The sequence below is a fragment of the Orcinus orca genome, chromosome 3 (genome assembly GCF_937001465.1).
Source record: "Orcinus orca chromosome 3, mOrcOrc1.1, whole genome shotgun sequence".
In the NCBI taxonomy this organism is placed as follows: Eukaryota; Metazoa; Chordata; class Mammalia; order Artiodactyla; family Delphinidae; genus Orcinus; species Orcinus orca.
Window position 1 is genome coordinate 14666446 of NC_064561.1, and position 72089 is coordinate 14738534.

General features: G+C 39.8%; 1 protein-coding gene and 1 long non-coding RNA gene across 17 annotated transcripts; both read left to right on the top strand.

Annotated features, from left to right (window-relative positions):
• Positions 1-7703: 7703 nt before the first annotated feature.
• On the top strand, positions 7704-9421 carry LOC125963832 (metabotropic glutamate receptor 7-like; the record flags this gene model as incomplete). Its single annotated transcript, XM_049707390.1, has 2 exons — positions 7704-7818; positions 8658-9421. Coding segments are annotated over exons 1-2 (879 nt in total), but the record flags the coding sequence as incomplete, so codon positions are not given.
• A 1-nt stretch (position 9422) lies between these two features.
• Positions 9423-51936, top strand: LOC125964106 (uncharacterized). Of its 16 annotated transcripts, none has more exons than XR_007476777.1 (7): positions 14081-14256; positions 16409-16472; positions 18760-18841; positions 20679-20893; positions 23319-23380; positions 28005-28047; positions 32498-32644. It is a non-coding gene; the product is annotated as an uncharacterized LOC125964106 (long non-coding RNA). The 16 variants fall into 16 exon arrangements; XR_007476781.1 differs by lacking the exons at positions 14081-14256; positions 32498-32644 and adding exons at positions 15351-15418; positions 50322-51936; XR_007476780.1 differs by lacking the exons at positions 14081-14256; positions 32498-32644 and adding exons at positions 15351-15418; positions 41241-42297.
• Positions 51937-72089: the final 20153 nt, after the last annotated feature.

A 72089-nucleotide genomic window follows, 5' to 3' on the forward strand; every position in this document is an offset into this window, starting at 1 on the left:
GCGCGCTGTCCCCCGCGACCCAGTGAGCGGCCCTCGTCCTGCGGGGGAAAGCAAAACAGCAGCGGGGGTGGGGTGCGCGCCCAGAGCTGCCCCTCTCGCAATTGATTTGTTCAGGGATGACTTCTTGCGTTCTAGTTAGATGTGACTTTAATCGAAGTGCTTTCCTAAGGCGATTTATCACAACTGTGAACCGTCAGTTTGCACAGCTGCTGCTCTTTTAGGGAAACGCACAGGCTCGGGAGGCGGAGGGGCCGGCGCGTGGCTCCCCTCTTTCCCACGGACCGGCCCGCGTGCCCCTCGCCCACCAGAAATATGTGCGCCGCGTCCTCAGAGGCCGCCGCTTCTGTGCTCGGGCTCCTCTGCTGTTTCTGGCTGCTGAACAGCCATCTCCTCTCTCCTGGGAGGGGCAGCTGGTTTCCTTTTGGGGCGCTCCCCTTCCTCCCCGTCTCAGCTCCTGCAGCGGAGACGAGGCTGCCCCTCTCTCCCTGCACGCTGTGGGCTGGGTGTGCAACCCGGCTCGGGCCACAGTTCCCACGCCCCACCCCAACCCCCCCCCCCACCCCCCCCCCCCCCCCCCCCCCCCCCCGTCCTCGCCGACCCAGCTCGGCGCCCACCACAGCCGGCAAAGCCCACACGGGGCGCTCAGTTAAAGCTGAACCTTAGGTGAAAACCACGACTTTTTAGGGTGTCTTCAACATTGCATGCAACATACTTCTACTAAAAAAATTACTGTTTATCTGAAGTTCAGGCTTTAACGAGGCGGGCATCCTGTATTTTGTCTGCAGCCTTCTTGGTTCTAAAGAAAATGTTTGTCCAGAGCAGATCAAATTGGAATCAGCCTAGGACTTTTAACTGGAGCTTTGGGGAAAAAATACTTAAAAGGTATCTGTTGGGACTGCTAGGCTGGTAGGATTCATGCTTGCAACCGCTGGGAGCCAGCTTTGCTATCATGTGGGGAGAGCTGCTTGAACTAGAAGCCAACACCACAGAGAGCAGACCTGTTTCATTTGAACACGTGGATCCAGCTGTTCTTGAAGCTGGCCCGGTGGGTGGTAGAGGTCAGGGTGCTGATGGCCAGGAGGGATAATAATTTCCTACCCCTCAAATCTGGGAAGTGAAAACAGCAGGGCTGAATGTGCCCACGGGGCATGGCTTCTGTTCAACTGGAAGAGTGGTGAATGGCTATTGGGTGACCAAAACAGTCGGTCTACTATATTCTTACTTTGTTTGCTAATTGTTTTGCTGCATGTAAACTCTTTGTTGCATTAGCTCTTGTTCGTGACATCATGTCTGGAGACGGGGTCTGATAGACTTCCATGTGGAATTGGAGACTTAAATTTCAAATCTGCCTCTGCCTGGTTGAGTGGCTTTAGGGTCCTCGTAACCTCTACAAAGTTGAGTTTCTGGGTCTGAAACCTAAGGACAGAGGTTATCGTAATCCATTTGGACTGCTATAACAAAATACCAGAGCCTGGGTAGCTTATGAACAACAGAAATTTATTTCTCATAGTTCTGGAGGTTGGAAGTCTAAGATCAGGGTGCAAGCAGATTCACGGTCCGGTGAGTCTCCTCTTCCTGGGTCACAGTTGGCGTGTTTTCTCTGTAACCTCCCATGGCAGAAAGGTTGAGGGACCCCTGCGGGGTCTCTTTTATGAGGGCAATAATTTCGTTCATGAGGGCTCTACCCTCATGACCTTATCACCTCCCAAATGCCACACCTCCTGATACCATCACTTTGGGGGTTAGGATTTCAACATATGAATTTTGGGGGAGGCAAATGTTAAATCTATAGCAGAGGTACTTTCCCCATAGGATGGGGGAGAGGGAAAGTATGTAAGCACCTGTCATAGGGCCTGGTGTGGAGCAGGTGCCCCATACAGATGTTATTACAAAATATTGAGTATAGTTCCCTGTGCCATAGAGGAGATCCTTCTATCTATTCTATGCCTTCTTTGAATGACCGTAGCACTTGTTGTCTGTATCATTTTTATGTCTGTTGTTGCTTTGTGACTGAAAATGAAAAATTTCTATTTGTCCATGTCCTGGCCCTTACATAAAAATGTGTTCATTTATCTATTTCATATTTATTGACTACATCTTAGACACCGTGTTAACTGCTGGTTCTAGATGTTAGTAAAATATAGACCTTCCTGCTCAAAGGGTCACAGTATTTGTGGGAAAACAAAAAAATGAACAACCTATGTCTCTAAGAGCTTTGTACTTCCCAAAGAGAACACACCTCGTAGGTACAATGAATACATGTATCATACGTAAATGTATAAATAGTTAGTGGGATTATACACCTGAGATAACTGCTTTTCGATTCTGAGGAAATGATGATTATATTTCACCAGGAGCTCAATACCACTCTGAGAATGAGGGCTTAACCCCCGACTTGACTCACTGCATCGCTTTCCTATATAAAAATACCCAAGTCTATACATACGCTCTAGAAAAAGGCTTATCTGGCATGAATTTCAGATAGCAAGAAGAAAACTTCAAGAGGTTCAAAGAAGCATCCAGAAGCTCAGATGATTGTCTGGCACTAATACAACTTGCTTGACAGGAAAATAGAGCTGTAAATCTCACAAAATCAGATGATCTTTTAAGAATTTCAAAACCTCCTGCTATTAATTGAAAATCCTAGAAGAATAGCTTCTTTTAAAATGTACTGATAATATGCTTTACAGCTTAATATTCAGAAGCCTATGTTTTGGCTAAGTGAGCTTCAGGAAGGAAGGAAATTTGTGGTTTACCTCCACTTACTTTGGAACCGCTGGTTCCAGACATCTACTTCTATGCACAGTCATCTTATCATCTGTAAAATGGAGGCAACTCTAAGACAACAGAGTTACAGAGATGTTGCACAGCTCCATGTGTCATTGACTTCATTTGTTTCAGAATACCAATAACATCTAAGCTACTACTGAAAGAGTGCTATGTTATTTGGGGTCACCTAGTGCAGCTCTGTCAAAGTAAAGAAAAGGGAACTAGAATGACTATAATTTTCCCAAGAGGACACAATTATTTTATGGTAAATCTGGGACAAGAACCCTGATCTCTTGGATCCCATTCCATTGTTCTTTCATTGGGTTCTGAACAACCCAGAGAAATAAAGAGAAATAAAACTCCTGTGTACTGTGTCACTGGTACAGGACATGGCAAGATTGGAATTGGAGCACTACATATTAAGAGGTATCTGAGAAATTCTTCAAACTAATTGAGATATATGCCAGGTACATAGAAAACAGTATGTTTTATGAAGATGATTCTGTGCAATGAACAGAACTGGTAACACACACTGGAAGGTGAATTCTCATTTTCTGGCACCTTGAAAACGCCACCTCAACATACACGTTAAAATAAACATTTGAACTGGGTCATATTTAATTCTGCATGCTCTTGTAAGTCAGCAAAATATTCCATATATCATTTAAGTTGTCACTCACTTTTTAACTTGACTTTCAATTTCTAAAAGTCTTTCCAAACATAAAACAGAGGTGGGAAAATGGTATATGGGAAGCTGCAGAGATGAAATAAGCTTATTTCATTAGGCATAAGGATGAATATCCAAACAACTTCTTCATGGCTGGAAGTGTCCAAATCTACTGTCTTCATTTTGTAGTCAAGGCTTCCGGGAAAATATGCTAATGGATTCCTTATTACCCAAATGCCCCATATCAGTTCCAGTAGGTATCATTATATATTATGGAAATTTTTCTCAGTGACAGTGAAAGACATCCTGGCTGAACATCCCCCTGCCCATGACACAGAGATGATGGTCGCAAGCTATCTTGAAGGCATTGGAGCCCACACTATCCGTTACTAATATTAATGGAGGATAAAACTTCATATTCTCTATGCTCTATATTTGTTAAATCACTTCTTCCCTTCATTAAACTGGATGGCCCATAATTGAGTCTGTAGTGTGTCTATCATTGGAAACTGAACAAAGTTTTGTTGGTTTTATTAATGTCATACGTTCCTAGGGAGGGTCTATTCAATAACTAAGTCTAGTTTCACAGTTACAAATAAATTATGATGTAACTTTGAATAAATTAAGCTCATCATAAAGGAAGGATACTGAGAGTTGCTACTACCCCTTCCTTGAGGGGCTCTCGTAAAGCGCTAAGTAAAGTAACAGAGGTGTATATGTATGCATATATTTTCAATGATATTTGTACAGACTTAAAAAGAACTCTACAGAATGCATTATAGAAACCTTAATGCTGTGTGTCCCTAGTTCCCAGCTCTCTCATTAGAACTACTTAAATGAACACAATCTTATCTGTTAGGATAGCTATCAGAGTACTCCAAATACTACTTCTTGCAGTACCCTGTCCCAACCATTTGCCATCCTCTTCCCATTAGTCCTCAAGTCAGAAGCCCCGAAGATCTGTTCATTAATTTATGAACACATTTCTTCATCCAGCCAAGAAAATTGATTGATCCCTTACCAAATTTCAGGCACCATTCTTCAGTATGATTTATAGGCATGTTCAGGAAACACAGCAGTGATTAACACAGATGAATATAGTCTCTCTTGAGCTGAGTGGGGAGACAAAAGTAAATAAGCAAATATAAAATTATAAGTATAGGGCTTCCCTCGTGGCGCAGTGGTTGAAAGTCCCCCTGCCGGTTCAGGGGACAGGGGTTCGTGCCCCGGTCCGGGAAGATGCCACATGCGGAGGAGCGGCTGGGCCCGTGAGCCATGGCCACTGAGCCTGCGCGTCTGGAGCCTGGGCTCTGCGTCGGGAGAGGCCACAACAGTGAGAGGCCCGCGTACCGCCAAGAAAAAAAAAAAGCTATGAAAACAAAACCTATGGATGGAGACCTACATGAAAGATGGAAGAGTATAATAATGGCCAGAGTACATTACTGTGGCAGAAGCAGCAGCCCTTAAGGAGGACAACTTTATAAATTACAAATTGGATTTAAATAGACAGGGAATTGAAAGTGGAGACGTTATTTTCTGCAGAAGATGATGGACAGGGGAGAATAAAGAAAATAAAACTGAGATTGTTAACAAAATACAACGTTAAGCATATAAGTTAGGACTGAGTCCTTAACTTTCATTTTTATTAATGAGTGGGTGAGTATAGATTACTGACTACACAGAACCAAGCCTGGGAACACATTTGATATTTATGATCTTTGTGCCTAAAACTAGATTCTCCTGCAATTTAATATGACACTAGGACAATGACTGGCCAAGTTTTAGATTAATCACTCTTACACAAAGATTTTTCATTCATATAATCTCAAACAAAACTGCGTCACCAATTAAGTTCCAGATCCTATGCACTCTGGCTGAAGATATAAATATCTTGCAAGCCCAGCGTCACTTTCCTCTTTCTCTGGTAACAAATCACACTTTCTATTATGACAATGACCCCAGTTATTGGCCCAGAAATAAACACTTGACTCAGGAAGAGCCAATTAAAGCCCTCCTTTAGAGTTGATCGAGAGCTTGAAGGTTAGAGTATTTCAATCTTATGAAATTTTTGTAAAACAAAATTATTTCAAAATCTACTAATTATTCTTTACGTTCTAGAAACTGCATTCTGTGACTAAGAGGACAATTTATTTGCCGTCGGTTCTGCTCTGCCCACTTTATGTTTCTGTTATTGTGAGATAAAGGCAGTGGGGAATGGCAAACCAATTCTGATTCATTCAACACATGAGTGCTTCTTAGGTACAAAACACCATTCTGAACATTGTCCGAGGTAAAAAGATAAATAATACCTAGCCCCTTACCCTCAAGGATCTTCCAGCTTAGCAAGGGAAATAAAACATGCACACAGATGACTGCAACAAAAAGAAGATAATGATTGCTGCCAGACGTTTGGGGAGAATGAGTAGAGCAAAGAGAGAACACAGAATAAGGCAACATTCAACAGTCAGCCAAGAACTATTTGTTGAGCAGTTGCAAGCTGTGACCTGCAAATGGAAGAGGAGAACATAGATCTTCCCATGGGCAGGTGAAAAATCAAGTGTTCTCACTTGTAGCACAGCTCTTCAAATATATGTTTTGGCACCAAGTGCCTACTAAGTAGCCTTAAATTAAAACTAAATAAGGATACAGTCTCTATCAAATATAGCCTCAGGTACTGCTGCCTACATACTAGGATCACAGTATTTGTGTCCCAAGGATGCCTTTCTAGTGCTTTGCTTCTTTCCCCCTTTGCAAACTAGCTAATGCTGCCTTACCAGGATATCTATTTCACTTGTTCCAGCCTTTTTGATCCAATGTATTGAATAGCAGAATAGGTGAGTTACAAGAGGATATTTTGACTTCAAACAACAGAAATAAAATACCATATAATTGAAAAAAAGAGGCAATCTTTCAGGCACATGTGGATCCAGGAGTTCACATGTTCTAACCAGGTCCCTTTCTCTCTTCCCCACCCCTTCTTCTCTCTGCCTTTTCTCCTCTCTGGTAGTTCTCATTATGGGATCCAAATATTTCCCTGTTTATGTGGGAGCTTCTGGCACAGCTGCGGGCTTTTACGCTCGCAGCTCCAGGGCTGGCTGGAAGGGGCGGGCGCATCACAGCATAAGTTTGCACAAGGTGTGCACTTATATAGCAGGGCATCACATCTATGAGTGATTGATGATCACATTGTATACAGGGGTAGCTTCGCATAGTTTTTACATCACTTTTCTTGACGATGGCAGTAAAATGGGATGTTTTTACAAAATCAAATAGTGTAACATTGTCCAAAAGATATACATAAAGCATTTAGAGGAAGGAGGCCCCTTTTTCTTTTAACTCCGGCACGGATTGTCTATTGGACAGTGGTAACCCTATGTCATCAACCTCGTTACTCCAGCAGAAGTCCAGGGATTAGCCCTGCATAACTCCTGTTAGCCTCTATTCCCTTCCTTGAACACTGTAGCCAGAAGGTTTTTTTCCTCCTCAAACCTTAAGTATTGAAACCTGGAGGAGGGGCATGTCTGAAAAGAAAATGATGGACTGGACTCTCCCTAGAAGGAAGATAAATGGGTGGTCAACAAGAAAAAACATAAAATCCTCTGTACCAGGAAATGTTTGAAGTGTTGTTTGGGTATCAAAAAACGGGTGCCCTACACATAAAGCAACAAAGGATATTGGTCTAAAAAGAACACCATGGCCAAAGGTGCATGGCCTATTTCAACAGAGGATTTGAAAGTTAAAAGTTAACCTGTAAAACATTCAATTCAATGTCATCATTTTACAGATGGGCAAAGTAAAACGCAGGCACAGGAACAGAAGTGCCAACGTCATACAGGTGGTTGGTGGAAGAGACAACCAACTTCCCAACTTCTGACTTTTTAGGGGGGTGTGTGTGTGTTGTTTTGTTTATGTGCAAGGACATTTTTCTTTAGTACATTAGCATTACAACAGAAAGTATAGTCTTGTTTTGGTTTTCTCTGCGCCCTCAATTCTGTATAAGACAGTTTCGCTGCCCTCCAACAGAAAGGCTCAGCAAGAGTAGAGACCACCATAAGCAGTACACGTGGGCACCAAGGGCAGATACATTGCCCTTCCTTGTGTAGGAACTAGGGCCACTTGTTGCTTTAATGGGTCAAGTTTGGGTTGGACCTGCAGGAGGGGACACCTTTGAAAAACAGCTTCCTAACTGCACTACAACCTGCTCTGGCATCCTGATTCCACTCCCCAAACCCCCCAAATCTTCAGCCAGAAAAAAAAAAAAAGAAGAATGGATCACTGGATCGATGGGGAGATTTCTGTCTGCTCCTCTTACTGCCACCTCTTTCTTGCTATTTCCTGCCCGAGGAAACCTGACATCAGCCCCAAAGCATCTCTGGAAATGGGTAGGAGGGAGCCTTACACCTGTCAGCGCCAGAGAAGAAAGGGCGCTCTGCAGAGTTCTCAGTTGTTCCATCTCTTGCGATGAAAGGAAGAAAAGGAGCGAATCCGCCAGATTTACTGGAGACCAGGGTTACTTCATCCGGCTCCGGCCACAGTAACCCCTGAAGACCAAAGATGCATTTCCATTCCCAGCATTTCTTGCTGGCGTCTTTCCCTACAGGCTAGCCCAGTGCCTGGCCCCGGAGAAGTCTCCGCGTAAAGGTTCTTTAGGTCATAAATCAGCCTCCTGTGTGTATGTGTGTTTTTCTTAGGAAAAACTGGCACAGACGAATTAGCAGTACATACTGGGGTCTCCCTACTACCCTTCAGGCTTGGCGGCATCACCTTCGACTACCTCGCATTCTCCCGGCGCTGACAGTCCCGGCTCCGGACCTCAGGGTTGGAAGCAGTCAGTCCCAGCTAGAACCGCCCTGTCCGGGGCTGATGCCACCCTGTGCCTAGAATGTGCGTGTGGGTGCAGGCGGGCGAGCGAGCGGCTTCTACAGTGAGATCGAAGCAGGAGCTCAGCCTTCGCCTGCGACCTGCAATCCCCAGATTCCCTGGGGACCTCGAAACTCCCAATCGGAGGTACTCCCCCCCCCCACAGCCGCCCACCCATTCCCTCCCCCCTTACCTCAGCACGCAGCCCCTCCCTGCGTGATGATGCAAAACCGTGGGGAGGGTGGGCGCTGGGAAGGGTGGGGAGAGCCTGAGAGCGAGCGAGGGTGGGAGGGAGTGGGCGGAGGAGGAGAGGGAGCAGAACGCGCATTTAAAGCGATAGCCATCGTCGCTCTCTCCCCAGTGCTGGGCTGTTGGAGAGCTCGAGCTGCAAGCCACCGAGCGCGAGCTCGAGCGCGGCGCGCTGGTCGGGGAACCCAAGAGCGCACGGCGCCCCGAGCTGGCAGGCGCCGCGGGACCCCCCACCCTCGCCGCCTGCCCTTCCCCGGGCGCCCCTACCCTCCTCGCCCGCAGGAGACTCTGGGCTTCCCCGGAGGAGCTCACCCCAAGGGGCCAGGACTCCGGCGAGCCCGCCACCGTCCCCTCGAGTGCCGCCGCCACCACCGCAGCCGCGGGAGCATTATGGTCCAGCTGGGGAAGCTGCTCCGCGCCCTGACTTTGATGAAGTTTCCCTGCTGCGTGCTGGAGGTGCTTCTGTGCGCGCTGGCGGCGGCGGCGCGCGGCCAGGAGATGTACGCCCCGCACTCCATTCGGATCGAAGGGGACGTCACCCTCGGGGGGCTGTTCCCGGTGCACGCGAAGGGTCCCAGCGGAGTGCCCTGCGGCGACATCAGGAGGGAGAACGGGATCCACAGGCTGGAAGCGATGCTCTACGCCCTGGACCAGATCAACAGCGATCCCAACCTGCTGCCCAACGTGACGCTGGGAGCGCGGATCCTGGACACTTGTTCCAGGGACACTTATGCGCTCGAACAGTCGCTCACTTTCGTCCAGGCGCTCATCCAGAAGGACACCTCCGAAGTGCGCTGCACCAACGGCGAGCCTCCGGTTTTCGTCAAGCCCGAGAAAGTAGTTGGAGTGATTGGGGCTTCGGCGAGTTCGGTCTCCGTCATGGTAGCCAACATCCTGAGGCTTTTCCAGGTAGGGGGGCGCTCCCTCCGGGGCAGAGCGCGCCGTAGCTCCCCGCGCTCTTTATCCTGAAGGCTGGCTTGGACTCCAGGGGTGCGGGGTCTGGTCAGCCTTCGCTCATTTCCACCCTGGAGATCCTGCCGAATCCCTCCCACCTCACCCAAGGAGGTACTTTCCCTGCTTGATTCATTTCCCTTCCATCTCTCCCCTGTCCGCGCTCCACTCCATCCGGCTTGACATTCTGGATTTACGGCCCCATTGACAAGAAACAGTCTCCGAAAAACAAGGCGATGATTTAAATGGGTTTGCATTCGAGTGCAATATGGTTCCAAAACAGGCTTGTAAAAGTGCCGGGCTCCTGTGAGAGCCACTTAGGCGCAAGGAATATGAAAGATGAGAAGACGCCTAGAAACTAGGCATTTCTCAACTCCCCAGCTTCCCTGCCCCAAGCCGCCCGACAAGCTGCAGCTCCCTTGGAAAATTTCGAGAAGAGCTTAGGGAGGCAGTTCTTAAACCGAAGGCTAGGTCTTCACCTACATTTGGACGTGAATTGCCCATTTCGCTCGGGTTGGATTTCCCGACCTGTAACCTATCTCTGCGAGGGCATGGGGCGGAAGGCGTGGGGACTGTCCTCAAGCGGGGAGAAGTCACCCGCAGACGTGCCCCCAGGTGATTTGCTCTGGGCAGTTGTTTGCACCGTCTAAACTGCCTTTGCGATCCGGCCACTGGCAGGAGCCGGGCGATCAGCTTTCTACTCCTGCCAGCTCAGAGCCCGGAGGTGAGCTCATGCTAACTGCGAAACACAGTCGGTTTGTCTGCACCCACCCTGTGCCCATCCTTTCCCGCGACCTCTCTAACGCAGCCCCCAACCCCAGTCCTGGGTTTTGAGGACGATTCTCAGAGCCAGACAAGAAGGCGCCTGGAGGGAGGCAGTAGGGTGCGCTGAGCAAGGCCGGGCGGTCCTCTAGCTCCGGGTGCAGGCGGGCAACGGCGGAAGATGCGAGGACGGCGGATCGGGCCCGCTGAGCGGTGGGCGGTGCTGCAGTGCTCTCTCACCGCCTGCTCCCGCAGCCTCGGCCCCACGGCTCCTGTGCCGCCCTGGGTATAGATGGATGGCTTCTGGATGAAGAAATTGAGTTTCAGGGTCTGCGTGACTATGGGTTCTCTTGTTTCTCTGTCTTTCTTCCTGTGTGTCTCTCTCCTTGTGTCTCTTTCTCCCTGCTTTTTTTTTTTTTTTTGTCTCTCTGTTTTTATGTTCTCCCTTTCAATTTCTGCCTCTCTTTTCCTTCTCTACCCCTATCTCCAAGTTTTTTGTTCATCTCTGTCTTGAAGTGATCCTTTCCTAATGCACAGCTCTCTCCCTGCCTGGTAGGACCCAAGCTCAGTTAGTCCCTTCTCCAGATGTTCTGGCTGACCCTTATGCTCCCCGTAGCTAAAAAGTCGGCTCCCTCTCAAGTGCCTTTCCTGAAGCATGTTGGGTTTCTGGAGGGGACTCCTTGTGAGATTCAAGCTGTCACTACATCAGCACCCAGGGGTATGAAGTTTGTGTTTGTGCCAGAAGGAGGGGTGCCTGTCTAAAGCTGCAGCCTGGTATGGCCCCTCTGAGCCTCTGAGCATCCCTAGCACCTGTTGAGTATGCCACCTCTAGATGTTTGCAAGGCCAAAAGTGCTTCTGGGCAGCCTTCACTTTGAGGTAATGCTTTCAGGAAGAGCCTGGGTTGTTGGAAGCAAAACCCAGAAGCACTTCCTTTACCTCTGAGCTTAAACTAGAGAACCTGAGGAGACAGCGCTGCAGGAAGGATGAGGCCAGAGGTCACCTGAGAACCACAGGGGCAACTCACAGTATTTTGACTGGAGCTCTGGGGGTTGAAGGCACATTTGCTGTTTGACATTTTAAAAATTATTTTGGTGCCTTCACTTGGAGCTTGGGAGCTTGCAGATGGGCCTGCCTGTCGAAAAAAGAGTGAAATCTTAAAGTCAAGAGAGAGCTTGCAGACTAGGCTGAAGGATTGTGTTTGCTGAAAAAGATTCCAGGGGGAGCTGATTCCTTCTCTGGTGTGTGGATCTGAGGCACTTGCAAGAAAAGAGAACGCTTGCCTTATGCTTAGTTCCCCCGTTCCCTGGGCTGGGAAGGAAAGGAACTGAATGCCAGCATTAGCAGTGTGCGTTGGGACCAAAACCATTCGGAGAAAACACTGTCATTTTCCTCTAATTTGCAAATTGCAGCTATTCATGTTGGATTGAACAGCTGAGGGAAAAGAGCCCCCAGTTTTCACCTGCATTTATTGAGAAGAGGCTGGTAGTAGGAGGGATGCACCAACTTGTAGCTTGTGCTGCAAGCTGGATATAAGCTTGGTGTGAGCATCCTGGTTAACCACTGCCCATGTTCAAATATACAGAGATAGATTCCAACAATCTCTTCCAGTAGCCTTATTTTTGCGTGTGATCTTAGAAGCTCCTGGCATGTAAGTCCAGTCCCCAGTTTCCCAGCCTCTGTAAACCTGCAAAATGAATAGAGAGAATAGTGGAACACAGACCCCTTGTTCAAAGACACAGTCACTTTAGGGAAAGAGGAAAAGAACGGGTAGGTGAATCTTCTCTGGGATTGCAGGGTTCAGCTCAATGAAGACTGTCCTGTATAAAAGAAACTTCTCTAAATGGTTGAATTCTTAGCTCTCCAGAGATTTGTGTTTTCTTTTCCCCAGTCCCTGTGGGTTGCTGTGGGGAATGTGCCAAACCTATCATTTGAGATAAACATTTATGGTGAGGTAAGCTTCTAGGCTGGGGGAAGGAAGACTTAGTGACTGAAATGGGGGATGCTAAGCACTGGGGGGCAGGAAGGAACAAGGAGCTAGTAATGGATGTAACAAATGCTGCAGCTGCCAGCAAAGCCTGGATTGAACTTCCTTCCTGAAAATGAGGACCCGGGCAAGAATGACCACTCAGATGTAAACAGTGTCTCTGACTGGGAATTCTCATCTGCCTGCCGGTGGGCCAGAGCTGAGCAAGTCCTTTCTCTCCTCTGTATGCACACTGAATTGGTTAGTAAGTGACATGTCAGAGGACAGGAATCATATTCAGTGGATCTTTCAAATCCAGGAGTTTGAGGCTAATGAAATTAGTGTGTGGCCAGGGCTCTGCCAACTAGAATTAAGTCACTGCAGCCACCCTGCAATGCATTTTCAGCCTGAAGGGAGCATCAGGGAGGAATTTCGGGAGATTTGTTTCTGAGCCTGTACAAAATAATACTCTCCTAATGCTAAGAAAGATTAAATGTAAATTAATATTGACTACGAGTAACATATTTAAAAAATAATCGCCGAGTGGGGGATGGCTTACAGTGGAGAAATTATATAATATGGTGTCCAAAGAATAAATCTCCTCTGACCACTGTTTCATGGGCTATAAGTAAGATCTATTACAATGGAAAGTAATGGGAACGTTTTTATTCAAGGCTTCTCTGCTATTGACTTGAGAGCAAACACTCTGAGAGTATAAATTACTCTTGCTATGTGCTGACTCTGAATGAACAATATTTCATGTGCAGTGACATGGTCTAACCTATAGACTTGGAATTGAATGGCATCTGTTTCAATTGTTTTGTTCTCTCAAGAGCAACTAGATAGAAAAAAGTGGTCAATTTGACCCTCGTGGGAGCGTGTTGCAAATCTAAACCTGTGTCCCTCATACCATAAATGAAATACATTTGTAAATTTGTAAGTGTTTTCCTTCTGTTCATTGATGCTTGAGTATAATCTCAAACTTTGGCAGCAACATTTTATACATAAGTACTTGGTTTTCTTCCTTTCTTCTTTCTCTTTCTCCTCTCTCTCTCTCTGTCTCTCTCTCTCTCTTTCTCCATCTTATGTAATTGGATAGAACTGGGCACCTAGGATGATGTGGTGTTACTATAGTGGGATTTTTTTTTTTTAAAAAACAACAACAACTCTAACTTACCCTTTTAAAAATTTCATAAATACAGGTGTCAGTGCCATTTGGAATAGTCTCTATAACAATTTCTGTCTCCACATTTACTGTGTTTCAGCAAATTTACCTAACAGATGGTGAGTGGGCAATTTTTAAAGGGGCATTTTTTAAAAGAGCGGAGAGGGAAGGAATAGAGACAGGCACAGACTATATTTGAAGTTACCTCCACGTGTATTTTATGTATGTATACCCATACAATTAAGTCTTTGGATGTTTATCTTCAAGAATAATTCAGATAATGGATTACTTGAATATCATAAACATTTAGGGTTTAACAGATTTGTTACATATAGACGTTGTATCATGGATTTAAAATACCATAGCCAGCGGGCAGCGGCCGGCGGAGCGACCGAGGGGCGGCGCGGGCTGGGCGGCGGGTGCGGGGGTCCGTGCTTCCTCGCGGTAGAGGGCTGGGGTTCGCCGGAGACGCCGGGTTGCTCCGCGTTGCCAGGTTACCGAGCGCGTGCCCCGCGCCCGCTCTTCCGCCCGGGCCGCCCTCGGCGCCGCCTGAGCCGCGGTGCGGGCTTCGCGGGGCACCGGTTCCGCAGAAGCCTGGGTTGGGCGCTGCGTGCGGGACTCTCGTCGCTCGTGGACGGGGCGCGAGCGCGCGGGGGACGTAGGGTGCCGACCTGGGCCTCCCCGGCGCTCCGGCTCCGCTCAGGGCGCCCGCTCAGGGGCCTCCGGCGCGAGGCCCCCTTCGTGGTCAAGATGGCGGCGCCCACGCGGGCCGCGCCGAGGTGAGCTGGAGCCGGGCCCGGAGAGGGGCGAGTCTGCCACGCCCAGGACTTGGACTCCGGGCTGGTCTCCCGTCTCTCGGGGAGCGGCGGGTGAGTGGGCGCGGCCGCGCGTAGGTCCCTCTCGTGGGGTTGTCAGCTCTCCGTGCGTCCGCAGACTTCTGTCGTGTGATAGTCAGATCTGGGGTGGCCCAGGTTGGAGGCGAGGTTGCTTGATTGGGGAAACCTGAGGGGTTTAAGGACTCTATTGGGATCGTTTCAGACCTCAGCAAGAAGCTAAGCAAGTTTCCTCCTGACTCTCTTCCCGGCTAAGTTTTCTTCCTTCTCTGAAGGCGCCAGCTTTTCTGAATCACCTTGTTACCCGGGGGGATACAATTGGTGGTTCTGACCGTGGAACGTAGGACCCGGCGCGGGGAAGCCTGAGCTGGTTCTAGTTACTTTGTTTGCAAAGCACTTGTCTTGTCTTTGGAATCTTTGTGTATGTAACCAACGTTGGGAAGAGCCAGCGTTTTCTCCTCCAAAACACTGCGAGGGGTAACTTTATACGTAAGAAACAAGTGGGCGTTCACATCCATCTCTTTTCCAATCACTGAGTTTTGGCTGTGTTTCCTTTCTTTAAGTTTGTCTCGTTCTGAAGTGATAACAAAAAGAAAAAAGAAAAAAAAGACCATAGCCAATTACACAAAGTATACTCTAGTCTCAGTCCTGCCATTAATTAGCTTAAGTCATTTAATTATCTAGGCCTCATTTTTCTCATGTGATGTTTTTTCTTTGAAAAAGTATAGTTTCTAGAAGTCTCTAATCTCTGTGTCATAGTTCAGCTTGGAGAAAACCTGTTCTTATCCAAACTCCATGACATTGTATTTCCAGCTCCAACTTTGGACTTTGAGTGAGTTGGGGGCAACTTTTTAAGGACATTTTCACACAGCTTTTTTAGTTAATATCAGTCTAGCTGACTTGTCAAAGTCAGACTTTCTCCCATATTCTTTTACCAGTGTGTTTCTTAGTCATATATATAAAGACTGTTGTGGGAAAAATGACCTCCTGGGTCAGCTTACTGCATGGTCATCGACACAGGGCAGGGAGTAAGATTCTGTGGATTTTACAGAAGCAGATACAGGTTTCATTATCCATGTCCTCTCCCCTTTCATCTTACAAAAACAGCAGGCTTTTCTTGAACTGCCAGATAATGCCATCCTGCCTCCTCACGGGCCCCGGGGATGAGTCGCCCAGGGACTGAACTCCAGTAAAGCAGGTGATTGGCTTATGGGTAGGCATCTGACCTCGGCTAAGTCTATCAGACTGCTCCCCAGGACTTTTCTCTCAGAGCAAAATGGAAGAATTGTCTTTTCTCTCTGGAATTTCTAAGCTGGGGAGATATGACTCTGGGACTCCCAGTGACCATCCAGCACAAGGAGAGACTTTCTGTAAAATAAAGTCTTGCAGAGGTAAGCAGGGCTGAGCGATGGAGAGAGAGCTGGAACCCTGCTGATACTCTGGAACGTCCAGATCCAACTGTATCTGAATATGGCTGCATCCCTGAATTTCTAGTACTTGTTTGTTGAGGTGGTTGTTGTTGTTTGGTTTTTGTTTTTAAATTTCCTTTGACTATTTTGAATTTGTTTTCAGCCATGTGCATTTGAAAGCATCATAGCTAAAAGAGCTAATTTCCTACATTAATGTCAGGTTTGCTGACTGGCATTCCTTAAGTGAAAAATCATATCCGCTATTTTCTTTAAATAAAATCCTTCTAGCTCAGGTTTGAGATATTCAAAACTCTGCCTCCTACCCCCCTCTTTTCCAACATTTACTATATCACCTTGAAGAACTTGTGACGACATCTTTCCCATCTAGACGCAGTTGAGAGAGAGAGCAAATACTTCTGATATAAACTGCAACCTATATGCCTCCTACCTGGAAGCTTTAGAACATACTTGATTCTTGTCATTAAAGCAAATCTTTTGTTGTTGTCTCCAGGGCACAGAAGCATTTTCATGGCATAATGGAGTACAAAGTACATTAAGCCTAACTCTACTTCTCACCCTCTTTTACTTTAAATAGGCAGAAAAGAACAATCTCAAACACATTTTCCCAACAAATAAAATACATATACGATTATGTTTAGAAGACGTTTATGCAACATATAGTTAGACTGATTAATTAATGGACCTTTCGCCAATTGGCACAGTAAATATATATGTTCAATGTGCTCAATTAAAAAGGAGACAATAACATATTTTTACAGGTTAATTATCTGAGAAGAGTATTGTGCCAGCACACTTGATACTACAGTATTTCATGTTTGACAGGTAATCTTCTTTCAATTATATTTACTGCTAAATGTTTCTTGGATCAAGCTATTAAATTATAAGGTCAAAAGTAAAATGATATGAAATTACAATGATAAAGTGACACATATTCCACTTTATGAGAATAGAAGTTCTAATTTCTTTTCAATACTACTAGTAGTGACCACAGTACTAATTTGAGCCCTTACTATGAGCCACTGTGCCCATATACATTTAGTTCTTACAGTAGTTCTGCAAAGGGCATATAATAATCCACCCTGTAAAGCTGAAGAAAGTGATTCTCATAGCTGAAAGTCACATAGCTGGTGAGTGGCAAAGTCTAGATTCAAACTTAGAGTCGTCTGACAATGCCCAGGTTGTTGACCACTATGTACACTGCTCAATTGTTGCACCAATAAACAAGTGCTTGAAATAATTATAGATTTGCCTACCCCGAAACTGCAGTGATTTAAAGACATCAAAGTTGCCAGTTGCTTAACCACATCTACTTACAGTAAGAAATTACATTTTATTTCATTTCTAAAACAAGATTAATTCTGCAGGCCCATCGAAACTTGAGCACACAAATCCTACCTCCAAATGAAAGATGCTTGTTTTCCATTATTCAACAGATGGCCCTGTACAGAGGCAATAAATATATAGTAGAATTTTCATTCAAATAAGTGAGAAGAGAGGTTTCTTCTTGTCCTGATTCAGTGCCCATCATTATGGATTATGATGGCTCTTCCCAAACTTTACTCCATTCACTCCACTCTTTCTACAAAACTCCAGTAATGGAATCCATCATTCAGATATATGTGCAAAGCGAAAGGACTGTATTAATACAGTTGCTGAAAGTCAAGTTGATAGAGCACAGGAAATACATCCTAATAAATGCAACATTAATGTTTGTGTGGGCCTTGGAGTGAGGGGTAGAAGAATTTTCAGTTTAATGGAATATTTTGCCTCTTGCTATGAAAGTGTGGCTTAATAGTCTTGTAATTGGTCATTTACAGAATCCTCCATCTCTGGGTTTCATGCTTTCTTTACTCTGCAGCTGTTGATTCCTTCTCTTGTTCTGGATGGAAGATAGCAACGAAGCCACTTCAAAGGGCTCAGCCTGCCTTTTTGTGTTATTGTTTAGATGAAGATATTTCCATTTATTAAAGCACACTATTTAAACATTTTTATCATGTTTCAAACTTGACTGTGTCCTTAAGGTATGAGCACAGGCAGGCATAATGGGGGATGTTTTCCAGGAGAAGACATATTCTTATCAAAGGAATTATCAGAATTTTCATGTATGGATTGAGAATCAAATTCTGGAGTTAGACCTGAATTTAAATTCATACTCGCAACTTATTACCAGTCTCATCTTGATCAAACGGTTACCACACTTCTCATCAATTTCCTTATCTTTGAAAGCGGAATAAGAGAAGTATGCCTGTTGGAGTTACACATAAAGCTCATCTGATAGAATATTCATAAGGATTTTTCACAAAATATACATGGAAATATTTTAGCACCGAGTTTAGCATGCGATTCGTCTTCAATACATTTAAGAGCTATTATTTTATTATTATTATGCTATCATTAAATCACTATTACTTAAATGTCATTATTGCTAAAATTGCTGTAAAACTACCACAATAACCCATGATGAATTCCCCTCTTCTGTTTCCTTTGTTTAAATGGAAAATATATATATAAATCTAGACAGAGAACACTTTAGTGATCCTATTCAGTGGAGTGAGAATTTCCATGGCACTGATTAAAACAAATCCTGAATTGCATGGACTTAAGATAGCAGAGAGGGGCTTCCCTGGTGGCGCAGTGGTTGAGAGTTCGTGACCCGATCCGGGAAGATCCCGCATGCTGCGGAGCGGCTGGGCCTGTGAGCCATGGCTGCTGAGCCTGCGCGTCCGGAGCCTGTGCTCCGCAACGGGAGAGGCTGCAACAGTGAGAGGCCTGCATACCGCAAAGAAGAAAAAAAAAAAAAAAAAAGATAGCAGAGAGGCTAAGAGATTTGAAGTTAGACATCCCCAAGTGTGAATTCTACTGTGACCCTCTTCTAGCTCTAGAACCTTGAGGAAGTTACTTAAACTTTCTGAGCTTTACTACTAGTTTCCTCATCTGTATCTTTTTCAGGACTATTTATTAAGCATCTTCCTGTTCTCTATGCTTGGACGTATCAATGAATAAATTAGACAAGAGCCTTTGCCTGCGTGCTCCTTCTTGCATGCTTTCTCCCTCCTTACACTCTCGTGTGGAAACGGATGTTATAAATAAATTCTATGCTTTGTCACAGGTTGATGGGCGCTACGGGATAAGGAAAAGGATGTGAAGCTCACTGAAGAGGCTTGGGTTGGGAGTGCTGGAGGAGTGTACAGGTAGGTTCTGATTTTAAATAGGGTAGTCAGGGTGGATTTTATAAGTTGACATTTGAGCAAAGACTTGAAGTGAGGGAGTTGTCAGAATGTATGGTGGGGCGACCACTCCCTGGGAGCAAGAATAACCAGTCCCAAAACTCTAAGGCAGAAATATGCCGGGCAGCTTGGAGGAATATCAAGGAGGCCACCCTGGCTGACTTAGTCAGTGGGGAGGAAGAGACAGCAGGAGGGCTGGAGGTTGGATATGTGATGGGATGGATTGGGTAAGTCCTGGGAGGCCATCACATGCATTGTGTCTTTTACTCTAAGTGTAGGCAGCCAGGGGCAGGATTTTAGCCGAGGTGTGGCATGAACTGTCTCTTGTTTGAAAAGCATAACTGTATCTGTGGTCTTGAGGATGTGGGGAGAGAGTGGAGTCAGGGAGAATCTCGGGAGGCGACTACAGGATCCTCGAGGTCTATGTTGGTGGCCTACACCAGGCTGCTAGCGGCTGGTAATTCTCAGAAGTGGCACATTGGGAAGGTTGTGACAGCATTTCGTGGTAGATTGAATGCAAGAATGGAAAGGAAGAGGGGGTCAAGGGTGAATTCGAGATGTAGGGCTTGGGGAACTGGAAAGGTGTGGTTACTGTCACCTAAGATGGAAAAAGTTTGGGGTAGAGCATGTTTGGGGGATTAAAGACCAGTTTTGGAGGTATAAGATTTGAGATGTTTTCATGACGTCCAAGTAGAGATGCTGAGTACACAGTTGGATACACAAGTCTGCAGTTCTGAAGAAAGGTCTAAACTAGAGATACACTTTAATACAATGGAGATATTAAGAATAATTACATGGAAGCGCTATTTTAAAGATAAAATGAAGTAATGCAATTAGCACTCTGTCTTCTCAAAACATTTAATAACTGTTAGCTAAAATAATTACCTGAAATGAAAAAATACCTATAGTTTGTTTTGTTGTTTGCAGTAAAAGTGAATAAAATGTCACAATTATTTTAATAGTATTTGTGACACAGTAGTTTTAGTTAAGACACCATGACTACAAACATTTACAATAAACCTTTCAGTCTCCTGCTTTTCACTCTGATAGGGTACTTGGAACCATATTTTGTAAGGTTTAAGTTAGTTGTCATAGGGTACCTCTTTAATTAGAAGTAATTCTGAACTGTCTAGTTCCATGCAGTTTTATATACATATATGTATAATTATTATTTTATGATTTATCAAACTCAGTTGAAAATTTGCATCACTGATATACATTAGAATTTAAGCATTTACGCAGGTACTCAAGGAAAAAAATGTACTTGTCTTGTAATTTCCATAGGGGTACTTACTTTCACATCTTCCCTTCACTTTGCAATTGCAAACATGGCAGGGGAAATATTATCTTACTGGTCTTTGAGTTCCCCTTAGCTATCTGCAAGTCCTTAAACAGCCTTTGTGGCTTAACCAAAATTCTCTTCCATCTTCATTCCGCTAACAGATATTGGTCTAAGCATGTACTTATACTAAAAAATGCATGACCACGTTGTCTCTACACATCTATAATTTTATGTTAACACTATCATTATGTAAGCTCTACTTTAATTGTAATTATAACAGATTTTATGTCAACACACATCCATTTCTAGTGTTCATCTGGTGTTCAAGGGGAGAGCAGCATGTCGTAAATTTTATCAAAATATAACATCTGAAGAATAGAACAGAGGGTAATTGTGTAATTCTGTATTCACTCTAATTAAGTTCAGTGGAGTTGGCATAATAGAATTAAGATGAAAAAAAAAGACATCGAGGTACCATGGCTCCCTCTCCTAACCCACCCTTTTCATATCCGAGAGCAGAGACTCAGCACCTTTCTGTACAGAAATGGAGACAGGAAGAGGCCAGAGGATGAATGACAGGCACGAATGAGGTGGAACTTTGAAGAGCAACATGGAAATGAAATACTTCTTTTGTATTTGGTAGGTGGGGAAAATGTACCAGCGTGTATGCCTACTGGGACCACGTTTTCCAGAACAGTTAAGCCCAGTGTCAACTATGCTGTCCCACCTTCCTCGTAAGTAGGAACATCCTGTTACTTGAATCTTTGCTTCCTGTTTCTTGATAGCTGGTTGAGAAGATTATCATAGGAACTGCATCTTGTTAGCAAATACACTGTTTTGAAATGATTGACACTCACTGAAGAGTGGCAACTCCAAGCTTGCTCTCTCTTGATCTTGGAATATTTAAGTCTGGAATGCAGGAGTGGGTTATGGGGAAAGACCATTGGAATTCTTATGTCTTCAGCATAATGGTTATAGCATAATGGTTAGGAGTGTAGGTGCTGGTTCAAATCTCTGCTTTCCACTTGCTAACCATATGAGCTTGGGCAATTTACCTGATTACCTGAACCTCAATACTCCTGCCTATAAAATGATGTTAATAATATTTCATCCCCATAGACTTGTTTTCAATGTTAAAATGAAGTCACTTACACCAAGCACTTAATACAATGCCTAGAGCATAGTAAAGTCTATTATTATTACTATTACTACTACTACTACTTCTATTATTATTATTACTCTCACAATGCCAGTTGCTATTTTTCTATGCCTTATTCCATTATCTTCTGCCCTGTCCCCCCATTTCTGTCTTGTTTCTGTACAAGGGTAGGTTTGTCACAGAGCATTTTCTTTCCGTAATGTCTGACTCTTAGTCATCAAGGTGACTGGTCCACGACCCGGCATTCATTGCTGCTTGTTGAAGCAACCCATTTTGAGAAGGGGAGTTGGATATTGATGCCAAGTTGGGTCAAGGAGAGAGAATTTTCTCTCTTCTGCACTCAGAGAGCTAAGTGAAATATTCAGGCCTCAGAAGGAGAATCAGGCAAAGGGCAACATGCTTAATTTCATACCTTAGTGATTAAGAACAAGTCAGACAGGCTGGATTTGAACTCATTTCCGTCACGTACTGACAACGGGATCTTAGGTGCTTTTGTAACCCGTCTGAGGCTCAGTCAACATCTGAAAGAGACGAATAACATTATCAGGACCTAGCGTATAGCCTCGTTGTAATAAGTGAGTAAATCCTTTTAAAACGTTCAGCACGTTGTTTGGCATATAAACACGTAATAAAATTTAGCTTCTTTGACTACTACCGCTGCTAATATTATTAAGTAGCTGAGCAGATCCGAGGCCCATTTTTTTCTTAGATTGCACATAATCATTTGGACAACCAGCTCACATTGATCAACCGTTGCTTGTATATAAACCCCCATGAACCCAAAGGTGCTTTAACTCTCTCCCAGTCAGAGCCTGTTCTGGGGGCAGAAGCAACACCGGCACTACCCCCGTCATCTTTGCCTTTATTGTCACTACACTCGCCTGCCGTACTGAGCACTTTCTGTTTGCCAGGCACCAAATTTAGCCCTGCGTATGCACTATATCATATAGTTCTCACACTCAGGTGGGAGACATTATCATCATCCCCAATTTTCAGATAAAGACGCCGAGGTGTTGGAAAGGTAAGAAACTTGACCCACAGCAAGAGATGGAGCTGGAATATTCAAACCCTTCTCTCTGACCTCAAGAACCCTTAAATATTAGCATACTACTACATCCTGGTAAGAAAATCTGCTTCCAGCCACTCTGGTGAGAGTAGAAATGATTCTCAGTCCCCACATTTCTCTATTGCCCATGCCACCCTAGCCTCAGGACTAGGGGGGAAAGGAAGTGATCTCTTCAAAGAGCAGCCAAAGGGAACCTACTCCCTTCTGCCTTTTCATAATCAACTAACCAATATTTTATTTTCTTCTTAAGAGTTCCCACTTGTTCCTTTTGGTACTTAGCTTGGCCTTTTAGAATTCTGACATTCTGTACATGACTCATCCACTGTATTTCATGTTAATTTATTGAGGTCAAGTATAGGGTCTTACTCATCCTGAAGTCCAGTTATCCCCTGTCACATCTAACTCTGTTCTTTTCTTCTTGTAGGACATCTGCAGATATTTATTTGAATTTTGTTGAATTGTTCTCATCAATAGTACATTAAAAGTTATACAGAAAGTGCTTTCTTATAAGGAAAACCATCTAAATAGATTTCTAGCTCTTTACTTTTTATAGCACTATTGTAGAGATTATAGATCTCCAGGTAATATTTTTTAGATTGAGTTCTTCATATCATCTTATTTTTACATATAATGATAAATCTGAATTTTCTCTATCAAAGCTCTGAGACTTCACTGGCTTGTAACTTAGCTTGTTGATTATGTGTTGTTGACTTTTCCATTTACAATGATGTTTGATCCTGGTAAGGATGGGGCTGGGTGGGAAGGTACATCTTAGGGCCATCAATTGGTTTTGTAGAGAACTAACATAAAGATCTAAAGTCTCATCATATTTCTGCAGAACTCATGAATCATTTTATTATAATTCCATTCATTCAGGGAGTATAAAACCATTTTCAAATTGTTATTCCTAATTTGTTCATCTTTTCTTCCTTAGTCTTAGTGAGAAGAGAGCAGGCTGAATGGAAGAAAGTCATTATGACCACTGGGGCCACTAGGGTAGGCATCAGTCCCAGAGTTTTGTTTTCATCTCTCCGCTATTAATATTGGCTAATGTCTTGAGTGCTTACTTGGTGCAAATGACTTAGCCAACCATGGCAAATGGATTGTGTCATTTCATCCCCTGATAGTCATACAATTAATGTATGTATTATTATGATATCCCATAAGGCATACATGGAACAGAGCCTCAGAAGTAGTTATTTGCTCACCAAAATATGGTAGATGTGGAATTTGGACTCAGGTCTGATAGACTCCTAAATCACTCCTAGTGATTTTTACCACTAAATTAAAGTTGTATACCTCTGGAGAGTAGATAGTTTCTAAAATTTCCTCAGCTCTAATGTTTTATAATTAAATTTTTGTCTGATGGCAAGCTTAACAGTTAAGATGGGTAGGAAGGAATGCCAGCCTGTTGAATGGAATTTCCCTGAAATAAGCCTGTTTTATGACACGAGTTCACTGATTCATTCACTCAGCATGTATTGAATGTTTGCTCTGTGCAAAGGCATTTTAGGCATCACAGTGGAGTGAGCGCCCCTTCCATAGACTCTCCTGCAGCACTCAGAAGTCTTGGACTGGTTTGCCTGTTATGGAATGGGGCTTGGTGATAGAAGCCTGGTTTGTCCTCCACTGATAAAACTAAGATATACTCATATGAGTTTATAGGCATCTTGAAGCCGTGGGATAGTAACACACATGAATCTTACCATTTTTGCCTGGGATTAATGATATAAAGGCTTTGTATTTGGGTATGGAAAATGGGTGCAATTATGGGCGTGTTGGTTCTACATATATATGGACATCACGTGTCATCAGCCTGCAGCTACCTGCCATTCCTCACTACTCCTTCTTTTCACAAACCAAACAAGTACCTTCTTATCTCTCCTGTGGATAAGCTCTTGACAGTGGCACTAGGGCCTCCCTCAATAAGTACATCATTGGCTAAACCAGTGGTTTCTCAGATATGCTCATTGAACAACCCTTAAGGTGGATTGACATTCCACTGCCTAGAATAGAATATGGTGTTCTTTAGAAATCGGGGGGAAAAAATAGGCCACCAGATGTACTTTCTTTAATTTAAATTGTTTATATATATATATATATATATATATATATATATATGAACAATTGTTATATATGTGTATGTATACTTGTTCATATATATGAATGATTTTAAATTGAAGAGATAGATATATACACACACGCATATATATATATGTATATTTAAATTTTGGCTTCTGTTAGCAAGTAGTAAATTAAATTATTAGCAGATCCATACTGCAGGGAAATAACCAATCAGATTTCATTCAATAGCTTGCTTTTTTATAGATTTATGGTTGTGATTTTATATCTGCAGGTATGTTTGCTGAAGAAAATATTTCTACCACTTTACACAAAATTAAATTCATTTAATACTAATGCGGCATGTCTCAAATGTCTTAATACAGTTTTAATCTTTAATTGCATCAGAAGTATGAAATTAGAAACATACCCCAAAATCATTTGAAGATATAATTACTTTCATTTCCCTTATACTTTTGAGACTTTTGAAAAATAAGTATTTAGTTGTACTTATCTGTTTCTGTCTCTCTAAGGATAGCAAACACTGAAACACAATTCTTTTTAAAAGTCAGTATTAAAAATATATTGTCCAAGATGATCAAAACTAAGGAAGTGGCAAAGAAATTCAAAAATTTAAACTTTCAAAGGGTGCTTTTTTTGTGAATGTGTAGTACTTGTTCTTCTGAAGGAATTAATCTTTTTAAAAATTTAATTAACTTATTTTTTATTGAAGTATACTTGGTTTACAGCGTTGTGTTAATTACTGCTGTACAGCAAAGTGACTCTGTTATACATATGTATATACATTCTTTTTCATATTCTTTTCCATTATGGTTTATCACAGGATACTGAATATAGTTCCCTGTGCTATAGTAGGACCTTGTTGTTTAGCCAATCTATATATACCAGTTTGCATCTGCTAATCCCAAACTCCCAGTTCATCCCTCTCCCACCTGCTTCCCCCTTGGCAGCCACCAGTCTATTCTCTATGTCTCTGATTCTGTTTCTGTTTCATAGATAGGTTCATTTGTGTCATATTTTAGAGTCCACATATAAGTGGTATCATGGTATTTGTCTTTCTCTTTCTGACTTACTTTGCTTAGTATGATAATCTCTAGTTACATCCATGTTGCTGCTGCAAATGGCATTATTTCATTCTTTTTTTTATGGCTGAGTAGTATTTCATTGTATATATGTACCACATCGTCTTTATCCATTCATCTGTTGATGGACATTTAGGTTGTTTCCATGTCTTGGCTATTGTGAATATTGCTGCTGTGAAGATCAGGGTGAATGTGTCTTTTTGAATTATAGTTTGGTCTGGATATACGCCCAGGAGTGGGATTGCTGGATCATATGGTAGGTCTATTTTTAGTTTTCTGAGGAACCTCCATAGTGTTTTCCACAGTGGCTGCACCAACTTACATTCCCCCAACAGTGTTGTAGGAGGGTTCCCTTTTCTCCACACCCTCTCCAGCATATGTTATTTGTAGACTTTTTAATGATGGCCATTCTGACTGGTGTGAGGTGGTACCTCATGGTAGTTTTGATTTGCATTTCTTTAATAATTGGCAGTGTTGAGCATCTTTTCATGTGCCTATTGGCCATCTGTATTTCTTCTTTGGAGAAATGTCTCTTTAAGTCTTCTGCCTATTTTTTTGATTGGGTTGTTTGCTTTTATTGTCATCAAGTTGTATGAGCTGTTTGTATATTTTGGAAATTAAGCCCTTGCTGGTCGCATCATTTGCAAATATTTTCTCCCATTCTGTAGGTTGTCTTTTCATTTTGTTTATGGTTTCCTTTGCTGTGCAAAAGCTTGTAAGTTTGATTCGGTCCCCTTTGTGTATTTTCATTTTTATTTCTATTGTCTTGGGAGACTGACCTAAGAAAACATTGGTATGATTTATGTCAGAGAATATTTTGCCTGTGTTCTCTTCTAGAAGTTTTATGGTGTCATGTCTTATGTTTAAGTCTTTAAGACATTTTGAGTTTATTTTCATGTATGGTGAAAGGATGTTTTCTAACTTCACTGGTTTATATAAGGCTGTCCAACTTTACCAACACCACTTGCGGAAGAGACTGTCTCTTTCCCATTATATATTCTTGCCTCCTTTGTCAAAGATTAATTGTCAAAGATTAACTGAGGTGTGTGGGTTTATTTCTGGGCTCTGTATTCTGTTCCATTGATCCATATGTCTGTTTTTGTGCCAATACCACGCTGTTTTGATTACTGTGACTTTGGAGTACTGTCTGAGTCTGGGGTGGCTATGCCTCCAACGTTGTTCTTTTTCTTCAGGATTGCTTTGGCAATTCTGGGTCTTTTATGGTTCTGTATGAATTTTAGGATTATTTATTCTAATTGCATGAAAAATGTCATGGATAATTTGATAGGGATCGCATTAAATCTGTAGATTGCTTTGGGTAGTATGAGCATTTTAACAATATTAATTCCTCCAACCCAAGAACATGAGATGTCTTTCCGTTTCTTTGAATCGTCTTCACTTTCCTTTATTAATGTCTTACAGTTCTCAGCGTATAAGTCTTTTGCCTTCTTGGTGAGGTTTATTCCTAATTATTTTATTTTTGGGGTTGTGATTTTAAAAGGCATTGTTTTTTTACATTCCCTTTCCGATATTTCATTGTTGGTATAAAGAAATGCAACCAATTTCTGTATGTTAATCTTGTATTCTGCTACCTTGCTGAATTCGTTTATCAGTTGTAGTAGTTTTCATGTAGAGTCTTTAGGGTTTTCTCTATATAGTATCATATCATCTGCATCTAATGACAATTTTACCTCTTCCTGAAGGAATTAATCTTGAAGTTCTACTAAGACTTTTGGGATACCTGTTTTAATGAGCCACTACTTCCTGCCTGAGATTGCACTATGCACCAGAGATTCTAGAATTAGCATAATAAAACTAATAATGCAAACAACAGCAACAAATCTTCACAAACCTTCCTTGCAAGGAAGTAAAGTCCACTGGAAACACAGACAAGTGAAACACACGTTCAAAATGGCAGTGATTCTCAAACATTTATGTGCTGAAAAATCATGACAAGCATGATACCCAGGGCAATTACTAGACCCCTTCTCCAGCTGGTCAGGTGTAAGGTCCTGTAACTCTATTTTTGGTGAATGCCTCCAGGAGAGTCTGAGACAGATGTTCTCAGTTGTTGTCAACCTTTAGTGTGCATCAGATTTGCCTGAGAATATTGTTAAAACACAGATTGCTGGGCTCCAGTGCCAGAGTTCTAACCAGTTTCCAGGTGTGGCTGATATTGCTGGCCCAGGGACCACATTTTGAGAACCACCTTTCAAAACTCTGCAGTATGCGGTTGTGTGTGTTGTGAATGCAGTATGCGGTTGTGTGTGTTGTGAATGAGACAGGCCCAGAGAACCAAAGGAGGGCAAAGGGACTCTGCCCTAAATTAGCCAAAGGTAACAATAGCAGCTAGAATTGATTGACCCAAGAAAAAATTATAAGAACTTTACCTGCATTTGCTCATTTAATCCTTTCAGTAAGGTACATAGGTGCTACTTAGTGTTCCTCTTTTACAGGGGTGTCCAGAGAAGGTAACTACTTTGCCCACGTCCTAAACTGGTAAGTAACAGATTAAGAATTCAAGTCTAGGAAGTCTGATTCCAGAGCCCACACCTCTACCCTTTCTGCATGTAGAGAGGAGTAAAGGGTTGTCAGTGAAGCCTTCCTGGGGGCCCTGGCCTCTGAGTGTAGATAGAAGGATGAGTGGACATAAAGATCATTATTTGTGTGTGGTGGAGGTAGGGGAGGAAGTATGAGGGCTTCCAGAAGAACCCGCCCTCCCCATACATCTGCTATAAGCAAGTCTGATGATCAGGAGTCCGGAACATGAGTATGACTATGGGATACTGAGAAGGGTTCTAGAACCCTGAGGTTAGAGTTCTGGATCAGTTAGTAGGTAACAGAAAGTGAATGAGTGATTTACCTTACTTTCCACGGGTAGCAGGAAGTTTGGAGATAGTCCCTCTAGCGTTAGTCCAGCTGCTGAAGGGCATCACCAGGGGACTGGGTTGCTTCGCTCTTCCAGCTTCCACATCTCTAGCACGTCCACATAGCTTCAAAGTGACCCCAGAATCTCCAATAGTGTTCCAACAATTTGGGCAGGAAGAAAGAAAAGGAAAAAAAAAAGAAATTAAGTAAGAAAAAAAAGGCAGTGTCTAACTCAGAGAGCAAATTTTTTACCACAGATGGTCATCAGACTTGCACTTAGATCTCATCAGCTCGGATTTTAAACTGGCCACCTTAGCCTTAAGGATAATGGGGTCTCCTAAACCAGGGCTCTGATAGTAAGGAATAAGGAGAGAGTGGTACTGATTAGCAGTGCCTGTTGTCCCAAACAAATATTATCCCCAAACTATTTTTTTTTATCCTATATTTTACTTTAAAGAATGGAGGGGAAACATGATGTATCTGTAAATAGCCTTTTAGAAAGGGTACAATTATATAGTTATACAACCCCCTGGAGGGCTTCTTTCTTCTAAAATCTCTTTAAAAACTGTTCAAGGTTAAGGACATTTTTATCTTAATTTAGTCACTTGCAGTCGATTATCTTGGAATGACATCCTCTCTCTGCAGATGTTCTGTCAGGCTTTAGAAAATTCTAGAAGTGGACAGAGAAGTGTTATGGTACATGTATTTGCAATATGCACGTCTTTGAAATGAAATCCATTTAGGGACCAAAAGGCATTTCATGTCTTTGCTATACATTTTCACATATTTGCCTTTCCAGAATTCCTTTGAGCAAATCTGTTAGATGTAACCCATCCGTTTCTCCCATCTGAATTCTTTATTACTAAACATTCTTCAGTATGCTCTCACTCCCCTCTGTCAAAGGCGTTTCTGTGGGTCCTCACCCTTCTCATCTCATATGTGAATGCGTATCTTAAACTGAAGAAACAGTCTGCTATGACTTTTCCATAACTTGAAGAATCCATCTTTGTGGGAAGAAAAGTAGACTTACTAACTTAAAAGGTAAAATGCGTGCAATGTTTCTGAGAATTAAAAACTAAGGTAAAAACATAAGCAAGGGAAAAAACTTACTGTGGATCCTTTTCAAAGACTTTATTTTACCGAGAAGGCAACTGAGGTTTAAAGAAATAATGCGTTAGTTAAACACTAAATAATATACCTTAAACCTCAGTGGAGCAACACATGGACAGTTCATTTCTCACTCACTCAGGAGTGTAGTATGGACTTTGGTGGTCTGAGGGTCAGTTTTCTGCTCAGTTATTCAGGGACCCACCACCTTCATCAAGTGGCTCTACGTTTGTCCTAAAAAGGAAAGGAGAGAGGAAGCTGCAAGCTACAATTATCAACTCGTTATCCTTCAGGCATAAACTCTTCAGGTCACCTCTGGTCACGTTCTTTGGGATAGAACCATACCCAGATGCAAGCAGAGATGGAGAATGTTGTTCCTATCTTGGTCCTAGTGATGCCTCTACAGGCTGGAGGAGCTAAATAAAGTGTAGTCAACAGCTCGTTGTTTCTGCCACAATGAGTGATTAGCCTAAGGCTGTGGATTAATTATGTGTGTGTGTCACATATACATATAATACACACAAACATATATATGTGTGTGTATATATACATTCTTTAGCATGAGTTGTCACATGGGGCTTCTGCCGTATCAAAAGAGTACAAGCTGCCTCTTGTTGCTTTTTCTTAATTGAAGTTGACTACTACTATCTATTTCCCTTCATTTTGCTACCTCCCCCCCGACCTTTCAGTATTATATGAAAATTCTGAAAGAAATAATTTCAAAGTTTCCAGTGCTTTTAAAGGTAATAGAATACTCAGACCTTAACAATTTTCCTGTGTGAAACTTTTGCCAGACTAAAATAGTTAACTTATGAAAAGTAAATTTAGATTGATACAAAAGAGAAAATAAGCTGATTTTTTTTTTTTTACACAAATACCCTGAGCCAGGGTGGAAAATAAATGGAAAACTGGAGGAATTTAGATCCTTTTGTTGTAAATTTAAATATTTTTAATTGTAAAAATAATACAGGCTCATTGCAGAAACTCCAAAATTGAAAGGATTTAAAGAAAAAAGGAAAAATAACTCAAAATCCCATTTCTGATAAATCATCTCTGTAACATTTTTGAGGTATCTTTTGAAACTTTTTTGTGACGGGGTGCATATAAATACAATGCAAGTATAAAATACCTTTAATTATTATATCAAACTACAAAACAGTTCTATAACATTTTTATTTAGTAATATAAGTATGATTACTCATCACCTAATAAAAATCTGCAGCAGCATTTTTAATGGTTGAACAGCATTCTGTTATTTATTTAACCAGTCCCTACTGTTCAACATTTAGATTATTCCTGTTTTGCTTTGCTAAACAATGAGACAAGCATCGTTGTTCATATGTCTTTGAGCATTTGTTTATTTCCTTAGAATGGACTTCTAGAACTTGAATGGCTGGTTGTCAGTTCTGGTACATACTGACATATTGTCTTCCAGAAAGGTTACCGTGCTTTTTATTTCTACCAAGAATTTAACATCCAACGTGGTTTCTTACACACACTCATCAGTACCAGTATTATCAATATCAATACCAGTGTTATCAAGTTTTTTAAAACTTTGTCATTCTAGTCAGTAAAATATGACACCTGAATTATTTTATTTGTATTTCTTTGATTAATAATAGCAAGGTTGAACATATTTTCATATCTTTATTGGCTGTTAATACTTTTTAGTTTGTGACTTTATGACATCCATTTTTCATCGATGTATAACAGCCTTTTATATATCAATGTGTTTATTTTGTTTGTTGTAAATGCAATTTTTTTCTCTTCATTTATTAATTTTTATTTTGTGTGTGTTGAGCTTCTTTAATACTGTCAAGTCTATTCAAAAACCCTTTAATGAACACAACAAATGTGGAAAATCAGTCATTCTCCTGCATTTTGTAATCAATTTATTTCCTTTTGGGCAGTATGGAAATGTAAGTTCTTATTTCATCTTATGGTTGGAAAGAATCTATTCCCTCGGAAAGGGAGTATAGTCTCCATGATGCAGTAATGGGAGATTTTATAGGGTAGGCAGGGTCTACAGAAGAAAAAACCCTAAATCACACTCCATTGGTGGTTGCCTTATTTATAAAAATGGCATTTGAGGTTGTGTGACTGCCATCAGGTAAGCAAAATTAATTTTTAGCATGAAATACTCCTATCAGCAAGAACAGCCTAGGATAGGCTAGCAGTAAGAAGTGAGGGGTTATGGGATTGGGGCATAGCCTCTGTTTCCTCCAATGCAGCTGGAAATTTAAACTCTGGGGCTCCTGCTTGATCCAATCAGCCCAGCTAGTATGTGTTGCCAGGTAGGGTGAATAGACTCAGAAGTACAAGAGCTCATCCTTGGTCCCCTCTGGAAATGAGCAGAGAATACTGTGTCAAGCAGAGGTGATCAGTCCATGGTCTGGAGACTTGGATCTCCTCACATAGTCCTTAAAGTCAGGGTGAGACAAAATGCCAATACAAATACTGATGACAGTATCAATGAGGTGACATTGAGTCCTTTGACCCAACGTGTGTCTGCAGTGTGCCATCCATTAGTAAATGGGCAAAGCCATTTGACAGATCTATCTGATACAATGAATGAATCTGACACTCATAGTTTGAAAAACTGAAACTGTATCCATTTGTCAAGAACAGTGGCTACTTGTTCTGCTTTATTCCCCCTGGTAGAACTAGGTAACATTGCAGGCAGTAAGATGTTCCGGCATTTCACCCTGGAGTAGCCCCAAAACTGAAGAAGCTGTCTTATCAGTAGTTAGCTCCTTGTCACCAAGAATATTAAAGTAGATTTGTATGATTAGCAAATTAAAGAGACTGTAGTGCCTACCACTACTGTATTCACTAAGGCACCCAAGTTATTCTAAAGAAATCCTAATAATACATTAGGACCGTTTTGAATATTTTTATTTGATTAGCCATAATCTTCTAGTTATAACATCCATCACCATTTTGACCACTGAAACTTGGCCTTCTTTTCTTACAGCCTAGCCCTGTGGTCTTGGGCTAATCACTAACCTGCTTAGATACAATTTTCTTCTCTATGAAATAGAAACAATATTATATGCTATGAAGGACTGCAGGAAGATGAGCTGTAATGTTTATCAAGTGCCTAGTAAGTAGCCTGGCCCATAATAAATACTTGGCTAATTGTAGATGTTAGTTTCATTTTTAGTTTTATTTCCAAACATTGCTCTTTACTTTACTTTACTAAAATTTGTTTTGAGAGTGGAGGACTTGTTGTTTGGATTCCTCCAACGCTCTCTGTATATTCTGTACTTCTATCCCTACATCATTTATATTAATGGAATAAATGATCTTTGGTCTGGTGATTCCAAGGTGACGAGGAGCTAAGTGGAGGTTCAGTATACACCTGGAAGTATGGATTTTCATGCCCAGTGCAAATGTGGGAAAGGCATTATTCCCACATTATAAAGGGGGTAAAGACCTCCAACTTGAGGAGACTCTGGGTTGAGAGATGAGAGATTTACAGGTACTGTGTTTATCGTACAGGGTACCACAGGGGCTTTTATGTTCTGTAGCAAGAATTTGCACCTTATACCCTTGTAGTTAGAAGTAAAGCATACCACATAACTAATATCTAGTAAGCATTAGAGTTAGAATAAATACCATTTATTTAACGTTTCCTTTGTGTTAAGCATTTTACAGTTACAACATATGGATGGATACTATATTGTAATGGTTAAGAGTGTAGTTTTTTGAGCTGGATAATCCTGGATTGGAGTCTCATCTTTATTACCTCTTTTTTTTTCTGTTTTATTGAGGTATAATTGACAAAATTGTAAGATAGTCAAAGAGTATATCATGATGATTTGATATACATATGCGTTGTAAAAGGATCCTTCCCATCACGTTAATTAATACATCTAACAGCTCATGACACCTTTTTCCTTTTTTTCTTTTTTTGGTGAGAACACTTAAGTTTTATTCTCTCAGAAAATGTTAGTTATGCAATACAGTATTATTGACTGTAGTAACTATGTTATACAGTAGATCCTCAGACCTTATTCATCCTGCAGCTGAAAGTTTGTACCCTTTTACCAGTCTTCCCCTCTTTTCCCCACCCACACCCCAGCCCCTGGCAACCAGTTTTCTACTCTGTTTCTATGAGTGTGGCTTTTTTTCTTTTTAGATTCCATATATAAATGATATCATTCGTATTTATCCTGTCTGGCTTATTTCATCAGCATAATGCACTCCTGTTTCATCTATATTGTCACAAATGAAAGGATCTCCTTCATTTTTTTAAGGCTGAATAATATTCCATTACCTCTTAAATGAGTGACTTTTGGTACATTGTTTACACTTTCTAAGCCTCAGGGTTTCTTTTCTTCTGTAAAAATATATATATATATATATATATACTAACAGGTTATTTTCTGATATGTAGAATATTTGTTGAATCAACAAATAATTAGCTGAGATCATAAATGTGACACTTAGCACTGTATTAACATTTATTAATACTCTCCCTGTTAATTTCTACAATAAATTGTATAATAAGTAACAATAATAATAGTACTAGTAGTAGTTTTAGAAAATGCATAGGATGTGCCAGGCATCATATACTGTACTACCCTCCTTCATGTGTACCACAAGTTACATGTGGACATCATCTTCCACGTTGTTTCCTTTAAAGAAAATTGAAGCTCAGCAAGATTGAGTAGCTTGCTCCAGATGTGAACTCAGGTCTGAATCACTCCACATAGAGGTTCTTAATGACTCCATGTCTTTAATTCCACATCTGCATTTGTTTGTTGTTGTTGTTTTTAACTTTTCAAGCATCTGATCTGAAATTCCTTTCTCTTTGGGGAATTTTCCACTTTGTGGGTCTTGGTGAGAAACAGAGCCTTCCTCTCGTTATACAAGCTGAACACGTCAGATACACTGTTTACTCACGTGCTCAGTCTCCCTTACAGATGGAAAACAGTCGGGCGACCTCGGGTTGGCCAACTGCACCCCTCTCTTGGATTTTGAATGACAAATAAATGATGTAAAGAAGCAAGGCCAGCAGTGCTGGGTCAACCTCCTGTTTCCTGTTCCTGCTTGGTAGCAAGGCCAGCTAGGACTTATAACATCACTTTGGCCTGATCCTATAATTGCAATAGCATAGGCTTGGCTTTCGGTTGTTTAGTCTGCTTCTAGTTACTGAGACCTAACCATAAACTTCCAAAAGTTTCCTTTTCTGCTCAAATTAGCCGTATCTGGTTCCTGATGATTACAAATAAGACCTTTCCTGATATACAATGGTGACCTACTTATCCAGGCAGATGTAACATCGTCCTGGCAGGGACAGAGGGCAGGCAAGTTCCTTCAACAGCTGAACAAGAAGAAAAAGACCTAAGAAGGAAGAATTGAAGCCCGTTCTGCTTGTGTTATAATTCTACCAGCAGCTGCCTCTGTTTCACAGAGCACATGCTAAGGACCATGTCCCTTCCCCTGTAACAGATGAGCAAAGTAGACCCAGGCCTTCCAACCCAGAGACCAGCTGAGCTGTACCATGGACAATCTAGGATGTGAAAGACTTCACTCAATGTCTTTGTCACTTGACACATTGTTCCTCTCTTTGGGAAGTAGCTTCTTTGTGTGACAAGAATATGCTAAACCAACACTTAAGTTGACAGAGGTGAAAGATGCCAAAATTAGCTACAGAAGAAAAGGCGTAAAGACTTGTATCTTCTGTTATTTGAAGGTGTTAAGACCCCCACATAGAATATGAGTCCTTTAAAGGAAAGTTGTGAATGGCCCAGGGAATGTTGAATTTCCATGTGGCAATATGTTCTTGATCGGTCATGATGATGATGATGGTAGCATCAGTAGCATTTATCAGTGTTTCCTGGGTGAGAGGCACTTTATCCTAATGACCTTTTATCCCCATGACGACCCTGTGAAGTAGGAAATACTGTTTCAGCATCTTCAGGGTTTTTCTTTTTTCTTTTTTTTTTAATCAGGAATTTACCCTAGATCACAGTTGGGTGGTAGAACGACCAGAACTGGACACTAGCCTTTCCTGAATTCCCAGGGTGTGATCTTAGCAGTTGTATTGCCTGATGCAGAGCCATGTAAATGTTGCCAAAGCAATGAAACGTGTACCTATTTCTAAGAGATTCTAACTCAGAAGCTCTGGGGTTCAGTGCAGAGCAGTTGAGTGTGATTGTCTTTACAGACAGTAGATAACTTAAGAGAAGTTGTTTAAAAGTATATTTGCATATTGCACTACACTGTCACATCTGTGATTGGTTAGCTATTGAGTCACTAACACAAATCCCAATCCCATCTCTAATCTCATTCATCTCTTGTATGATATTTGACCTAATTGAGGCAGGTTTTTTTTTGTTCTTTCCCACAAACACACATCGAACATCCAAAACATGCTTACCATTTGTGAGCATATTCTCTTAGTTATTTAGGAGTTGAGTAAGAGTGAGAGAGAAGGGCTTCCCTGGTGGCGCAGTGGTTGAGTGTTCTGCCTGCTGATGCAGGGGACGCGGGTTCGTGCCCCGGTCCGGGAAGATCCCACATGCCGCGGAGCAGCTGGGCCCATGAGCCATGGCCGCTGAGCCTGTGCGTCCGGAGCCTGTGCTCCACAACGGGAGAGGCCACAACAGTGAGAGGCCTGCGTACCGCAAAAAAGAAAAAACAAAAAGACAAAAAGAAAAGAGTGAGAGAAAAAGACACATAAATATGAAATACGGTCATCATTTTTTTAATATCCTTTATGTTGTTAATCCCTCTTAGCATTTACTGCCATTCACTCATTTGTATTATTTGGGGTATAGCAGTTTATTCACACAGCATTTTTACATATGGCTTATCATTTGTATTCTATTTTAATAACACTAATAATTATAGACTATTGACAAACTCATCAGACCCTACATGTTCATTTCAAAATCTTGAAAATAAGGTGGAAAATGAGGTGTAAAGTGGAAAACTATGTGTATGTTTTCATTGGTGGAATGAGGAGCTACCTGAATATCACTTCTTTAGCTTTTCCTTCAAATGGTGCACTTTTTCCTCCATGCATAGGACTCACTTCCATTAGGTAAACAGTAGTCTTGAGGGCAAACCTCAGAAGTAGAAACAGGAGAACTTTTCAGTTATGGTAAAATCAAACATAGTTTTCTTCAGTAGTGAAAAAAAAATTCTTCATGAGAAGTTCAACCACCGTGAGTTCCATGGTGAAAAACTTTCCCCTTATAGATGCAACTTCCCCCAGAATTCTGAGAAATGTCGGTAGTAGAGAGGGGTGTTGCATACACCTGTTTCATTTCCCTCTGACTTTTCCTTCTCCTTTCTCTATTGACATTAAAATCTATAGTGAAAGCACATAGTAAGCAGTCTAGGACAATTGATATGACATTTGATCTAAATCTCCAAAGTCTATTTTAGATGGGGATGCTATGAGAGTCACAGGAGGGGAAAAAAATCTAGAATTATTCTTATGTGATCAAATGTACTAAAATAACAAAAGCAAATCTTATTTCTAGCTAATAAAATAGCATTCCTTATATGATGTCATATTATGGCAGAAAAGAAATATATGCGTCTATTTTCTTCTATATTAAAACTGCTAAGGAGTTGGGGACCAATGAACTAAATTAATTGTTTTGGGTTCAAGTTGTAGTTTTTAGTAGCCATCCTTCTTAGCAAGTTTTCAGAAGCAAATATAGTTCGTTTACTATCACCACTAAATGTGCACTTGTGTAGATTTGTGGAAAAAAGTATTGTCAAATATATATACTTCAAAATGATTTGTGTAAATTTGTCTATTCATATTATTATTCTCCCCAAGTAAATCAAAATCTACTATATACTGTGTTTTTCTTCTATAGCTTAAAAGGGGAATGTATGTTGAAACTTATTCAAATATTTATTAGGTGTCTACTAAGTGCCAGACACTCTACTAGGCAGTAGAGATGTTGTATTAGAGGTGGAAAATGTCCTTGACCTCCAGAACTGATACTCTTGTAAGAGAAATACTGGGTCAAACTAAGTCAACAGTTTCTTTGCTACAGAGCTTTTTACGAGTCTTGTGAATTATGAGTCTCTGATAAGGAGATGTAGTGGACAACAGATCCCAAATTTATTTGAAATCTTTTCCTTCATGGACTGTCTCATAGGATTTATGATCCACTGAACACACCTTGAGAGACACTAGTATTCTGCAGTGGTTTGTTAATTGTTTTCTATTAAACAACTATATACTGAATCCATGATATTATTCTGGATGTTTTGGAGGATACAATGATGTACATGGCCACTGTGATGATAAGGGGGTCCAGTTTAGTTAAGAAGAGAAACCACAGGAGTTATAACTTAATGTAACAAGGAAATACACACACATATACATATATTTATATGTAAATTACTATTTATATAGTATACAATGTCTTCTGAAGAAGATAGAGTTGTTTGTAACTTGGGATCTCACAGGAGGTTTCACAGAGAAGGTAGACCCTGAGCTGGGCAGAATTTCAGTAAGTTAATTTGGTTCTGACCGTACGATAAAATCAGGTATTTGCAGTGGTCAATCTGACCTTGATGGAACAGCATTCCATTTGCAGGGAACAGTGTGATCAAACATGCAGTGGTGGAGATGGCCAGATTGTAATATTCCAGTACCTGGAAAGTGTTGAAACATCTGCTTTCTTCATGGTCTAGAAAAGTGAATCTCAAGTGAAATGCACGTATAATGGAGGCCAGTGCTCTTTGCTTTGTGCACTGCTTTGATTCTACAGCATGCAACAATGTAGTGATCTGTTTCAGATTGTCATTATTCGAGAGGGTTCTTAGTAAGAGGAGTGGAAAAGGAAGACCTCTCTTCCTGTGTTTCTGCCCTATGCTCTTAAGCCAGAAAAGGTACCAACATCACTGACCTGACCTTGTCTCAGGTATCTATCAGGATCTACTAGAATCATTCTAGTGAAAGGTAACTAGACGTCCAAAGGACTCAAAAGATACATTATAACCTTTGTATACTTTATATACCTGGTGAAACAAAAATGTCACCTGAGTGGTCCCCTTCCCTAGAAATACCAGTATGTTTTTCCAGTGCATGGCAGAACTTTGCAGGTAAAACTGGGATAAAGGTGAAGAACAGTCTTAAAATTCTAGTCCTTGAACAGCACCTAACACACAACAGGTTTTCAATAATCTTAGCAACAGTATTCACAAATAATGACCATCAGCATAACTGCTCTTTTGTGCCAAAATATATTACCATATTACTTTTTTTCCTTCAGCTTTACAACTTGGGTTCTATTATTGTTTCCATTTTACAGATTAGGAAAGTGAGGCTCAGAGATGCTAAGTCACTTGGGCAAGGTCACAGAGCTTGTAGGAGATAAACCTGCACCCTTACTGTTGGATCCTACAAACCAGACCATAATTTAAGTCCTTCAAAATATACCTCAGAACATTTGAGTAAATTAATGAATAAATCCTCCTAGTCAGACTGACCAGATCATTATATTAGGTTCAGCTATAAGTGGAGGAAAGTCATAATCATAGTTGGACAGTTAATACAGTAATTTACTTGCTTTGAATTTTCTAAATGATGTTTAGCTGCTAATTTCATGATGATAACCATCGAATAAAAACAGGTATATTTTGATGTTTGGAATAAGATCTCATATTGAGTAAAATACATATTGATTCCTAGACCTATATGATGTGAGTAACAGATGATATTGAGATGCCATCTAGAAGTACTCCTGTGCAGTTCATCATGTCAACCCAGCTAATAATTTTAGAATCTTCAGAGTGAATAATATATGCAGCCATAAAGCATATTTCTAATCAATGCAAATAATATTTTTCCTATGCTAAACCCAGAGTGAAGTTATAACACGCATCATAATATTAATGGGCCATGTTTTCTTCATCAATTTGCTAAATTACTTAGTCTGGAAACCATTCAGAAGGTTGCGAATTGGAGCTGAGCAGTAGTAGTGAGACTGTGCCTCTGATGATGAAACTATTTCCACCCCGACCCCTACTGCTCCCTTCTTGGGAAAGAAGGCAACATTTCTCCTAGAAAAAGTCACAGGTTCATAAGCTTGTATAATACGTTTGGAGGAATAGTGTGTCTTTTAAGCAGAGCCTATCTCGGCATATAAAATAATTTTTACCTACCATTTAATGAAATTAACACTCACTTTGAGGCTAGGTCTTTTGCCATTTGACTCCTGGATCACGTCTATGGATATATTTTTTTCTTGAGACGAAGTGTGAACCCAATATAGTATCCATCATTCAGTCTATCTAGCTGATGTACATCATCTGAAGCACTAGCTCCCTGAGGCCAGGCACTTTATCTGCTCTATCAGTGTAGCCCTGATGCCTAGTGTCTAGCCTGTGGAGATTCTTAATAAACATTTGTACTGAATAAGGTATGTATATGGTGAGCAAAAGTTGGCTTCCCATTTTCCAGTCAAGGGTATCCCACTCATGTTCTGTGAACACTGGATAGCAGAATCTTACTATGTTATTTTTCTGTTCCCTTTGCAAGTTTCCTGAAAGGGCATTCCTGTCCTTAGAATGTCCATCTCCTCCCATCTTCCTGGAGAATAACTCTTCTTTCTTAAATACTTAGCCCCATTATTGACTCTTTAAGATTGAATGTATTACCTCCTTACAAACAGGAAAATGCACTGCTTTTTTTTTTTTTCCGACAATTTATCACCAGAAAATTATTCTAACACCTGAAATTCTGGACCTAAAATGCCTGGACTAGTGGTTCTCAAAGTCTGGTACCCAGACCAGCACATCAGCTGCACGTAGGAATTTTTAGAAGTGAAAGTCTTGGACCCTGCTCCAGACCTACAGACTCGGACGCTCTGGGGGTGGGGCCCACTACCTGTTTCAGCAAGCTCTCTTGGTGATGCTGATGCATACTCAAGTTTGAGAGCCACTGCTTAGACCTAGAACTTAAGGTTTAGGCTTTGGACAGATCTGAGTCCTAAACACTACTGAGACACTGGGGTGACCATGAGCAAGTTACTTCTGGGAACCTCTTAGCATCTGTGTGCCTTGCTTAGCTAATAGTGATTTTAATTAATTAGAATAACGCACATGGTGTACTCAAGAGAGTAACCAAAGCATGCTTTATGTTCCATAAATTCTAGCTGTTTACGATTATCATCAATCAGAGCTTACTGACACATCCTGAAGACATTCTTCTAATAAGTGCAATAATGTGGTTTGTAAAATTAACAGCTTAGAAGAGCATATTACGAAGTTTATCAGACAGGGTCTCAGCAGGAAATCAGGGGTACATCAATAAGGATAAATTGAGCCCAATGTAGAGAATCAAGAGATAGTGTAGTGCCCTGGGTTCAGGAAAAGTGTGGCTGCCTTTATAGGAGATGAAAGAGAAAGGAAGCCTTGCTGGAGAGAGAGTCCTCCCCAAAGATGCTGTGATGCCCCACGGAGAAGCACTATACGTTAGTTGGGGGATGCAATTTGGCAAGAATTAATACCCTAACTTCACTCCCCTCCTTCGTTCCCTACAATCTTCTATTGGTACTCTTCATTGGTGAGCCAAACAGAAGCTAGAGCAAGGACACTTACTAAGATAGGCCATGCAAGCCATCCATATAGAGTTGGGTGGAGAAAGGATGTGGAAGGGCAAAGAGGACATATTTCCCGCAGGTGGTGAGCGAGCTGTAAAATCACTCGCCCTTCTAACATCATTGCCATTGCAGGAGCACGGAGGAGCAAGTGGTTAGTTCTGACTTGGCAGATCCAGGCGACTGCAGGACAGAACTGGTATATGAGTTGGGCTTTAAAGGTAGATTTGAATTTTAATGGAGAGTATGGAGTAAGAAATGGTGAAGAACCAAGGGAAAGGGAGATTCATTGCAAATGGAGAAAAGAAAAGTGGCATAAAGACAAGAAAAGTCAAGACTTATGGAAGAGATAGCAAATACTCTGCGTGTGACTGGAGCAGAGAATGGGCAGACGAAGGCTGGAAGTTAAGATGAAGTCATCCTTGAATAACATTAAAGTTTCCTCCTTTAACCTCAATTTCCACCTTCTACTCCCTTCATTAACATTGGAAAATTAAAAGTGAGTTTGACTGGGCTGGTGACAATGGCAGTATGAAGCAAAGAGAGGAGAATAAGAGTAAAAAATTTAGTAGTACCTTGGTGAAGCTGGGTAAATGATGGGTGGTGGTGTCACGTCAAAGCATGGGCAAGTGATTGTGACAAATATAGGCTTATTTCTTGACTATATGACTTCAGTTAAGGTACTTAAGCCCTCTAGGCTGCAGTCTCCCAACCTGTAAAATGGGGATAAAACCTCGCTTCCTCCAAGGTTTCTGTGAGGATCTAATGAGCAATGGAAGTAAGAGTTGAGTCCAGTAATCAGTTTTTAATACATATAAACTAATGTGAGGATAAGGGTAAGAATACTTGCTATCATTTATTGAATACTTATTATGTGTCCAATATTGTGCTAGTCTATTTACATATCTTTTCTCACTTAGCTTTCTTTTCTCTTATCTGCCTTTCTATAGGCAAGAGATAACTGATGGCTCAGTTATGAGGAAACGCAGTTGTGAGGAAAATGTCAGAGGGAAAATGTACCAGAAAGTTAATTCCTAATGGATCTGTCAGCCTTAAAAAGAGCATGTCTGTGCTAAACTGTGTAAAATATCTGTGCTAAAACTACTCAATTGGACAAGTTTTGATAAAGTATTAACTTAATGAATAGGCATAAACAGCTTGGAGCTTTTTGAAGGGTATGTGGTAATATTAGTATTGGTGTGATAACTTTTGAAAGTTCTATGGCGTATAGAAGTCAAAAAGAAGACCCGGAAAGGGGGAAAACTCTCTCTGAAAGTTATTGGGGAAGTCTGGCTAGTACGACTCCAAAAGGGAGAATCGGTAAGAGGCCAGGTTATTCATAGGCCTTCTAAGAATGTGTCCATGAGAAATATTTACAATGATTGCATGCCGGAATAAAGGAGAACACTGGCTCCATAAATGATAACTTACTTTACACAAACAGGCTAATGATAAAAATAATGAAAATCTGATGGATTTTTGAGAGTTTCACTGACCAAACTGAGACAAAAGTGCATAACAGCTAGATGCTCATAGTTTTAATCAGTTCACTTTGGAGTCAAGCAGAGATAGCACCTGAAATGGTAAGGGACGTTTATGCAAGGTCACAAAGATTTTTGGTGGTGCATTTGGGATATAAACCCATTTCCATAAGAATTCCTTCAGAGGTCAAATGTTTGCTTGTCAAAAGTAGCATGAACTTACTTCCAGGAAAAATTCTTAAGAAAAAATAATTTGAGTAATGAAGAACACTGATGTAACAGTTAATTTAAGAACCCAGAAATAGAGGTAAAGAGTAAAGCAATTATGGGTTAAGAGTCTGCATAAATTCCCCTGGAAGGGGGATATGGTCAGAGATGGCAATTTGAAAACAGTGAGTCACCAAAAGTAAAAGTTTAAATTACAAGCTGTTTTGGGGGTCTTCAAGAGAGATTTTATAGATTGAACAACAACAGCAGCAAGGATAAGGTATAACGCTGTCATGTAGACTGCAGCCTGAAAAGAAAGCATTGCAGAAAAGCCGCATCATCCTGAATTTATATTTCCGTGCATTTGAACAGATTGGAGAGCAGTAAAGTTGCTTTAAGAGCGAGTGATTTAAGTCAGCCAGCTTGTGAATAATACGAGATATTTTTGCATTTACATTAACATGTCCATAAATAACAAACTTTAACAATGAACAAAATCCGTAATCCTGATAATGCTAAGAAAACTGGAAAGATACCTTTACCTTGAAAAGACAGGATAAAGAAGACAGCATAGAAATTTAGGGAGATTGCAGTTTTGGAAAAATTATATTAACATTTATTAGCTGCTACAGCTTTGAAATGTGATGATTTAAAGAAAGAAGTAGACTGTTGATTTCTAAAAGGTAATGTGTTGGCTGAAAGAGAAGAGAATCTTGTTGAGACCTAAAGTGTTCTTTTAAGGATATATTTCAATGTCATTTCAAAAAATAAACACATTTCCTATAACAAAACAGGTTAATGGAATAATACAGGTGAAAGCTTTTTGGCCCGAAGGAGTTCCATCCTTTGGAACAAAGTTTTATTGTTGAACAAACCATGACCCAGGCCTGTGAGTGCCAGCACAGTGGCTGTTTTTACAAGATCTGGTACAATATTCACAGTAGTTCTGGCCTTAGCACTAGGCAAGGATCATTCTTTTTGTATCTTCCTGATTGCTTCCTCTACAGAAATGGGATAATCCCTCCTCTTCTAAACTGGAAAGTAGTTTCTTCCCTCAATAAAACTAGTTTCTTCTCCAGGTTGAGCTTTTCCAACTCTTAGAGGTCTAAAATGAATGATATGAAACATACTATATTTGCATCTATTTTTATTTAAGAGTTATCTAAGGAGATTTATCTAATTACATAGGAATTTCCTAAGAGATGCCAAAATAAACAACCAACAAGTTTTCTTTAAAGATCATATATATTATATAACAAGATCCACCTAAGAGTTAAAATATAAGTAGGTATACAATTTAACTATTTGAAGATAATTTTTCTTCTTACCACTGAAGCAATAAGCAGGTAGTACAATTTGGGGAAAACAATATTTCTGGCTTTTGTTTGTTTTATTTTAATTTGTGATATTCATGAGATCTTTTGTGAAGCCTTTGGGTATATAGTAAAATTCATGGGTTTTTAACTTTGTATTGACTCATATTTTTGTAGGTTTAAAATTTTTCTTCTGGCTTTAATTTATACTATCTCCTTTTACTTTTTCATTTAGAAATAATGTATTTTTCTCAGGATTGCAATCTCAGTGCAGTCCTCTACTTTTCTATTTGTTGGACGTTCTCTTAGACATCTACATTTTTGTCTAGTTAGTACATTTCTAGTTTTTTATACAATTGATAAGAACTCTTTAATCTTATGAATTCTTTATATTTTCTCTTTGGAGACAAGATTTATAGGGATTTCCTTGGGCTTAAACTAGAAAGAAAAACGAATTTGCATATGAAATGTTGAAGGCTTTGTTACAAAGTGGGTTAACATTATATGTATGTTTGAAATAAACTACTTCAACCAGAGCATCTAGCTGTTAACCTCCAGATTAATATCTATCATAAAATATGTGCATGCTTCCAACACATGGCATTGCCTCCTATTACTGCATGTCCAGGAGAAATTGTTTTGTCTTGTAGCAAAAGGCATTAGCTCTTTGCACTTTTTTTTTTTTTTTAATGACAGCTATCCAAAAATCAAGCTGAACCCTTGTATGTGAGGACAGAAAAGGACAATTTTTAGACAGGTCTAATATCCAGTTGTACCTTTCAGTCACTTAGAAGGCTTAGACCCCTGAAGCCCAAAGTCACAGGTTTTTTAGGATTATGGTGGTATATACCTCCATATGGTGGCTGAGCAGTGTTCCATTGTGTACATATGGCACGTATTCTTTATTCATTCATCTCTTGATGGACACTTAGGTTGCTTCCATATCTTGGCTATTGTAAACAATGCTGTTATAAACACTGGATGTGGGTGCATGCATCTTTTCAAATCAGTGTTTCTGTTTTCTTCAGATATATACCTAGGAGTGGAATTACTGGATTATATGGTTGTTCTGTTTTGTTTTTGTTTTTATTAACATCTTTATTGGAGTATAGTTGCTTTACAATGTGTGTTAGTTTCTGCTTTATAACAAAGTGAGTCAGCTATACATATACATATGTCCCCATATCTTCTTCCTCTTGTGTCTGCCTCCCACCCTCCCTATCCCACCCCTCTAGTGGCTACATCAGTTAACATTCCCACCAACAGTGTACCAGGGTTCCCTTTTCTCCACATCCTCACCAAGGCTTGTTAGCTTTGTTCTTTTTTACGATAGCCATTCTGACATGTGTGAGGTGATCTCTCATTGTGGTTTTGATTTGCATTTCCCTGATGGCTAGTGATGTTGAGCATCTTTTCATGTGCCTGTTGGCCATCTGTATGTTTTCTTTGGAAAAATGTCTATTCAGCTCTTCTGCCCATTTTTTTAAATCAGATTTTTTATATTAATAAATTTATAATTTTAATATAGTTAAATTCATCACTTTTGCTTCATACAATGTATGCTGCTTTATTTTTCAAAGATCTATTTCATCTCTTACCCTGAAATCACAAATATATTACCTTGCAATTTCTTTTATTCTCTCTAGATTTTATTTTTCACATTTAGATATTAAAACTATTTTATTTTAGTTTTGTACATTAGGTGGAATTATATAACATAATGGTTAATAGAATGATTTCTGTGGGGTTTAAGTTCCAACTCCACCATGTACTTCTTAGGCTAGTCATTTTATCTCTCATACCTCAGTTTTTCCACCTGTAAAATGAGGATAATAGTTTATGCCTTGTGGATTTTTTTGTGAAGATTAGGTGAGCTATATAGGACTGGGTACAACATAAGTGATATCACTAGGTTAAGATCCAGTCTCATATCTCTTTTGAAAATGAGACTGTTTCCCCAAAAGCTGTAATTCAGCTTCCTCCATTGGACTATGATTCCATCTCTTTCATGTGCCGACTTCCTCTCTGTATATAGCTCTATTTCTAGGCCACCTGTTTGATTTGTTTTCTTGTTTGCCGTTTCTTCCAAGGGCATCACACAGTTCTTATCTATCATGACTTCCCAATATATCTTAATGTGTAGGGCACATTCTCCATTTTGAGCTTATTTTTCAAAACTACCTTAGCTGTATGGAGAACTTTATTCTTCCAGATACATTTTATTTTATTTTAATTTTTTTATAGGAGATAGAGCAATCTGCTCTTTATTTTTCTTTCTTTTTTTTTTTTTGGCTGCGTTGGGTCTTCATTGCTGCGTGTGAGCTTTGTCTAGTTGCAGCGAGGGGTGGGGCAGGAGGCTACTCTTTGTTGTGGTGCACAGTCTTCTCATTGCAGTGGCTTCCCTTATTGCGGAGCACAGGCTCCAGGCTCGTGGGCTTCAGTAGTTGTGGCTCGTGGGCTCTAGAGTGCAGGCTCAGCAGTTGTGGTGCACCAGCTTAGTTGCTCCGTGGCATGTGGGATCTTCCTGGACCAGGGATTGAACCCATGTTCCCTCCATTGGCAGGCGGATTCTCAACCACTGCACCACCAGGGAAGTCCCCCAGATACATTTTAGAATCACTTTTTTATGCTGTCCCTCAAAAAAAAAGAGCTTGGCCTTTTATTACAGTTGCATTTAATTTTGTAGATTAATATAAGGACATTTATATTATTATAGTAAGTCATCTCATCCATACCTGTGATATATATTTCTTTTACTCATGTGTCCTCTAATAAAGTTTCCATTATGAAGATTTTCTGCATAATTTATTAGGTGAAACCCCATACTCTCTATAGGTTTTGTTACTGTGGTAAATTCATCTTGTATTGTATCTAGATATTGATGCTATGGAGGAACGCAATTGATTTCGGTGTATTAATTTTTTTCCAGCCCCTATGTTGAGCTCTTTTCTTAGATTTAATAGCTTATTGATTTTCCTGTGTTTCCAATGAAATACATAATCAAAACAATCTATAAATATGACATTTTTATCTGTATTCTTCTAAACCTTCTCTCTCTTTCTATTTCTCTCAATACACAGCTCCAAAAAGGTCAGTTCCAATAGACCAGTAATGTTAGAAATCTTTATCTCAATTCTCTCCTTAAAGGAAATGCTAATTTTTTAAAAAAATTAGTAATAATAATTTTTGTTAGTGTATACATGTGCCATGTATTTTTGGTATATAGCCTTTATCAAGGAAAGATAGTTATTATTTGGATCTAGTTTTATAAAATTTACCCTACCCAATAGATTTTGAACCTCATGGGATGCTTTTTATCTCTTCTATCTAAAAAGAATGATGATATGATTTTCTCCTTTTATTTAACTAATATAGTGAATCACATGATTTGACTGGCTGATACTGAGCCAACCTTGCATTCTCAAGGATAAACCCACTTGACCAAATCGTATTATAGTATAGATTAGCTTTTGCTATATTACAAACCACCTCAAAACTTAGTGGCTTAGGGAGATCAGCTTGGTGCTTTGTGACCACCTAGAGGGGTGGGATAGGGAGGGTGGGAGGGAGGGAGACACAAGAGGAAAGAGATATGGGAACATATGTATATGTATAACTGATTCACTTTGTTATAAAGCAGAAACTAACAAACCATTGTAAAGAAATTATACTCCCATAAAGATATAAAAAACAAAACAACAACAACAAAAAACTTAGTGGCTTAAAATAGCAATTACTTGGCAATTTGGGACTGGATTCATCTGGGTAGTGTTTTACTTTTGGTTTTATCTGGGCTCCTTCATGCAGTTTTAGTCAACTGATGGATCAGCTGAGTGAGAGCTTGTCTGAGACAGCCTTGCTCACAGGTTTGGTGGTTGGCATGGACAGTGGGAGCACCTGGTCCACTTGTCTTCAGAACCTAGTGGGCTAGTCCTCGGCAACTGAGCCATCAAGCTCTTTTGCTATTGTCTCATCATGTGGGTTGAGTATGCCAAAGCCCAGTCCTGCTGAAGTGGTGACTCAGGAATGAGGGTGTCAGAAGGGGATTGTACCATAATTTTTGAAACATCCTATCACAATGTTTTTAATATACCTTAAAACTCTGTGGAATAATAGTGTATTTAGGTTTTTGACTTACATTTTTAATAAGGAAAATTTGATTGTAATGTTTTTTTATATTGCCCCTGTTTCGTATAATATTCTTCTTGCACCTCTAGCCCCATTATTCTAGCTTGGGGTACTTAAAATGTATTGAAGGGGATAGAAATGAGTATTGCATCTTAAATAAAATAGTCTTGGACAAGTGGTTCCCACTTATCACTGAGGTTGTTCAACAGGCTGCACTCTCACAGTGGACTATTGAACCCTTATGCACACCAAGCATTACATCTCACTTATACCTTACTAGCATTCTTGTGCTGGTTCCTTGATTTTAATTTAAAAAGTAATAAGTACTTGAAAAAATACAAAGTAAGAAGCAAAAAGCCTCCATCACCCTAGTCTCTTTCCCTCACAGGGGAAGCAACTATAAAGTTAAGATGTCAATTAAAAAATGTTTACAAGATGAAAATGATTCTTAAAAGTCCTTGGGGGCATTTAATCATTGAAGAGTATGCTGAAGAAGGTAAGTAACAGTTTGACCTCCAATCCAGAGACTGTTGGCAATAAGTGTAAACAGTGCTCTAACAACATGGCCTGATAGAACTATAGAACTAAAGAAAAAGCTAGGATTAGGATTATTGGGCCCAAATTCACATTGTTCCTAATGAAGAACCTTAAAATCACGAAATATTGACTGATCTCTAATTCTAAGTCATTCCAGAATGCTATTTTCTATGTCGAGGAGTGCAGTTTGAGAGAGAAAAAAGAAGGAATAAAGTCCAATTTGGTTTTAAAGAATCATGGAGAAATGAAGATTATTTCTTTCATAATTTCCCTGTAGATAGAGCTCTTCTATGACTGACTGTTTCACTAAAGCAGGGAAATACAGGGTGTTATCCAGAAAATCATATCAGTTTACTTCAAGTCAGTCCTCTTCTGGGCAAACACATCTTTAACTTCATTTGTATTATATAGTATTTTAAATTATGAATTGTTTTGTCTTCTCAGGTCAGTTTCTTTTAGCCACGTGGGTTTGTTCTCTGTTTATTCCTTCCTCCTTCCCTCTCTTCCTTCTTCTCTCCTGTACTCCCTTTTTTATTAGTGAATTGGAAAGACGATTTCCTTATATACGCTAAACTGTGCAATAGCAAACCCCCAAAATATAACTAACGTTTTATGAAGAAGACAATAACGAAAAAATTATAGTGGAAAAATCTTAGGAAACTGGAAGGAATTTGGGCGTCTTTCTGTCTCGAAGTAGATTTGGAATGTGCATTTCAGGTTCTCTTTTTTAATGCAGGGTTGCTAGTTGAGTCTTTATTTTGTTTCCAGAAAAACAATCAGCTTACATATTTTTTTAACAAGGTTTTCTTCACCTTTGGAAATTAGTAATGATTAAAAAGAATATTATATAGTTAAGTGATGTCTAACTTTTTTCCTCATGGGTTCACCATAGTTCAGGTTATAGCCCTGATCTGTTTAATCCTCCAAGAATCCTGAGAGGGAGCAAAGGGGCAGATGTTCTTTCCTCATTTCACAGATGAGAAAACTGAGGTTCAAAGATTCAAAGTGAGGTTAAGTGCTTGTGCCAAGGTCATTCTCTGAGGTGAAGCCGGAGCCAGGAATAGCACCTCATCCTCTTGTTTTCTGTCATGTGATTCTCCATCCGCTGACCCACTCTGACTATAAAAACACACTGTACCAGGCCTCACACAATCCCTGAAATGTCCTTTTAGTAGGACACTATGGTAGTGACAAGATTGAACAGATATAAAGAATGCTGTAAAAAAGGACCTGTCTTTTTTGTTGACTCCATCCCATAAACTTCCAGAGCCACACTGCATTGAGAAACATGAGACATCCATTAAGATCATATTCCCATGAGTTCCCAAAATCTAGCTAGAACTAGATTTTGCAGAAATTGAAGACACATCTTGTGGCCTGACTGCTGAAAATGAGTGTCTCAGGAGTCAGAGAGGCATTGCTGCTCAACGAAGTCAAGAATGCCCTTTGCTAATTGTTTCTCCTCCATTTCTGAGGGAATTTAAATTCATGATCGGCACCATATATTATACTTCAATACTATTCACCATCCATCTTGTATGTATTTGCAGGAAAGAATGTTGCCCAAGTCATTATATCCCGCCATGATTCACAGTCGTATGACCTTAGGTGGCAGCTCAGCAGGAGCTTACCGGTGCCTTAAATCATCCCTGTTGTGGACATACAAGAGCGTGACCTCCGACTTCCCAAGCTGTCTCTTCATGAAATGAAAATGGAACTGCAAGTTTAGGGGAAAGTTTTGAAAGTGTCTGGCTCTTGTAGTCATCTAATGAGGTCCTCATTTCTAGCTGCTAAGCATGCCCTTTAATTGGTGGTCACTCGAAAATCAATGATAATATAACTGTCCAACTCTTTGGAGCTATTTTTCTCTCTGCTTTCTATCCTGCAAGTGCACGATAAAAGAAACCACCCATTCAGCCATTATCTTGTGTCACTTACTATTCAGAGATCAGTCTTCCTTTATGTGCTCTTTCAGGAAAGACCTGGGTTGTATTTTTCACTTGCCTTTCAGGCAGAGAGTAGAGTCCTTGGCACAGATTAAGTCCTCAAAAATGTTAGATGGGTGGATGGGTGGGCAGTGGATTGCAGCACATGAGCAACTACAGTAGCGTTGTGATACATGACAAGGAAATGACCTCAGTTGGGGAAATAAATGCCTAGCACATATGCCACCACTTTCCCCTTCCATCTTCATTACAGTCCTTACTAATCTATTATGACATTTTTTCCCATTGGGTCTAGACGTGACCTCAGGATCCTTGTAGAATATAAACAGTCCTGTGCAATGTAAACCTTGTATAATGTAAACAATGCTTTACTGTTTGATTTGAGTTGGGACACGAGAAGAATCCTATTTTCCGTCCATAACATAGACGTTGGGAATAATAGCTAATGCTTATGTAAACATATAGATTCATAGGATAGAAAAAATAATTTTTAAGAAATGACCTAGTACAGACTCAGGGGGAAAATATATGTTACCTTGATTATAGAAATTTGGTTCAGCCACTCAGCTTCAACCTTCAAAAATCATGTCGCTTTTTATTTTAAACCAACATATGAATCCAAGGTATAGCAAAATAAACCATAAACCTTGCAGAACAGGGCCCTTCTAGATACGATCTCGTTAGGACCTGATCCTCCATGGTTGTATCTACACAGAGGGGTAATGCCAGGTCCCCTACTGGGAAGTTGAATTGGAGGAAGAGATAGACATAGAGGTACTATGGATAATTCTAGACTGACATGGTCATCAAGAAGTCCTATGAAAAATAATTTCTGGTGAGTATAGAGTAAATCAGCAATGAGAAATGGAGAGGATTGGAATTAAGTAGACTCATCACTAGTCCATGGTTATTACCGGTGTACCAGTTTAGCAATGAATTACTCAAGGTAATTGATGCTAGGTAGTCTAACAAACACTCCTGAAAGCCAAGTGTCTTAACTTAATAAATGTTTATTTCTCTTGTCAGAAACCAGTGTGAATTAGGTGGTTCATTCTTAGCAGATTGCTTTCAAGTAGTGAATCAGGAACCCATGCCCCCTCCACCTTGAGGTGTTGTCTTAAATGCATGACTACCTAAACTACAGCAGAAGGGAACATGGGCAATCATGCATAATATCTCCTGGCCAGGCCTGAAAGTGGTAGGCCCATACCCTTTCAACAAGAATGCAAAAACTTAACCTCTGCCTGGCTCCAAGGGAGGTTAGAAAAGGTCATTGTTCTGTGTGTCCAGGAAGAGGAGAATGAAATGCATCTCACTGTCTCATCCATAGCTGAAGGCACGTAATCTGTGAGAGAGAGCAATGTTTGCAGATGGTGATACATGAAGATTGAGGAAGATTGATTTCTCAATCATTGAGGAGTACTGTTCCATCTAACTGAGTTCGGAATGGTAATAAAGTCATCCACTGAAAACTTACCAATCTAGTTTGTGTGCAAGATATTATGAATTATAGTCTTACCGTTAATTTAGCAGACCCACAAATATTTACATCTACCAAGCACCGTGCTGGCGACTGCAGCTTACCAGTACTTCCTTCCTGGGCCCTGGATAATTTCCAGTAGTTGGTATCAGGATCTAAGCTATCCACCTGATGTGGACACTAGTCCCCTTGTAGCCCTGTCACAGGAGCCTTTAACCATTCGTGGCCAAAAACAAAGGAAATGGGCAAGAGTTACTGCTCTGCTTATCAGGAAGTGTCTCCTAAAGTCTTGTCTCCTAAATCATTTTTCTGGCCCCTTTATAGTAATTCTTTCTTTATTCACATTTCTTGGCCTACTGAACGCTATAATCAAATCCTCCTTCAATTTTCTTTTTCCTGAAGTATATAAAACTACATTTTCTTCAGCCTTTTTTTAAAAAAATGATAATTATCTTTTTATTTGTATTTGGAAAATCTAATGAGATCACATATTTAAAAATCACATACTATCAAAAGATAGATAGTAGTAGTAATTCCTTCTGGAATATTTTTCCCCCTCATCCAACCAACGTTAGGTCCCTTACCCCCTTTCTTAGCAACTTTTATTAATTTCTTATGTGTCTATCAGAAGTTTTTTGTGGCAGAGGTACATGTGTATGTTTCAGAGGTTACTGTTGTCATGAATTCACAGAAGCCAGAGCCTGGAAAGCATTAAGTGGTCCTGAGCACCCCATTTCCAATGAGAGAGCGTAGCAGTGCTCAAACGGCTGGATGTCCTATAATTCAACTCAATTCTGGCACTATCTACCTGTAGATAGCATCAGATCTCACATGTTAAGGGCTCAGTCCAGCAGGAATGCACACACACACTTCAGGTGCCAGTCACCAAGTATATGTTGTCACCTGTGCTTCTGACCCTTGTACCACAGATCAGAGGTTCCAACGACCCCCTTCTTAGCTTCAATTAATTTGCCCAAGTGACTCATAGAACTCACAGAAATATTCTATTAACTAGATTAACCGGTGTATTATAAAATGATAAAACTCAGCAACAGCCAGATAGAAAACATGTATAGGATGAGGTATGGGGAGAAAGCATGGAGCCCACTCTCCCCAAATCTCCATGTGCTCACCAACTGGGAAGCTCCCTGAACCCTGTCCTTCGGGGTTTATGGAGGCTTCAGTACACAGGCCTGTCTGAATAACCCATTGGCCATGGGCCATTGAGCTCAGTCTTGAGTGGCTCTTCCCTGCCCTGAGGGCAAGGGGGTGGGACTGAAAGTTCCAACCTCTAATCACAAGGTTGGCTCCACAGGCTGCCTGCTCCCATCCTTAGGTGCTTTCCAAAGATCACCTTGTTAACATAACAAAAGACACCATTATCATCTCATCACTTAGGAAATCCCAAGGGTTTTAGAAACTCTGTGGCAGAAACTGGGACAGAGACCAAAAATATAATTCTTATTACTCCTAAAGCACAGTTATCTAGGTAAATGTTTGTATCACCCCAAACAGGCAGTAGTCACCAGGGAAAATAAGTTAATTGCCAGTCTTTTCTATTAATTTTTAAAAATCAGATTTAAGAAGAGTTTTTTTAATGGCCAGTGAAAATGTCTCTTACTTTAGCTCTTGCCCTTTTCTACTTATTATTTATTTTTTCAATATTTAGTTTAGTTTTGAAAAGTGTCTTTAAGTTATTTTAAGGTTAGAACCGAACATTCCAGGGTTAAAAAAATATTGCGTCTCTTGAAAGAGATTTATTTTAGACTTAGTGAAATGGATTTGATGCTAGAGAACATGTGACATCATACATTTGACCTTTTTGAAATGATTTACATTATATCAGCTACATTTTAAGTCCAGCAACTGTAACCAAAAAAAAGAAAGAAAAAACCCTACTAATTAAGGCAACTTTGCAGATTGATGGCATTAGATTATCAATTAAGATCTCAGTTTTAAACCAGATTTTTCCTCTAAATAGTGATCCAAAGAACACTAGTTTTCGGTCAGTCTAATTAGTCAGACAGCCTTCTGATTGTTTAGTGCCTTCACTTGAAGTTTGTTAAATATTTTGAATAGCACCTATGCTCCCATGGGACATTAGTGAATGTGAAGTCAACAAAAAAGAAAAAAAAGTAAGAAAAAGGATTTTGTAGTAAAATAAACTTGAGAAATCCTGGGTTCAGGAAATTTAAACATGTTTCGTGACTGGAGGACTTTTGAGATGTGGAATGAGCTATAATGTGCTCTGTGAATTTCACTGTTAAGTAGAGTTTGGTCTGAAGTGTTTTTAAACTTTATTTGGCTCTACAACCCTTTGTCAGTGGAACATTTTAAAGGACTCTTTGTTTCTAGCAACTTTGGAAAATGCTGTTCTGGTCTCAGTTAAGCCCTTGAAATCTTAGCATTTGGAAGGAGATCCACACACAAGCTCATCCAATTTCTGGTACAGAAATCTACCATGTATCCATGCTATAGGCTCACTCAGCTGTGGATGAGTATTTTGATAACAAAATGCTCACTACCCATAAATCAGCTGATTCTATAGTCGGAATGCTGGTCTGTTAGGAGGTTTTAACCTTTTAAGTGCCTTTTACTATTAGAAAATTTTAAGTTTTAAAATTTTGTCTGTTGGACCTAGATCTGATCTCTGGATTAAGATAAGTCCTACTCAAGTAAAAGAATCCTTATTTTTCAAGGATGACTTGTACATGAAAAAAAAATCCATATACTTCAAATCATCTGTAAATAGTGACTGAAGAGTAATTGAAAATACATTTGAAAATAATTTTCATTTGAAATTTATGTCAAAATATGTTATTATATAAACGAATCCAGTATATTTTCTCTTATAGCCAGTAAAATTTAGGTTAAATTTTAATTAAGCACAAGTGCTACAATTAAAAAAAAAGAATTACATTTTGTTTTGAGTGCTTATTTCAGCAAAACTGGTTTATGGGACAGTAAACTGTCCTTCCCTGCATGTTCAATGTTAGCAGCTCAAACAGGCTAATTCTGGTAAAAATTCAACAGTTTTCCAAGGCCTTCTCTTAATTATTTGATACTCAATTGTTTTTTCTTTTACTTCTATTATATCTCTTTTTAAAATTGTTAACTACACATCCTCATTTATCAATGGCTTTGTATGTTTAACCCAGCAGATCTCTGGTATTATTTACAATGGCTTCATGATATTATATCTTTAAAATTCAGAATTTCACTTTAAAGTTGATTTGAATTTTATTTCTATTATACGGTATTATGTTTATGTAATGAATCCATCAGTGAGTAATTTTCTGAAACAGGATGAGCAGTTTGCTGACTTAGAAGGGCTGGAATCTATAGACACCTTAACATTAGGATGTAGATAACGAATAGTTGGATGACAAGAAACCCTGTTATATGAAAACAGGAATAATAATGAGTGTTCCAAATCTTATCTTTTCTGTTCTTACTTTTCTCCAAAGGTTAGTTCTAGAGTCCTTAATTCTCCATTCAGTATTAAATGATTGACTATTTGCAGCCTTCCCACCATTCTCCCCACTTCTAGGTCTGAGTTTGATAAACCTTTTGGTTTCATCCTTTCTTTGTGAAGTAGTGTTCCTAGTCAAGCCAGAAGGCTGTTCCATTAAAGGTTTAGCATTTTAGTGATTTTAGTAGTAAGGGTAAGGATAAGTGGTCTTCAGCCCGTCACAGTCTTCCACCCAACCTTTCTTCAGATGAATTTCCTGCAGTAGAAAAATCAGACAACCAGGCTGAATGATTGAGTCCCTGACTATGACTAGCAATGAACTACTCAACCCTGGCTTCCTGAGCATGCCATCCTTCAAAAACAGCCTGCCAGATGGAATCTCAATCCCCTAGCTTGGCATTCAAGATACTCATACTCTAATCCACCAAAATCCAGTTCCAGTAGTTCTCCCCACTTCTTTCATACAGCAAATATCCATTCACCCAACTGCATTCACTCATCTGGAGTACAAGTTCTTTTCCTTATATTCCAATATATCCCTATTTCATCTGCCTAGGAAGTCTTTCAAATTCTTCACAATCCTAAATCCTACATGGTCTTTACTTTCCTACCTTTACAACTTGACCTTAAGAAAATTTTTGCTTTCCAAGATCTATAAGTCAATCAATCAATAAACCATTAATAAGTTCATAGGCTGCTTCAATACAGTTCTCCTCAATACAAATATAGTTGTCAATCCTTAATAATAACAGCTTATATTTGATCACATAGAAATGTATTTTAACTCACATATTTGTTATCTAAAATGATAGTATAGCACTCTTCATTTTGTTGGTTATTTTCACATATTTTAATGTCAGTATCACCTCTTTGAAGACTTAAAGTATATGTTGTCCGTTTTTTCAGTATTTTAGTATCCTGCCCTGTTTTACACTTAGTGGGTGTTCAATAAATGACTTTGACACTTCACAGAATGGAGAAAATTTTCCCTAATCCTACCTAATCCTACAAGCGTTGACCCTCTCTGACTTTGCACATCACTTGTTAATGGCAGCTGGGTAGTTGTGTTTGATATAAATTCAAGAAAAAATTTCTACATGTTTCAAGACCAAAGCCACAGTCATATGAGGACCTTAGTCAGCATCATGAATATATTCTTAAACATATACAATGGAGAATTGCACTTTTATGATTTTGTGATGAATCACATGTAAAACAGTCATTCACATTTTATTTATTTATTATTTTAAAATATCTTTATTGGAGTATAATTGCTTTACAATGGTGTGTTAGTTTCTGCTTTATAACAAAGTGAATCAGCTATACATATACATATATCCCCACATCTCCTCCCTCTTGTGTCTCCCTCCCACACCTCTAGGTGGTCACAAAGCACTGAGCTGATCTCCCCGTGCTATGTGGCTACTTCCCACTAGCTGTCTATTTTACATTTGGTAGTGTATATATGTCCATGCCACTCTCTCTTTGTCCCAGCTTACCCTTCCCCCTCTGCGTGTCCTCAAGTCCATTCTCCATGTCTGCGTATTTATTCCTGCCCTGCCCCTAGGTTCTTCAGAACCATTTTTTCTTTCTTTCTTTCTTTTTGTTTTTTAGATTCCATATATATGTGTTAGCATATGGGATTTGTTTTTCTCTTTCTGACTTACTTCACTTTGTATGACAGACTCTAGGTCCATCCACCTCACTATGAATAACTCAATTTCGTTTCTCTTTACAGCTGAGTAATATTCCATTGATATATGTGCCACATCTTCATTATCCATTCATCTGTCGCTGGACACTTAGGATGCTTCAATGTCCTGGCTATTGGAAATAGAGCTTCAAAGAACATTGTGGTACATGTCTCTTTTTGAATGATGATTTTCTCAGGGTATATGCCCAGCAGTGGGATCGCTGGGTCGTATGGTAGTTCTATTTTTAGTTTTTTAAGGACCCTACCTACTGTTCTCCATAGTGACTGTATCAATTTACATTCCCAGCAACAGTACAAGAGTGTTCCCTTTTCTCCACACCCTCTCCAGCATTTATTGTTTGTAGATTTTTTTGATGATGGCCATTCTGACTGGTGTGAGGTGATACCTCATTGCACTTTTGATTTGCATTTCTCTAATGATTAGTGACGTTGAGCATCCCTTCATGGGTTTGTTGTCAATCTGTATATTTTCCTTGGAGAAATGTCTATTTAGGGCTTCTGCCCATTTTGGGATTGCCTTGTTTGTTTTTTTGATATTGAGCTGCATGAGCTGCTTGTATATTTTGAGATTAATCCTTTGTCAGTTTCTTCATTTGCAAATATTTTCTCCCATTCTCAGGATTGTCTTTTCATCTTGTTTATGGTTTCCTTTGCTGTGCAAAAGCTGTGAAGTTTCATTAGGTCCCATTTGTTTATTTTTGTTTTTATTTCCATTTCTCTAGGAAGTGGGTCAAAAAGGATCTTGCTGTGATGTATGTCATAGAGTATTCTGCCTATGTTTTCCTCTAAGAGTTTTATAGCATCTGGTCTTACATTTAGGTCTTTAATCCATTTTGAGTTTATTTTTGTGTATGGTGTTAGGGAGTGTTCTAATTTCATTCTTTTAAATGTAGCTGTCAAGTTTTCCCAGCACCATTATTGAAGAGGCTGTCTTTTCTCCATTGTATATTCTTGCCTCCTTTATGAAAAATAAGGTGACCATATGTGCATGGGTTTCTCTCTGGGCTTTCTATCCTGTTCCATTGATGTATATTTCTGTTTTTGTGCCAGTACCATACTGTCTTGGTTACTGTACCTTTGTAATATAGTCTGAGGCCTGGGAGCCTAATTCCTCTAGCTCTGTTTTTCTTTCTCAAGATTGCTTTGGCTATTCAGGGTCTTTTGTGTTTCCATACAAATTGTGAAATTTTTTGTTCTAATTCTGTGAAAAATGCCGTTGGTAGTTGGATAGGTATTGCACTGAATCTGTAGATTGCTGTGGGTAGTATTGTCATTTTCGCAATGTTGATTCTTCCAATCCAAGAACATGGTATATCTCTCCATCTGTTTGTATCATGTTTAATTTCTTTCCTCAGTGTCTTACCGTTTTCTGCATAAAGGTCTTTTGTCTCCTTAGGTAGGTTTATTCCTAGGTATTTTATTCTTTTTGTTGCAGTGGTAAATGGGAGTGTTTTCTTAATTTGTGTTTCAGATTTTTCATTATTAGTGTATAGGAATGCAAGAGATTTCTGTTCATTTATTTTGTATCCTGCTATATAACCAAATTCATTGATTAGCTCTCGTAGTGTTCTGGTAGCATCTTTAGGATTCTCTATGTATAGTATCATGTCATCTGCAGACAGTGACAGCTTTACTTCTTCTTTTCCAATTCGGATTCCTTTTATTTCTTTTTCTTCTCTGATTTCTGTGGCTAGAACTTCCAAAACTATGTTGAATAATAGTGGTGAGAGTGAACAACCTTGTCTTGTTCCTCATCTTAGAGAAAATGGTTTCAGTTTTTCACCATTGAAAACGGTGTTGGCTGTGGGTTTGTCATATATGGCCTTTATTATGTTGAGGCAAGTTCCCTCTATGCCTACTTTCTGGAGGGTTTTTATCGTAAATGGGTGTTGAATTTTGTGGAAAGCTTTTCCTGCATCTATTGAGATGATCATATGGTTTTTCTCCTTCTATTTGTTAGTATGGTTTATCACATTGATTGATTTGCATTTATTGAAGAATGCCTTCATTCCTGGGATAAACCCCACTTGATCATGGTGTAGGATCCTTTTAATGTGCTGTTGGATTTTGTTTGCTAATATTTTGTTGAGGATTTTCGCATCTATGTTCATCAGTGATATTGGCCTGTAGTTTTCTTTCTTTGTGACATCTTTGTCTGGTTTTGGTATCAGGGTGATGGTGGCCTCGTAGAATGAGTTTGGGAATGTTTCTCCCCTGCTATATTTTGGAAGAGTTTGAGAAGGATAGGTGTTAGCTCTTCTCTAAATGTTTGCTAGAACTCGCCTGTGAAGCCATCTGGTCCTGGGCTTTTGTTTGTTGGAAGATTTTTAATCACAGTCTCTATTTCAGTGCTTCTGATTGGTGTCTTTATATTTTCTGTTTCTTCCTGGTTCAGTCTCAGAAGGTTGTGCATTTCTAAGAATTTGTGTGTTTCTTCCAGGTTGTCCATTTTATTGGCATAGAGTTGCTTGTAGTGATCTCTCATGATCCATTGTATTTCTGCAGTGTCTGTTGTTACTTCTCCTTTTTCATTTCTAATTCTATTGATTTGAGTCTTCTTCCTTTTTTCTTGATGAGTCTGGCTAATGGTTTATCAATTTTGTTTATCCTTTCAAAGAACCAGCTTTTAGTTTTATTGATTTTTGCTCTTGTTTGCGTCATTTGTTTTTCATTTATTTCTGATCTGATTTTTATGATTTCTTTCCTTCTGCTAACTTTGGGGTTTCTTATGTTCTTCTTTCCCTATTTGCTTTAAGTGTAAGGTTAGATTGTTTATTTGAGTTGTTTCTTTCTTCTTGAGGTAGGCTTGTATTGCTATAAACTGCCCTCTTACAACTGCTTTTGCAGCATCCCGTAGGTTTTGCGTCATCGTGTTTTCACTGTCATTAGTTTCTAGGTATTTTTTGATTTCCTCTTCGATTTCTTCAGTGATCTCTTGGTTATCTAGTAACATATTGTTTAGCCTCCATGTTTTTGTATTTTTTACAGTTTTTTTCCTGTAATTGATATCTAGTCTTGTAGCATTATGGTCAGAATAGATACTTGATACGATTTTAATTTTCTTACATTTACCAAGGCTTGACTTGTGACAAGTCAATATATGATCTATCCTGGAGAATGTTCCATGAGCACTTGAGAAGAAAGTGTATTCTGTTCTTTATGGATGAAATGTTCTATAAATATCAATTAAGTCCATCTTGTTTAATATATCATTTAAAGCTTGTGTTTCCTTATTTATTTTCATTTTGGATGATCTGTCCTTTGGTGAAAGTGAGGTGTTAAAGTCCCCTCCTATGATTGTGTTACTGTTGATTTCCCCTTGTATGGCTGTTAGCATTTGCCTTATGTATTGAGGTGCTCCTATTTTAGTTGCATAAATATTTACAATTGTTATATCTTCTTCTTGGATCGATCCCTTGATCATTATGTAGTGTCCTTCTTTGTCTCTTGTAATACTCTTTATTTTAAAGTCTATTTTGTCTGATTTGAGAATTGTTATTCCAGCTTTCTTTTGATATCCATTTGCATGGAATATCTTTTTCCATCCCCTCACTTTCAGTCTGTATGTGTCCCTAGTATGTGTCTGAAGTGGTTCCTTTGTGGACAGCATATATAGGGGTCTTGTTTTTGTATCCATTCAGCCAGTCTATGTCCTTTGGTTGGAGCATTTAATTCATTTACATTTAAGGTAGTTATTGATATGTATGTTCCTATTCCCATTTTCTTAATTCTTTTGGGGTTGTTATTGGAGGTTTTTTCCTTCTCTTATGTTTCCTATCTAGAGAATTTCCTTTAGCATTTGTAGTAAAGCTGGTTTTATGGTGCTGAATTCTCTTAGCTTTGGCTTGTCTGTAAAGGTTTTAATTTCTCCGTCAAATCTGAATGAGATCCTTGCTGGGTAGAATTATCTTGGTTGTAGGTTTTTCCCTTTCATCACTTTAAATATGTCTTGCTATTCCCTTCTGGCTTGCAGAGTTTCTGCTGAAAGGTCAGTTGTTAACCTTATGGGGATTCCCTTGTATGTCATTTGTTGTTTTCCCTTGCTGCTTTTAATATTTTTTTCTTTGTATGTAATTTTTGATAGTTTGATTAATATGTGTCTTGGCATGTTTCTCCTTGGATATTTCCTGTATGGCACTGTCTGCGCTTCCTGGACTTGATTGCCTATTTCCTTTCCCATATAAGGGAAGTTTCCAACTGTAATCTCCTCAAATATTTTCTCAGTCCCTTTCTTTTTCTCTTCGTCTTCTGCAACCCCTATAATTCTACTGTTGGTGTGTTTAATGTTGTCCCAGAGGTCTCTGAGACTGTCCTCAATTCTTTTTATTCTTTTTTCTTCATTCTGCTCTGCAGTAGTTATTTCTACCGTTTTATCTTCCAGGTCACTTTTCTGTTCTTCTGCCTCAGTTATTCTGCTATTGATTCCTTACAGAGAATTTTTAATTTCATTTATTGTGTTCTTCAACATTGTTTGTTTGCTCTTTAGTTCTTCTAGGTCCTTGTTAAACGTTTATTGTATTTTCTCCATTCTATTTCCAAGCTTTTGGCTCATCTTTACTATGATTACTCTGAGTTCTTTTTCAGGTGGACTGCGTATTTCCTCTTCAGTTGTTTGGTCTGGTGGGTTTTTACCTTGTTCCTTCATCTGCTGTTCCTTCATTTGTCTGTATTCTCATTTTACTTAACTTACTGTGTTTGGGGTCTCCTTTTTGCAGGCTGCATGTTCGTATTTTCTGCTGTTTTTGGTGTCTGCCCCCAATGGCTAAGGTAGGTTCAGTGGGTTGTGTAGGCTTCCTGGTGGATGGGAGTGGTGCCTGTGTTCTGGTGGATGAGGCTGCATCTTGTCTTTCAGGTGGGCAGGACCGCATCCTGTGGTTTGTTTTGGGGTGTCTGTGACCTTATTATAATTTTAGGCAGCCTGTGTGCTAATGGGTGGGGTTATGTTCCTCTCTTGCTAGTTGTTTGGCATAGGGTTTCCAGCACTGTAGCTTGCTGGTCGTTGAGTGGAGCTGGGTGTTAGCGTTTAGATGGAGATCTCTGGGAGAGCTTTCGCCTTTTGATATTATGTGGTGCTGGGGGGGTCTCTCGTGGACCAGTGTCCTGAACTTGGCTTTCCTGCCTCAGAGGCACAGGCCTGACACCCTTCAGAGCACCCAGACCCTGTCAGCCACACGGCTCAGAACAAAAGGGAGAAAAAAAGAAAGAAAGAAAGTAAAAAATAAATAAAATAAAGTTATTAAAATAAAAAAATATTTAAAATTTTTTAAAATTAAGTAATTTTAAAACAGAAAGAAAGAAAGAAGAGAGCAACCAAACCAAAAAAGAAATCCACCAATGATAACAAGCACTATAAACTATACTAAAAAGCAGAAAAACAAAAGACGTACAGACAGAACCATAGGACAAATGGTATAAGCAAAGCTATACAGACAAAATCACAGAAAGTCCACCGCCTCGATTTGGGGATGATTCATTGTCTATTCAGGTTTCCACTGCTGGGATAGATTTCCCTTTTTCTTCTTTGTTTGCACAGCTCCTGGGGCTCAGCTTTGGATTTGGCCCCACCTCTGCGTGTAGGTCACCTGAGGGCGTCTTTTCTTCACCCAGGCAGTACAGGGTTAAAGGAGCAGCTGCTTCGGGGTCTCTGGCTCACTCAGACTGGGGGGAGGGTGCGGTACGGAGTACGGGGCGAGCCTGCTGCAGCAGAGGCCAGCGTGATGTTGCACCAGCCTGAGGCGCGCCATGCGTTCTCCCGCGGAAGTTGTCCCTGGAATTTGGGACCCTGGCAATGGCGGGCTGCAAAGGCTCTCGGGAGGGGAAGTGTGGACAGTGGCTTGTGCTTTCATACAGGATTCTTGGTGGCTGCAGCAGCAGCCTTAGCATCTTATGCCTGTCTCTGGGGTCCACGCTGATAGCCGCGGCTCGCGCCCGTCTCTGGAGCTCGTTTCGGCAGTGCTTTATTAATCCCCTCTCCTTGCGCACCGCGAAACAGTGGTGTCTTGCCTCTTAGGCAGATCCAGACATTTTCCTGGACTCCCGCCCAGCTAGCTGTGGCACACTAGCCCCCTTCAGGCTGTGTTCACGCAGCCAACCCCAGTCCTCTCCCTGGGATCTCACCTCTGAAGCCCGAGCCTCAGCTCCCAGCCCCCACCTGCCCTGGCAGGTGAGCAGAGAAGCCTTTGAGGCTGGTGAGTGCTGGTCGGCACCTATCTGTGCGGGATGCTCTCCGCTTTGCCCTTCGCACCCCTGTTGCTGTGCTCTCCTCCGTGTCTCCAAAGCTTCCCCCCACCCACTGCTCCCTGTCTCTACCAGTGAAGGGGCTTCATAGTGTGTGGAAACTTTTCCTCCTTCACAGCTCCCTCCCAGAGGTGCAGGTCCCACCCCTATTCTTTTGTCTGTTTTTTCTTTTTTCTTTTGCCCTACCCAAGTACGTGGGGAGTTTCTTGCATTTTGGGAAGTCTGAGGTCTTCTGCCAGCGTTCAGTAGGTGTTCTGTAGTTGTTCCGCATGTAGATGTATTTCTGATGTATTTGTGGGGAGGAAGGTGATCTCCACATCTTACTCCTCTGCCATCTTGAAGGTTCATTCATATTTTAAATACTCTTCAGAGCACAATTTTTTAACTTTTATTTCTCTAAACATAATTATTTAATAATTAAGAGGTGTCAAAATATTACAGTTGGTTTTTCTTGTCATTCTGTTTGTTTGTTTGATCCCATATTGTATCTTGGAGATTTGGGGGCAACTTATATTCTCTAGCAGTATACAGTATATATGCACAATGTTTTAAAAATCTGATGTATAAATATTGAGTTTTACTGTCACCTAGATGGCAGATGTGCAAAAAATAAATTCATTAAAATATTTCTAATGTCCTGGTTTTAAAATAGGGAGCACTTTCTCAATGTTCATCTCCTCACATAGTCATAAAATTTCCTACTTTAACAAAAGTCACTTGGTTCTCTGCGCACCAATGAACTTGAATGTTAAATATACAAGTTCATGCTAATGTGTTCTCTGCTAAATTTGGGAAATTTTCTTTCTGTGTATCCATTGATATTTCACGATTTATCATGGTGGTGTAAATGCTTGGGTTAGCTTGACCTAATGGCATCCAAATTCATGGAAATGAATGTGGAAATGGGACGATATAATTAAATATCACAATTAATGGGCTTGATGCTCCTATTTCATTCTTCACACAGACATATTAAAAGTAGATTTTTTTTATTACGTAAGACTTGGTTCTATATATAGTTCAGCCAGAAGTAAAATTATTCCTAAATCACCCTGTCTCTCAACCTAATGCATCAGCTTCAGCCTGTACACATAATGACAGTCAGACCTTGATTGGCTTTTTTCTCTTCCAACTGGCAGTGTAGACAGCAAACAGGAACCCTGTCTGAGAAGAGTTTGTGTATAGACCCAGAGAAAAATTTTAACATGGCACTGTTGTTTATGTTATGATCAACCAAATTTACTGATCCAGTCATTTATTTATTTGTCCTTACAAAGTCCTGTATTCATCCATCCATCACATTTCCTGAATACTTACCATGCACCAAATACTGAAAGTACAGTAATAAGCAAAACAGACATAGCCCACGTAGTCCCGGATTTCATAATTTGGAAAGCACAGCTGGACTAGAGTTACCCTTAGGAAAAATACGTTCAAATATAATTAGATAATCACACAAATATGTGAAATGAATAATAAACATATGATGCTGTAAAAGCAACGAGACCCAGTATTTTCAAGAGGTCAAAGAAAGGCTTTCTTGTGTCAGTGCCATTTGAACTGAGATGGGAAGGACGCATTAACTAAACAATGGTGGTGATGGGGAAAGTAATCACTAGCTATCTGACCTCAGACAGGTTACTTAACCAGTTTATGCGTCAGTTTTCTCATCTGTCAAATGACAAGGTTAATAGTACCTACTTTATAGGGTCTGGTGAGGATTTGGTAAGAGTTTAGGACTATGTTCACTACATGGGCTCTATGTAAATATTACATATTGTTGTTACATGGCATTTTTACCCATAGTTTGCTAAGTTAGAAACATACTGAAGAAAATAAAAATAATTAAATAGTACTGAATGTTGATTTCAGATTTATTCAAAGTAAGATGCAAGTGATAAATAAAACTTTCCATACAAAAAGTCACAATTCAGGTAGGGAGACAACATGGAAAATGTTGAAAGCGATGAAAATGATGATGTGAACTGCGTACAATATATGCATTATGAAATGACACCTAGAAAAACTGGAAATCAATGAAGTTGTGTTAATTGCTATTTTTTCTGGAAAGGGAAGATGGATGCTTGCAATAGACTTAAATGAAAGATTTTTTAAAATGGTGCCCTGGGAACAGAGAGGCACAAAAGCATGCTCATAATTTTGTGGCTTGGGCTGAAGCATTTCTCAAATGTCCTTGAAAGTTTCCAAAGACAGTCTTTCCTCAGGAAAGTATTTCTCCTGTGAGTAAATAATGTTCTTGCCTAGAAATGAAATGCAGTAATATATTACATTGCAAGTGAACTGTTAGCAAGACTGGCAGCAGAAGTTCAGAAACAAATGTCGCATTGCAATCTAGAGTTTGAGGCTCTGTATCTGAACTTCCATAACTTCTAAAGGGATGCCCTTTGTATGAAATCAAAATAGTCCAGAGAAGAATTTTGACTTCTCTTGACTATTAGAAGGATTTATTTGGAATTATTATTGTGTCATGCATGTTCTGCCTTAAATTTTCTGTGGTTGAGTTGCACAATTGATAAGCTAAGGTTTCTTTCCACCATAAAAAGGCTCCTTTTAAGGAGTCCTATAATAATGACATTTAAAATACTTGTTTTTGAAGAAAGCTTCATGCTTGGGCTTCCCTGGTGGTGCAGTGGTTGAGAGTCCGCCTGCCGATGCAGGGGACACAGGGTCGTGCCCCGGTCCGGGAAGATCCCACATGCCGTGGAGCGGCTGGGCCCGTGAGCCATGGCTGCTGAGCCTGCGCATCCGGAGCCTGTGCTCTGCAACAGGAGAGGTCACAGCAGTGAGAGGCCCACGTACCGAAAAAAAAAAAAAAAAGAAAGCTTCATGCTTTGCAAAGTGCTTTATAAACGCATTTCTATGAGGCAGGTGGAACATGTCCTGTCAACAGTATTTTACAGAAAAGAAAATGGAGTCTGTAAAGGAAAGCTGCTTGGTCAAGGTCATTCAGTGTGTTAGGCGAGTTTTCATCACAGGAGTACTCACAGTTGAGCAGGGAATCCAGCAGGGAAAGCTTAAGGCTTTAGTCTATCTTTACACAAGTATTTTTGCATAAATGAAAAATTTACCCAAAATGAAGTGCATTAGGTACCTAGTACTGCCTTCTTGTTCCCTAGAGTCTAGTGAGGGATATAGACTGAGCATATTCTATCCCAATGAAGATAACTTAGATTATTCTGAGGATGATCACTTGGGCTTCAGAATCTGAATTCCAGCTTGACCCCTTACATGAAGGAAGTTACTTAATCTTTCAGAGCCTGTTTCTCCATCCCTTAAATGGCAATTTTAATGCTCTCTTATATGTGTATTAACTCATTCACTTAACAAAGCACCTGCTAGATCTCAAGTACTCTGCTAAGAATGGTGAAGCTTTTCTAGGAAGCCAGAAGGCATCCTTCTGTGGATAGCGGAGGTCAAGAGAGGTTAGAGTTAACACTTGAATTTGACAGTGGGAGAAGATGAAAGGTTCACACGGCAAGGAAAAGAGAAAAAGACTATTATACAGGTTAAAGAGCTAGACCTGGATATATTTGGAGTGACAAAATTTCTGAATTTTGATGTACCATACTTCCTGCCTCAGTTCCCACATCTTGGAAATGGGAATAATGATTAAACATGTTTCACAGTATTCATTTGGTAGAGATTAAATGAGGATTAAATAAGCATGAAAGTGGCATAGGACAAATTTGATAAATTATTATGTATGAAAGTGTGTATAAATAAAATCAATTGCCATGACCCCTCTTCGTACCGAGTGATCACAGCACGCTTTAATTTTCTAGCTGAGTCTGGATATGGATTCGTAACTTTATTCAAACAGTGTATCAGGCACCACTTAACCTTTGGATTGGCTGGAAATTTTTGCTCCTCTGCTCTAATACAATTTAATTTTAATTTTGGTTTTTAAGGTACATGGGTATAAATAAGAAGAGTGTTAAAGAAATGTATTTCAGATTTTAAATTCAAAAATGTAGAAAAACTTTCTTTTACTATTTTTCATTTTACCTTTGGGTGCACGGATCAGCTACTTTTCCTTCTGCACCCAGGCAAAAGGGATTCTGAAGAAAACACTTTAAAATTTTGGTTTCATATATAAGATAGTGGGAGCCTCTGCCTGCTTGATTTACATTTGTGCTCACCTTCCACTTTATGTGGGAGGGGGCATACGAGTAAAGGAAACTTTTATATGATTTCAAGTTATTTAATTCCTGATATTATATTTAGCCATGATAGAGTGTTATGATTTGCCTACAACATCCATCCTTCCTTTTCTTGTACCTTACCTTGTTCAGAGAGGACTTGTGCCTGTTCTGCTTTGAATTTCTCAACCAGTTCAGCTGCTAAAATCACAGGTGAAGCTTAGTTTCTGCTGATTTAATCCACCCAATCGAGATAGAGTTTCTCATTTTATTCAGCAAATATTTACTATGCCTTAAAAAAAGATTTTTAAAAAAATGCATGGTCTTATTTGCTGATGCTGCTGGGAATTAATTAATTAATTAAGTTTTAGGTTCACAGTAAAATTGACACAAGGTACAGAGATTTCCCACACATTCCTCTGGTGGGAATGTAATAAATTGGTACAGCCACTGTGGAAAACAGTACGGAGGTCCCTCAAAAGCTAAAAATAGAATTACCATATGATCCAGCAATCCCACTCCTGGGCATATATCCAGACAAAACTATAATTCAAAAAGATACATGCACCCCAATGTTCGTAGCATCATAGCGGCGTTATTTACGATTGCCAAGACGTGGAAACAACCTGAGTGTCCATCAACAGATCAATGGATAAAGAAGGTTTTTTATATATATATATATATATATATATAATATAATATATATATAATTTAAATTTATATATTTGCATACATATATATATATAAATACTACTCAGCCATAAAAAAGAATGAAATTAATTTTGCCATTTGCAGCAACATGGATGGACTTGGAGGGCATTATTCTAAGAGAAACAAGTCAGACAGAGAAAGGTAAATACTGTATGATATTGCTTATATGTGGAATCTAAGAAATAAAACAAACTAGTGAATATAACATAAAAGAAGCAGACTCACAGATACAGAGAACAAACTAGTAAATTGCCAGTGGGGGAGGGGGGAAAGGCAATTTAAGAGTTGGAATTGGGGAGTGGGAAGTACAAACTATTGGGTGTAAAGTAGGCTCCAGGATGTATTATACAACAGGGGGAATATAGCCAATATTTTGTAATAAATGGAAAGTAGTCTTTAAAATTGTATAAAAATATTTTCTTTTTTAAAAAAGATACTTCTTAGCTGATAGAAGCTTTAGAAGTCTACAGAGGCAGATAATTTTAAAATTGCAGCATATAACTTCTGGAGCCTGGCTGACATTCTCATAGGAAGCCGCATGAAAATTACTTTCAAAGGCATTCATCACCTTAGCTTGCAGGAGTCTGTTCCTTCAGTGTGTATTAGTCCATGGTGCATCCTTACTTTGACTTATCTGTGAGGTTCACTTCTCGCCCCCAGGAGCAAAGCCTGCAGAGGGGCAACTTGTTTGGCTTGGGAGCCTGCCCAATATGAAAAGTTTGCAGGCAAAATCAGAAAGAACAGCTGCAGGAGGAGAGATGAGGGTTGCTGACAGCTAATGATTCAGAAAGCAATTTGCATGAGAGCCTTCTGCTTAACAGGAGGCAGCATGTGCTGGGCAATGGTTTACCATCCACTGCCAAGCTGGTTTCTACACCCTGAGTCCTCTTTCCATCAAAACACGTGTCCTGAGGGAACGCCCAGCCCCCAGCTTCCACTTACCTGAGTTAGCGTGACCTGCCATCTAGAATTTCAGAGAGCTTTTCATTTATTTATTTATTTTATTTATTTATTTATTTATTTATTTATTTTTTTTTTGAGCTTTTCGTTTATTAACTCACATGAATCTACTTTATCCTGAGGCTCTGGATACTAGTCCCATGCAAACTGATTTAATAACAAACATTTAAGTGCAAATCCAAGGTCATCTAGATAATATTCTTTGACAGCTTATTGCATATGAGGCACTGCACTGTGCAATTTTTATACCATATCGGACTTCATAACAGACCTCTGAAGTGGGTGGTTAAGTTTCCTGCCAAGGGATCCATACACAAGAAACGATAATCAGAAAAGACCAAAGTATTATTTATTACTAGTGAGCTAGTCGCTGTTACTTCATTTTGGAATTCTAATTGAGGCTTTCCTTCTCTCTCTCTCTTGCCCCCAAATCACAGATGACTAGGTCATGGGAGAAGCTTAAGCTAACATGCCTTATTCTGTGAATCATAAGCTGAGCTACTGGGACAGAACCATGTGACACGTTTGTCCCTTTCAAATGTAATAATTCTACCCATTGCTCCATAGATGTTCTGGTTACTGACCAATAACATTAACAATTCCTCTTCCAAGAATAGGATGGAGGGGAAAGGCACTGGATCTCCTATGCCTCCCAAACATGTGAAGGCCAAAGCATGGTGGGAGGAGAAGCATATCTCTTTGTAATATGTTTTATTCCCTGTTTTATAGATGTGCATATGGAAGATTAGAAAGGCTGAGTAACTTGTCCATGTCATGTAGCCCATGCTTTTAACTTTTTTATTATACCACTTATCCTTCTCACCTATCAATTTGCCTTTTATACTGATATCCTGAGAAACAGGCCACTGTATGGTATAGAAATGAACAACCATAAATAAGCTGGAAATGCATTTCTATTTACATTAACTAAGATAGTCACTTGTTTCTTTTAAGTGAGGTCCTCCACCTTTTTAGGGACCTGAGTAAACTAACGATGTGCTTCCATTGATTAAACAAGAATTCCCCAATATTCCATAGAAGAATCATACATTTCTTTAAGCCCTATGTATGCTTCTAGGGTTTAGGTTGTAAATCAAATAGGTTTCTGTTTTTCATTAAAAAAAAATGAACACAGGATTTCACTTGTAAATTTATTAACTTTTTTTTTCTGTCTAACAACAAGCAGTGACTATTGTTGGATTGGTGGACACAGTAGAGATGGCCATTCAGAAAATCACAAATTTTAGGAACTCTAGCCTTCATGTAGCTCAGAACTGTAAGAAGAGACCAGAGGAAGATCAACATGCTTTAAAGTATATTACAAATCAATATTGAAATAGAGCTTAACGTATAATTCATCTGGAAAGAAGCTCAGAACGTGATTGCCAGTTATTTAATATTCTGATCAAAGACAGTGGAAGCACTATTAAAGTATGGCATTTTGACTGCCATTGGAAAGGTCAGGTTTCAAACAGCAGTGCACTAGTTGTGCTCAAAATGACTAAAGAATGATGAATAATTAAGTGAAGAGGAAATGGGAGACCTGCACTCTAATCTTGTTTTGGCCACTGATGGGAATCATGTGGACTTTAAGCCCATCACACAATCATTTACCACCTTGGTTTTCTCACCTGTAAAATGAGGGAGTGACTATAGTTCTTTAATTATCCTTGATGATCTTTAGCGCTATGATTCTAGAAGCATCTTGATTTAATACAGTTTGAGGATTTATGTCTAAACTCTAGCAAGCAGAAAAATGTTCTTTTATTTCTAAAATGGACTTGACATTGCGTTAACAGAGCAAATGAAATCTCTTGAGGATTGTTCAAAGAATCACCAACTTAAAATTCATCTCCATTGTTGGTTTTTATTGTCTGTTTAACTTTTACTAGATCTATAATAGTTTTATTTATTTTCCTTTGCACCTGGACCGGCAGCCTGTGTGGTTGGAGAAACACATCACCACTTATTTTAGATACTTTGTTATCAGAGCCAACTCTGTAATCTTCGCTCTGCCTGTGAATTATTTATTTAATTTGATGTGTTTTTTCCTGGATTCATAGAATTTCCTTTTGTCATGATGATGCTTCTTTCCATTTATGGGACTGTAAATACAGCTGACTAAACCTCTCTAGTGGCCGAATACGTATCAGGTCTTTTGTGTGAAGGATGCTAGCTAATCTTCCCGTTCATAGGCTGACTACATTTTTATTCATTTGCTTTTATTCTACTCACCCCTGACAGTAGAATCTGTGGAATAAATAAAATAATGATACCTACTACTTATTTAACTCAGATCAGAAAACTTGACCTTTTCCTAATTTTTTACATTTGCTAGCTTTGTGGCAATATGCACCCCTATTTTTCTCTGAATCTCAGTTCACTCTCTACATGGGAATAATTATGCCTACCATACAACGTGGTGATCATAAAAGAAATTCTGCCCATCTACTACCATATTGGGGAAAAATATTTGGATTGACTTTGACCAGACTTGGAGGCACATGTTTGCAGTGGCCTGTTTGAAAATACTGACTACATGGGGTACAGTGGGATACTCTGAAGGCACCTTACAGAGGTAGATAATATCTCTCCCAGGGCATCAACGCTAAAAGTGAGAAGCATTTTGATTTCTCAT